Source organism: Bufo gargarizans, chromosome 1 (assembly GCF_014858855.1).
Source record: "Bufo gargarizans isolate SCDJY-AF-19 chromosome 1, ASM1485885v1, whole genome shotgun sequence".
Taxonomy (NCBI): domain Eukaryota; kingdom Metazoa; phylum Chordata; class Amphibia; order Anura; family Bufonidae; genus Bufo; species Bufo gargarizans.
This window is the reverse complement of record NC_058080.1, coordinates 745,844,031-745,916,119: the sequence shown is the minus strand read 5'-3', so window position 1 is coordinate 745,916,119 and position 72,089 is coordinate 745,844,031. Positions and strand designations below refer to the sequence as shown.

Here is a 72,089-nt window from a genome sequence, read left to right as displayed (position 1 = left end):
AGGGTGGGTAAAGTTATTAAAGCACAAGAATCCAAGGAAGGCAGCAGGCGCACGGCAATTACCCACTCCCGACTCGGGGAGGTAGTGACGATAAATACAATACAACTCTCCTAAGCGGCCCCGTTATTGGAATGAGTACACTTTCCGTTAACGAGGATCTATTGGAGAGCAAGTCTGGTGCCAGCAGCCAACTTGCTCCCGGCCTCCACAACGTTTACCCAGTGTGCCATCATGGTGAGGATTGTGTTGACCAGACTCTTGGCTACTGAGACTGGACTTGTAGGTGAGGGCCTGCTGCCGCTTTGTTGACTCTAGATAACTTCTAAGCGATCGCACATTTCCGTGACGATACATTTGGATGTCTGCCCTATAAACTTTGGAGCAATTTTTTAAGGACCTTCTGGTATAGCACCATTTTGCTTGTCCTCTCCACCAGAGGAATGAGAGATGAGAAGTTCTCGTTATAGCGGGGTTCGAGAAGGGTGAACGACCAGTAATCTGTGTTGTCTAAAATGCGTGTAACGTGTGGATCGTGGGAAAGGCAGCCTAACATGAAGTCAGCCATGTGTGCCAGAGTCCCAACAGGCAAGACTTCGCTGTCATCATCAGAAGGTGAAATGACCCTGTAAAAGATTGTAGGTGAGGGCCTGCAGGTGAGCTGACCCTGTAAAACATTATATGCGAGGGCCTGCAGTTGAGCTGATCCCTGTAAAACATTATATGCGAGGGCCTGTAGGTGAGCTGACCTTGTAAAAAATGATATTCAACCATATACACATAAAGGAGGGCCTCATTTACATTGTGGTACAATAGTTCAGGTAGTGGGACTTCTACACTCATAAAGCCTATGCACTAAGTGAAAGGGCTGCCAAAACTTACAAGGCACTCCAAAACACCCTTTGTTACACATAAAGGAGGGCATTATACACACCCTTGAAAAATTATGATTGTGGCCTGCTGGTGACCCTCAAAAACATTTGGAGCAAGGGCTTGCTGATCTGACCATCCAAAATATCAGGTGCGAGGGCCTGCTGCTGAGCTGACCCTCTAAAACATCAGGGTCGAGGGCCTGCTGGTAAGCTGAAGCTCTAAAACATTATATGTGAGTACCTGCTGGTGAGCTGACGATCTAAAACAAATATGTTGTATCGAGTAAATCAGCTGCGGGGTAAACCCATTGAACAGTTGGTGGTACCCCAGGCTTATCGCAAACTTGTGTTAGAGTTAGCCCACCAACATGTTCTCGGGGGTCATTTAGGAATGCAGAAAACACAGGACCGGATTCTACAACGGTTTTACTGGCCCAGTGTGTTTAGGGAGCTGGACGAATTCTGTAAGTCTTGCCTGACCTGCCAGGCAACTAGCCCCCAGCACCTTTTCTGTAGTCCCTTGGTGCCTCTCTCGATCATCGAGGTACCGTTTGAGCGTATCGCTATGGACCTCGTAGACCCGGTACCAAAGTCCACTAGAGGACACCAACACATCTTGGTTGTCCTAGACTACGCCACTCGGTACCCGGAGGCGATGCCACTGCGACATACATCGGCTAAACTAATAGCTAAGGAGCTAATGCAAATGTTCTCCCGAGTGGGGCTACCTAAAGAGGTTCTGACTAATCAGGGGACCCCTTTTATGTCCAAGGTGATGAGGGAACTCTGTAAGTTGCTGCATAGAAAACAACTACGGACGTCCGTTTACCATCCGCAAACAGACGGTCTGGTAGAAAGGTTTAACCAAACATTAAAAAATATGTTAAAAGTGTGGTGGCTAAAGATTGAAAGGACTGGGACCTTCTTCTGCCCTATCTCATGTTCGCAGTGCGGGAGATACCCCAGGCCTCTACTGGGTTCTAGCCCTTCGAACTTCTATATGGCAGACACCCTCACGGTCTCTTGAATGTTGCCTTAGGGAGCATATGGAGGCAGCTCTCAGCGAGCCAAAAGTCGGGTCTATAATCAGCAGGCTCGGGTCCGGATCTTTAACCCGAGTAATCGGGTTTTGATTCTGGTACCAACCGTGGACAGTAAGATCCTGGCTAGGTGGCAGGGGCCCTATGATGTATTGGAGAAAGTTGGAGATGTGAACTACAAGGTACACCAGCCAGGGTGGCGAAAGCCAGAACAGATCTACCATGTTAATTTACCTAAGCCGTGGAAGGATAAGGAGACCTCTACGGAAGTCAGCCCATGTCTGGGTTTTCTAGGGGAAGAAGTTCCGGCCCCTTTATCTGATGCAAGGCAAGCGGTTGCCACCGTAAAAGTTGCTGACAGCCTCTCCTCTAAACAGGCTCAGGAGACCAGGGAGTTCGTTAGTCGGAACACAGATGTGTTCTTGGACCTCCCTTGATGCACTTCCACAATCCAGCATGACATTGTGATGGAACCTCAGGCCAAAGTCCGGTTAAAACTATACCGGGTTCCACGGCTCGATGACAAGCTATCTCTTAGGAAGTGCAGTTAATGCTGCAACTAGATGTCGCTGAGGAGTCTAAAAGTGAGTTGGCCAGTCCTATAGTCTTATTACCCAAGCCAGACGGGACGTTACGTTTCTGTAATGATTTTCGTAAACTGAACAAGATTTCCCAATTCGATGCGTAACCCATGCCTCCGGTGGATGAGCTTATTGAAAGGTTAGGACAAGCCTGGTATTTTTCTGTTTTGGACCTCATGAAAGGGTACTGGCAGGTGCCCTTAACGGAGGCTGCCAAAGAGAAAACTGCCTTCATCACACCTGAAGGGCTGCATCAGTACAAGGTGCTACCCTTTGGTCTGCATGGTGCCCCCGCCTCTTTTCAACGGCTTATGGACATTGTGCTGCGTCCACATCGTCAGTACGCTTCAGCTTACCTGGACAATATTGTCATCCACAGTACCGACTGGGAAAGTCACCTACCCAAAGTGCAGGCTGTAGTGGACTCCCTTCGGAAGGCGGGACTAACCGCTAACCCAAAAAAATGTGCAATAGGGTTAGAGGAGACTAAATACCTGGGGTATGTCATTGGGCGCGGAGTCATCAAACCCCAAGTGAACAAAATAGAGGCAATAGGAAATTGGCCCCGACCTGTCACCACTAGGCAAATAAAGTCAATTCTGGGAATGGAGGGCTATTACATAAGGTCTGTCCCCCACTTTGCTACGGTGGCCGCGCCATTGACAGGGCTCTTAAAGGGACACAAGTCAGTGATAGTTTGCTGGGATGATCGGGCGGAAGAGGCTTTCTCCGCTTTGAATTCGGCCCTATGCGGGTGCCCGGTTTTGATGACACCAGACTTCAAAAGGGAGTTTATAGTACAGACTGATGGCTTCAAAGTAGGCCTCGGTGCTGTACTGTCTCAGGAAGTCAACGAGGAGGAGCATCCCATTGTCTTCCCCAGCCGTAAGCTCACCCCAGCCGAGACCCGGTATAGTATAGTGCAGAGAGAGTGCCTGGCTATCAAGTGGGCACTCGAGTCTCTCCGCTATTATTTGTTGGGGAGAACATTCCGTCTGGTGACTGACCACTCCCCTCTCAAGTGGATGAGCCAGGCCAAAGAGAGAAATGCCCAAGTCACCAGGTGATTCCTGTCCTTATATAACTTTAAGTTCTCCGTAGAACACAGGGCAGGCCGGTTGCAGGGAAACGTGGATGCCCTATCCCATACTGTATGGCATGTGTTCACACCATCAGGGTTGAAAAAAGGGGGGAGGTATGTAACAAGGTACAAGGAATCATCGTGGATGATAGGTACATGTCACCAAGGTTCCTGGCCTCGGTGAAGTTAGAGCCGTTTTTTATGTGTCAGCAGCAGTTGCTGTTTGACACCTTGGTACATTAGCATGGCTGTAATAGCTGATCCAGGACGACTCTTACTGGGAGTAGTCAAAGTGCTGGGTGGGTGACTACTCCCCACATGGCAGGCAGTGGAAGCTCAGGAGGTCTGTGTGCTGGGATCTGCAGCCTGTGCTGGGCTGGAGAGCGGATACCCGTGTGTCAGGGGAACAGGCCGTCTAAAGCCTGTATTTGAACTTTCTGAGGCAAAACTGCCACCAAGGTGACTTTTGTTATATTAACTTGCCATTGGGTGTGAGGTAACACCAACACTGCAAAAGTGACTTAGGTTTGAATTACGAACTTGTATTTTGCCTCTGTAATGCGCCCGCTTATCCTACCAGAGCGAATCCCCACAGAACTCAAAAGTGAAAACTCGTAAAAAAATCTCACCAGCGATGAAAAAATAGCCCTGAAAGAACTTATGAAAATTAGGTACAAATAAAGCCGCCTGATAAAGGTGGGAATGTGGAGATCACGGGGATATGGTAATGCCATTACTTAAGGATTGTAATACATACACTGAACAAAAATATAAATGCAACACTTTGCGTTTTGCTCCCATTTTGCATGAGCTGCACTCAAAGATCTGAAACATTTTCTACATACACAAAAGAACCATTACTCTCTAATATTGTTCACAAAACTGTCTAAAACTGTGTTAGTGAGCACTTCTCCTTTGCCGAGATAATCCGTCCCACCTCACAGGTGTGGCATATGAAGGTGCTGATTAGACAGCATGAATACTACACAGGTGTGCATTAGACTGCCCACTAAAAGGCCGCTCTGAAATGTGCCACCATTTGCCTCACGCAGTGCAACACATCTCCGTCGCATAAAGTTGATCAGGTTGTTGATTTTGGAATCTTGGTCCACTCCTCTGCAATAGCTGTGCGAAGTTGCAGAATATTGGCAGGAACTGGAAGACGCTGTCGTATACGCCAATCCAGAGTATCCCAAACATGCCCAATAGATGACATGTCCGGTGAGTATGCTGGCCATGCAAAGAACTCAGATGTTTTCAGCTTCCAGGAATTGTGTACAGATCCTTGCAATATGGGGCCGTGCATTATCATGCTGTACCATGAGGTGATGGTCGTGGATGAATGGCACAACAATGGGTGTCAGGATCTCGTCACAGTATCTCTGTCACCACCAGATCTTTGAGAAGTTCTGATAGACGTTCTTCAGTACCTCCTGCATGATCTTCTTTTGTTTTGCTTTTGTTTTTACATCTCTCCTCCCTCTCCCAGCTGTCTTCTATTAGCAGTGATTGGAAGACAGGGAGAGCTTCATGGCTTTAATAGGGGTCACCCTTTTGTTCCTTAGTTTCGGATCAAGCCAGTCAGATCCTTATTTGTAACTTCTTGTTTTCTGTTACACCATCCATGACAATCTCTGTGCATTCAAAATGCCATCAATAAAATGCACCTGTGTTCATTGTCTATAACATACGCCTGCCCGTACCATAACCCCACCGCCACCAGTGGACACTCGATCCACAACAATGATGTCAGCAAACCGCTCACCCACACAACGCCACACACGCTGTCTGCCATCTGCCCTGAACAGTGAAAACCGGGACTCATCCGTGAACAGAACGCCTCTCCAACGTGCTAGACGCCATCCAATGTGAGCATTTTCCCACTTAAAGGGGTTATCCCATCATAATGATCACTGTTAAATCTGTCAATGATTTGACAGTGATCATTTTTGTAAATATACTTTATTAACAAATCCCCACCGATTAGGATAAAATTCATACCCACTTACCTGATTGTTGTGACTCGGTCTCCCCTGGTTACGACCACTGCTCTTCTCCAAAAGCCGGAAGGTCGCGCTTGCCCAGAAGACGACTCCTTTTCTCCCGGCCGGTCCGCTCGCTGTTCTGAACGCGCACGCTGCCGCACATGCGCGACAGTGACTTCTTCCCAACCAGAATAGTACAGAGCTGCGAACGCGCACGCCGGCTCTGTAGGAATAAGTCACCATTGCGCATGCGCGGCGGCGTGCGCATTCAGTCCAGCGCGCGGCACGGCCGGGAGAAGACTTCAATCAAGATGAAGCCCGCCCCCAGACAGAATCCAGGAAGTGAACGCGCGGTGGCAGCAGGTAAGTATGAAAACGCTAAGTGGGATAACCCCTTTAAGTCGGTTACGACGACTAACTGCAGTCACATCCAGACCTTGATGAGGATGACGAGCATGCAGATAAGTTTCCCTGAGACGGCGTCTGACAGTTTGTGCAGAAATTCTTTGGTAATGCAAAATGATTGTTGCTGTAGGTGTCCGGGTGGCTGGTCTCAGATAATCATGGAGGTGAACATGCTGGATGTTGAGGTCCTGGGCTGATGTGGTTACACGTGGTCTGCGGTTGTGAGGCCGGTTGGATGTACTGCCAAATTCTCTGAAACGCCTTTGGAGACGGCTTATGGTAGAGAAATGAACATTCATTGCACGGGCAACAGCTCTGGTAGACATTCCTGCAGTCAGCATGCCAATTGCACGCTCCCTCAAACGTTGCAACATCTGGGGCATTGTGCTGTGTGACCAAACTGCACATTTCACAGTTTGCTTTTATTGTGGGCAGTCTAAGGCACACCTGTGCAATATTCATGTTGTCTAATTAGCACCTTGATATGCCATACCTGTGAGGTGGGATGGATTATCTCGGCTAAGGAGAAGTGCTCACTAACACAGATTTAAACAGATTTGTGAACAATATTTGAGAGTAATAAGTATTTTGTGTATGTAGGAAATGTTTCAAATCTTTGAGCTCAGCTCATGCAAAATGGGAGCAAAACCGAAAGTGTTGCGTTTATATTTTAGTTCAGTTTATATTGTCCTTGACCGTAGTTACAGCTCCACATGTCGACGCTGCCGTGCACTTTGGCAGACACGGACAGGCCCAAGGACTGGCACACCTTCTATTCTACATATGTGTGCAGGGCTGAGACTGCCTTTTTGGCAAAGGAATGACGGCTTGGGACTCTCCACCTCGGCTTGGCACAAGCCATCGGTTCTCTGAAAGGTGCAGAGTCCACCACTTGGAATGGGAGGGACTGCAGCACCAGCAATTTGGCCAGGAGCACATTCAGCTTCTGCGCCGTTAGATGAGTGCACGCATACTGTTGTCTCTTGGCAATCGCTTCGGTGATCGATTGCTGACAGAATGACTGACGAGGAGTATGAGGAGCATCAGGACCAGCAGATGTTGGGAAAGACAGACAGATCCCTTCGCTGAGGTGGTGAAGCCTTGACTGCATGAAATTGGGTGCAAGCCACTGGGTGATGCAGTGGTTTCTGCGGCAGGCAAAACCACCACATTGGAGCCACGGTTCGCGCAGTCCACTTTATGGTGACGCTGCATGTGTTGACGTAGGGCAGTGGTGCCAAAATTGGCACCCTGCCCACGCTTCACCTTCTGCCCACAAATTCGGCAAATGGCAATGTTCACCTCCTCTGGTGGCCTAACAAAAAATTGACACACAGTCGAGTATGGCATTTTCCCCCCAACACTCTGTACTGACTGCCTGCTACCGCTGCCTCTGTGAACTCCTGCACCGCTACTTCCCGGGCAGGTAGAAGCGGGCGGCCTACCACGGGCATGTTTGGCTACCAACCTGCCACTGCTGCTGACTCCTGGCCACACTACCACCTTCCTGGCTCAGCCTCTGCTTCACGCGCAAGCTGCCACCCTCTTCTACTGATGATGATGAAGCACCTTCTTCACCCAGCTCTCAAGTGCGATCGGCTTCATCATCATCCGCTACTGTCTGCACGTCACTGATGTCCCCCTCAATGGTTTCAGGGCCAGGAGCTTGACCTCTCACAACATCAACTCCCATGCGACTCTCATCATCACTTCTTATCCACCTACCAGAGGAAGCAACGGATCTCTCCTCCAGATCTTGGCTGGGCAGTAGCTGCTGACTGTCCTCGCTGCATAGTGGAGCTGAGCCCACAGCGTATAGTACTTCTCTGGCTGAGGGAACAGCAAAGGACATAGGCAAGTTGAGGACAGGTGAGGGCACAGGGCCTGCTCCCGGGCCATGCCAACTAAGCGTTGTGTCTGTAGAACCCACTGACTCTTGGCTGGGGGTATATGATGTCACTTGCGACGAAGTGGATGACCGAGTCAACCATTCAAGCACCGCTGGGTTGCTGGTCAAGACACGACCGCTAGATGAAACCGGGAGCTCAGGCCTTTTGCTGCGACTCCTGCTGCCACCACCCCTTCTTCTGCTGCCTGCGACAGAAATATTTTGGCCACTGCCCGTTGCCTTTGAAGGGCCTGTCACCTGTCTGACATACTGTATAATAAAATAATTAAATTAAAAGTAAAATAATCTGTAGTATAAAGTAACTGCACCCGAAACCTTTTTTTTTTTTTGTTGTGGCTCATGATTTTCTTCCTTTCTGTGTGCGGGAGGCTGTAAGAGGGAGAGGAAAGGGAGGGGAAGAGATGAAAAGATGCCACCAAAAAATTACAGTAGAAAATCGGTGGGAACCTCCTCACCGGGTGGAGGAAAAGGGAGCAGTACAGCAACTGGCCTAGAAAAATATCTTAAATCCCCTCCAAATCCAAAGAGTAGGAGTGCACTACGGGGGAATAAGGAGGCCCAGAAAGATGGAGGTGACCCATCCGTCTCAGACGAATGCCCCGGGGTTGAGAGTAGGATAGGGAATGGAGAAGGGATGGAGGAAAGAATAAATTCAGTTGATAAAAAACTGGGAGAAATTTTAGGGGCGGTACAACAGTCTAATCATAGTCTAGAGGATTTGACTATTAAGATCGCTTCTGCTCAGGCTGACCTCTCCCTGATCAAGGAAGAGATGAATAAGGTGAGGGAAAAGGTTAAGGAGCTGCAGATATCCTCAGGAGGAATGAGGAGAGATATTGAGGGGACAAAAAAAAGAGTAGAAGCTATAGAAGGTGAAAAGAAAATCCTGCTAGAGAGAGTTACCACAATGGAGGATAGATCCCGGAGATCAAATATGAGATTAGTGGGATTTCCAGAGGGAGTGGAAGGAGAAGATATAACGGGGTTTATCCAGCAGTGGCTGGAGGATAGCTTTGATAAAAGTACCCTGTCCAAATGGTTTTTAGTTGATAGAGCACATAGAATCCCGGGAAGACCACCATTAAAAGGGAGTCCTCCCAGGGCCATCTTAGTTAAAATCTTAAGTTCCAGAGACAGAGACGTTATAATGAGGGCAAAAAGGAAGATGCAGACAATAGAGTACAATGGTCGTAATATAGAAATATACCCAGATTACTCCAGAGCAACGCAGGAAAAGAGACGTGAATTTAGAGAAGTAAAGAGGAGGTTAGCAGCCGCTCAGTTACAATACTCCCTGATATATCCAACTAAGTTACGTGTAATATACCACGATCAAGTTAGTTTTTTTGGATCACCAAAGGAGGCCGCCGAATGGATGGACTCCAAGGGAATAGGATCATAAGATGGCCTGTGGAGTGGGTGAGGGGGGTGCGGGGGGGGGGGAGGGAAGGGGGCGTAGAGTAAGAGGTGGGGGAAATGTTCTATTTCGCCGACCAGCAGGGGGGGGAGGGAGGGGGTAGGGGAGGGGGGGAAGGAGGAGGGGCTCTGGGTGGGATGGTTGTCTTGATGGGATTACTAATGAAGATAAGAATGAAAACACAGGTGGAAGGCACACATGAGTAGGATTTTAACATGGAATGTACGAGGTCTGGGGGACAAGGTTAAGAGGGTTATGGTTTTTGATACAATTACTAGACACCTCCCAGCAATTGTGGGACTAACGGAGACACATAACACTAAGGATAAGACATACTTATTAATGCGGAAATGGGCCAAGTATCAGTATCATTCATGTTTCTCTACCTACTCATGTGGAGTTAGTGTATATATCCACCACAAAGAGGACTACCTCCCACTAGATCAGAAGATCGATGATAGGGGCAGATATGTTTTCCTTCACTGCCAGTGGAATGGGAGATTGTGTGTTCTAGCCTTTGTGTATATACCCCCACCATTTTCACTATGTGTTATTAATAGCTTAGTGGAGTTTGCAGAGTCGCGAGGTAAATGTCCCATACTGGTAATGGGAGACTTTAACTCCGTTATGAATAGCTTTCTAGATAGATACTCGGTGATACCAAATGATAAATATGGGACAAGTCAACCAACACTTCTTAAAAGAATATCACAAGAACTGCTGTTAATAGATGTATGGAGGTATCTGTATGATGACAAGCGAGCATACTCCTGGTTTGGTCATGGGAGCAAAATCATGTCAAGAATAGATATGGCATTAGCTAGCCCAGAACTGGTAGAGCAGATATCGAAAATGAGGTATGAGGTGAATAGTATTTCAGACCACTCCCCAATCTGCCTGACAGTTAAAACAACGGTTAAACCAAAGTGTAGAGTGTTCCGGCTAAATCCACACTGGCTAAACCTGATAAATAAAGACGAAAGTATTAGCACCGATATAGCGGAGTACTGGAAAATTAATCTTGGATCTGCACAAATAGGTTATGTATGGGACGCATTCAAAGCATATTTACGGGGCATCCTCGTTGGCAGAATTCAGGGTTTAAAAACTGAGTTCGCCAAAGAGGAGAGGGAGTTGGGCGAAAAAATAAAGAAACTAGAGGAGAAACTCCTGGTTAATAATTCCCTTGAGACGACGGCGGAGCTAGAAGAGGCTAAAATCTCTCTAAATAATTATCTGGAGAATAAGGCACAACAAAGAGTGTTTTTTGAGGGGGCCCGATATTTCAGGGAATCTGGGAAACCAGGTAGACTGCTTTCCACCATTGTACAGAATCAGAGGGGGGACGGCAGAATCAAGCGTGTTGAGAGGAGAGATGGGGTGATAACATCCAGCCCGGGAGAAATTGAGCAGGAATTTGTTAAATATTGCAGGGACCTCTACTCCTCGGAGGGAGTGGGGGATGGTGGAGACATAAAACTCTTTTTGGAGGGGGTCTCGCTCCCTACTCTCTCCGAGGAGGACAGGGAGTATTTGAATGGCCCAATAGAACTGGAGGAATTACGTGACACCCTGAAATCGATAAAGGGTAACTCTAGCCCTGGGCCGGATGGTTTCCCCTTCGAGATATATAGAAGATATGGGGAGGTTATCCTCCCAGGACTCCTGCGGGTCCTTAAGGAATCTATGGACAGGGGTGAACTCCCGGCCTCCCTGTCAGAGGCTGTAATAACCCTGATAGGGAAAAAGGGGAAAGACGAGAGTAAAGTGGACTCGTACCGCCCCATCTCTCTTCTCAACACGGACTTTAAAATATGCGCCAAATTGTTGGCAAACCGCCTAAAAAAAGTGATAGGTAAGATAGTACACCCAGATCAATCGGGGTTTATACCGAAACGTCAGGCTCAAATGAATATCCGTCGGGCCCTCCTTAATATCCAGATGAGTGGGGAGGGTGCCCACTCCCTCCTGTCACTGGACGCAGAAAAAGCGTTTGACAGGGTGGAGTGGGCATACCTCTGGAACATAATGCGTGAGCTAAATCTGGGGGACAAATTTATTGGTTGGGTGCAATTACTGTACCAACATCCGAAAGTAAAGATTAAAATCAACGGAGAGACATCTGAATCGATAATATTGCAAAGAGGAACTAGGTGCCCCCTCTCACCACTACTGTTTGCCATATTTGTCGAACCGTTAGCATGTAAGGTACGATCAGACGATAACATCAGGGGATTTGGGAGTAGGGGTGCCTCAGACAAAATGTGTTTATACGCGGATGATGTCTTGTTTTTCTTGAAAGGGGGGGCGACGACGGTTCCATACCTGATGCGAACTGTAAATCAATTTGGCCAAATCTCTGGCTTTAGGGTGAATTGGATGAAATCAGTGCTACTCCCAATAGGCTATGAAACCAGGAGAACGGATATTAATGTTAAAATATTGAAACCCACAGATGCATTGGAATACCTTGGAATAAAAATTAGTGCGAGGATCCAGGAATATATAGAATTGAATCTTGCCCCTCTGCTTAAAAGGGTTAAAAATAAAATAAGTATTTGGCAAAAAATACTGATAAGACAGGCAGATCGCATAGCCATTATTAAAATGATTTTGTTGCCGCAGGTCCTCTATGTTGTATCCTCATGCCCTGTCTGGATAGGTGACCACCTTTTTAACGTATTGGAGGGATTGATAAATGATCTTATATGGGGGAAAAAAAGGGTTAGGCTCAAACAAAAATATTTATGGCTCGATGAAGAAGATGGTGGTTTGTCCGTGCCCTGCTTTAGAGGCTACTATTACGCATCCCAGCTACAATGGTTAATGACAGAGGATGATAGATTACGTCAGTATCTAGTGGGTGAGTTTGTAGGTCTCCAATATAATATTTTTAGTGTCTTGGAAGCCGGGATATTAAAAATAAAGGGTAAGAAGTGCCCTATTAGTAATATGATGCACTTGATATGGGTGAATGTCAAAAAATTATTGGGGATAAATTACTCATTAAAGATTACCCCTCTATGGGGGAATATAAATTTAGGCGAGTTTCAGAAGTTAGATGATTATGTATTTTGGGAAAAAAATGGTATTAAGTTTATTTCACAGATTGAGATAAAAGGAAAGCTCAGGACATTAGAAGAATTAGGACTTAGTATAAAACTAGACACCCTCACAAGTTTTAGATATTTTCGGTTAAAACACGCATTTGACACCACTGAGAATAAACAGTATTTAACCACCAAACAATCAGAATTTGCAGAATTTTGTTGCCTCAATAAGGGGACCAAAATATCAATATCACAGATATATAAAAAAATTAAAAGGGGTTTAGGGGGAGTGATAAAGTTTAATAGCGAACAAAAATGGGCACTAGAAGTGGAACCTAACGCGCTAGATTGGAGATGCATCTATAAAAGTATAAAAAGAAGTACAGTATCGAGTAATTTTCGATTGATACAGTTCTTTATTGTCCATCGTACCTACATCACCCCATGGGTGCTGAGTAGGATGTATAAAACAAGGGATGCTAGATGCTGGAAGTGCAGGATGGATAACGCGGATTTCACCCACTTGATCTGGCACTGCCCCCTAATGCAGGATTACTGGACTCAGGTTTTTCGGGAGCTGACCAGATCAACTGGGTGTTCAGCTCCAATGGAGATCGCTATAGCGGTACTTGGATATATTAGGAAAATAGGTCTCGACACAGAAATAGAAATGAAATGGGCCAAAGGATTAATGCTGGCGCGGGTTGTAGTGGCTAGAGAGTGGGGGGCGGACACACCACCAAACATCGAAGCATGGAAGAACTTATGTGGGAGGGTACGTAGATACGAATATGCCGGTACCCACAAATAAATGGAGGAAGTGGAAGAAGGAAGGAAAGAGAGAGGGGAGAGAGGGGAGGAAAGGAAAGAGGAAGGAAGGAGGGGAGGGAGGAAAGAGAAAAAGAAAAGGAAAGAACCCTGATGTGAGATCACGAAATCAATCTCTTCTCTGCTATTTATTTATTTATTTATTTTATTTTATTTTCTCCCCTTTTCTCTCTATTTGCGGTACCCATCAAGACAACCATGGGGGGGGGAGGGGTTATATTGTTTTTTTCTTTTGTATATGACACGAGGAAAGAAACAGGATAGGGATATACTCCTGATGTCTAAGGATAAGTGAGCAACAAATGTACGTGTATATACAGGAATTATCTTTGTTTATGTCCTGTTGAATTATTGTTTATTGTCATGTCTTGTTTCTGAACTTTTTATATATGATGAAGGAAAAAAAATAAAATAAAAGTATTTAATAAAAAAAAAGAAAAGATGTCAAATCAAAAAAAAAAGTAACTGCACCGCAGAATGACAAATAATACGTACTACTATGAAGTCTTTCCTAGCACTGTCCCTAGCGCCTGCTGATGTCTCTCCCTGCACTAAGTACACTGGGAAATGCAGAATCCAAGATGGCTGAGGCTATTTATAGGGCTGTGACATCACAGGGCTGGCTGGCTGCATGCATGGCATTGTGGGTGATCCCTCGTTCCCAGAGTTCTTTGCTCCATGTCTTAACACATGCAGCAGCCATTTCAGGAAAAAATTTGATTTGTTGCTATTGTAAACAATGTGGTTTACTGTCTGGAGATGATTGGGTTACCTACAGTGTCTGACCTAATTATCTCCCAGTCATGGGGGAGACATTGTATGTCCTGTATGGGAGTCTTTATACACAATGTGGTTTTACTGTCTGAAGATGATTAGGTTACCTACAGTGTCTAACCTGATTATCTCCCAGGCAGAGGGGAGACATTGTGTGGGACTGCCCCGGATTGTGTGATTATTTCCATTGGTCTGTGTGTTTGTCACGCAGTTCTCCATCAGGTCCCCAGGGGAGGTCCCCTTCCATGGAGACTGGTATATAAGGCCAAGGGTGGCACCAATAAATGTTGTTCTTTATACCCTCAACTCACAGCCTCTTCTCGTGTTGTAGGAAACAGCTATATCACTACTAGCTCTTGTAAGAGCTGCACAGCTACTGGAAATCGCAACTCGGCTTGGAAGTCTCTGGAGCAGCTCTACAGCGCCACGCTGACCAGGGGAGAGGGAAGTCGCCAACGGTTAATACCGTTACAGTTACCACAAAGCGTGAGGAAATTCGGCTTTGGTGCAAATCAAACAATCACCATTGCTGAGCAGCAGATGTGAGATGCTTCTACAATGCAGCATGTTCAGCACAATCGGATACAAAGCATACAGTAACAGCTCAGCAGTCAGCGCTGCAGCATAACGCTAACTGTACGGTAAATGAGCCGCTCATAAGCCTGAGAAACCTAAAAGAAGTCGCCGTCTTTCTATTGAATGTAGTCAGAACTGCGTGAGGTTCTGCAGCAGCTGTAATATTAAGCACTACCCCCTCCCCCCTTCCCGAAGCAGCCTCTAGTAATCTACGTGATAATTTTTTTACTCTGTCCCTGATTAGGGCTGTCACGATCCTAAAATTATAATTTGATTTCATAAAAAAGTATTGCAATACTCGGTACCATGCGAAAAAAATAAAACACCACAAAAGCAGCGTGCATTCCCCATTTTATGGAAAGTACGGCCCATAATAGAACAGTTTGGGGGGACCCGGCTTTTACATGAGAGCCGTGGCCCTGCTCTAACAGCCCGGACCGGCGGGAGTGCCGATCCGGGCTGTTTAAGACTTTGCATGACGCGGGCAATGGCGCCTGCCACATGTAAAGTGCTGACAGAAGGAACAGACTCCCTCTGTCTCACATTGGCACCCCGCAAATGCGATTGTGGGGTGCCGATGTGTGTGAAGCCTACCTGGGGTCTGATGTAGGCCCAAGACCAGCCTTAAGTAATTTCCAGCAGGCTGCACCTCTCTGGCGCAGCCTGCTGGTCAATGTCAGAATAGCATTGGCATTAAAATGCACTAAAGGGATAACAACCCAGACTACATAAATATCACGTAAATTATCCCGTACGGTGAACGCCGTAAAAATTTTTTTTTTTTAAAAGACAGAATTGCTAATTTATTCTTAGTTGCCACAAAAAAACATTATAACAATTAATCAAAAAGCGCCACTTACTCCAAAACGATACCAATGATAAATACAAGTCGTCAAAAATCAAGCCCTCACACAACTCCATATAAAGAAAAATAAACCTTGGAAGTCTTCAGTAGCGTCCTGGCTGCCATGGTAACCGATCGGAGCCCCGCCATTTCACTGCTGGGGCTCCGATCGGAAGCTGCCACTGCCACCAATGAATATACTAAGGAGGAGGGGAGGGGGGGCTCCTGTGGCCATCAATAAATATGATTAACCCTTGAATACAAATGTAGGCTGCGGGTCTCTATGACAGAGCGCGGCGATCCCCGTCAGTTAACCCCTCAGGTTCCTGTGAGCGGCAGATCAGAACAGCGGGCATTAACCCTTCCGGATAAACAGATACTAAAGGAAAAATGTCCATTTCTATCAGTCCTCACTGACAAATGTAGTCGGGGCCATTTCTTCAGCTTTCATTTTTTTTTCTTTCTCATGTTTAAAATAAAAATGAAAACACTGAGCGGACAGACGGCGCCTTATGTTTTTCTGAAAAAAAGGTAATCAGATTTTTTTTGTCCGGTCCCTGCCGGTTAGGACCACCCTTGGATCAATAACGATGACCTCACATTGATCGCTCACGTGTCGCTGCAGCCAATCACTGCTCTCAGGCTTCAGAGCCGCAGCGCGGAGCGGAGGGCGGTACGAGGAGGCTTTCTTATTGATTTCTTAACTGCCTTTCCTGCCCTTCTGTATTTATTTTTTGAAGTTTTTGAGAAAACTTATTTAGGTAATCTTATAAAAACTAATGAAAAATCACCACAGGATTCTATATAAAATAAATGTCCTGTAGCCCAGACCAGGACCTGCCCAGTGTCTGCTGCACTGTGGAGCTGAAGGACCTGGGGTGACGTCACCGTCATGTGATCAGAGAAGGGGCGGGGCTAAACTGTATAGTCATTGATCACATGACAGTGACGTCACTCCAGGTCCTTCAGCTCTGGCAGTGCAGCAGATACTGGGCAGGTCCTGGTCGGTAGTCAGGGCTCTTGTTCTCTCTGGTATCAGCCATTCCTCCAGCCTGCAGGTAAGATGAGCTGTGAGGAGACAGTGTGGTGGAGAGCTCAGACATGTCACCTCTGGAGATTCTCCTCCATTACACACAAGGAATCCTTCTCCGCTCCTCAGCTTAGTATGATGGGGGAGGAGTAGTGGGGATAGTGGGGGTTGTCATCATTCGCTGGCCCCTGACTGTCCCTTGTTGAGGGGCCCCTGCCTCCAGGAGGAGAATGAATGGACCGGGGCCCGGCCTGAGCTCAGCTCTCTCCAGTCTCTTCTCTAGGAGTTCTGGACACAGCTGAGCACAGCCCAGAGGTGGGACCTGCATCTATCAGACATTTATCTCCTGTGGAGCCACCAGAAATCTCCATGTGGGGGCCCCTGTAATCCATGTGGTGGGGGCTCTGCGAAGCGGGGCCCCTCCAGGCTCAGGAAGTGCGGTTCTGGAGGTGACATCTGGTCTTGTCCCCTGGATGATTTCCTCTCCTCTTCTCATAAAGGCGCCTGCAGTACTAGAAGCCTCCAGCTCCTCCAGTTCTCTCCTCTTCTCCTGAACGACCACCAAGGATGGACAGGAAGGAGATCAGCAGAAGAATATTAGACCTCACCTTGGAGATCATCTCCCTGCTGAGCGGAGAGGTAAACTTTTCTAGATTTCTCTCCTCTTTATTGTATTCTGTAACAAGTCCGACATCGGGGAGGAGAATCCATCATAGGAAGTGATAGGAAGAGTCCAGGGTCCTGGAGAACGGCCTCCAGACCTTCCAAGTGATGGAGAACCTGAAGATCAGCCCCCAGTATGGTGAGTGTCATGTGACCAGTGACCAAAAGTCATGTTGTAGGAGCCATGAGAAGGTAAGTAGGCACGTTGTACCAGGAGGAGAGGGCCGGAGGAGAGCACATGGCCCCTGAAGGGTTTCTTTCCCAAGTGTCTCTCTCCATCCACAGGAGTACACAATAGTGAAGAAGACATCGGGGGACTGTGTGACTCCCATCATCCATCTCCAGGAGTCAGGAGGGCGGAGCAGGACCCCTCACCCCATCACGGAGCCTCCCCCTCACCCTCTGATACATGAGCAGAAGATCCTAGAACTCACCCACAAGATGATGGAGCTGCTGACTGGAGAGGTGACACTGCTGGGAATGCTGGGAAATTCTCCAGTAACAGCACTGGAGGGGTCTGGGTGATGACGGTGTCATTGTGTTGTCAGGTTCCTATAAGGTGTCAGGACGTCACTGTCTATTTCTCCATGGAGGAGTGGGAGTATATGGAAGGACAGAAGGATCTGTACAAGGAGGCCATGATGGAGGAGCACCAGCCTCTTATATCACAGGGTAAGAGCCGTCATGTGCAGTGTATACACGTGTGTGCAGTGACATGTAATGGAGGAGCACCAGCCTCTTATATCACAAGATAAGACCCGTCATGTGCAGTGTATACACGTGTGTGCAGTGACATGTAATGGAGAAGCACCAGCCTCTTATATCACAAGGTAAGAGCCATCATGTGCAGTGTATACACGTGTGTGTGCAGTGACATGTAATGGAGGAGCACCAGCCTCTTATATCACAAGGTAAGAGCCGTCATGTGCAGTGTATACACGTGTGTGCAGTGACATGTAATGGAGGAGCACCAGCCTCTTATATCACAAGGTAAGAGCCGTCATGTGCAGTGTATACACGTGTGTGCAGTGACATTTAATGGAGGAGCACCAGCCTCTTATATCACAAGGTAAGACCCGTCATGTGCAGTGTGTACACGTGTGTGCAGTAACATGTAATGGAGGAGCACCCGCCTCTTATATCACAAGGTAAGACCCGTCATGTGCAGTGTGTACACGTGTGTGCAGTGACATGTAATGGAGGACCACCAGCCTCTTATATTACAAGGTAAGAGCCGTCATGTGCAGTGTATACACGTGTGTGCAGTGACATGTAATGGAGGAGCACCAGCCTCTTATATCACAGGGTAAGAGCCGTCATGTGCAGTGTATACACGTGTGTGCAGTGACATGTAATGGAGGAGCACCAGCCTCTTATATCACAAGGTAAGAGCCGTCATGTGCAGTGTATACACGTGTGTGCAGTGACATGTAATGGAGGAACACCAGCCTCTTATATCACAGGGTAAGAGCCATCATGTGCAGTGTGTACACGTGTGTGCAGTGACATGTAATGGAGGAGCACCAGCCTCTTATATCACAGGGTAAGAGCCGTCATGTGCAGTGTATACACGTGTGTGCAGTGACATGTAATGGAGGAGCACCAGCCTCTTATATCACAAGGTAAGACCCGTCATGTGCAGTGACATGTAATGGAAGAGCACCAGCCTCTTATATCACAGGGTAAGACCCGTCATGTGCAGTGTATACATGTGTGTGCAGTGACATGTAATGGAGGAGCCCCAGCCTCTTATATCACAAGGTAAGAGCCGTCATGTGCAGTGTATACACGTGTGTGCAGTGACATGTAATGGAGGAGCCCCAGCCTCTTATATCACAAGGTAAGAGCCGTCATGTGCAGTGTGTACACGTGTGTGCAGTGACATGTAATGGAGATGGAGGAGTACCAGCCTCTTATATCACAAGGTAAGAGCTGTCATGTGCAGTGTGTGCGCAGTGACATGTAATGGAGGAGCTCCACAGTTTCTTCTCACATTACATTAGAGGCTCCGTGTTCTTTATATGTCAGTCCTTTTCATAGGTCTCCAGTCACATGATGGGAGCGTGTCCTTCTGGCCTCCATCAGGCCGGTATAGTAGACTACACTGCTCTATCAGAGGCGTCCTGTGAAATCCGTGTTCCGCAGCGTATACATTGTAGATCATACATGGAGCTTCTGGGCAATGTCCGCCCCTGTGTGACTGTATAGAGCCTGACGTCGGAGCTTCTGTCAGAGGAAGATATCAGGAAACCCTCCAGTGTTATTTCCTCCGATCACTAAACCTAGAAGTGAAGGAGCTGAGAGAAGAGTCTGATCTATAGACAGATCTACAGGAGGCCATGTGTTCAGTCACTGTGTGCTTGTGTCTCCACAGATGGATCCAGGAGGAGAGATCCACCAGAGAGATGTCCCCGTCCTCTGTATTCCCAGGACTGTCCAGAGGAGAAGGTCCCAGAGAACCCTCAGGTAGATGGAGCTGAGCCCTATACACATCTATATAGGGGGGTCCTTCAGTCATAGAGGGGTCATAGATTATGGGGGTCTCTTCTGTGGATCTGTTAGATTTCCCACCTGTCTGCTGTATTGTCCTGAATTGTTACAGGTGACAAATCAGGGGGAAGATGTGACTGATATTAAAGTGGAGGATGAAGAAGAGAGGATGATGGGCGACCCCCCGTGTAAGAGTGAGGTGGAGGAGGACATTCCAGGAGATGTCACCACAGGTATGGAATCATGAATGGGGAAAGTGACTTCAGAGTCTGTCCTTGGTGCCTTCAGGGCAGGAGGAGAATCTGATCACCGGCTGCTGCTCTAGGGTTAAGCATCATTTTGGGCTCGTCAGCAGATATTACAATAAATCCTGACATTTTGGGGATTTCCTTAAAATCAAGTAAATTAGTGAAGAAATCCCCCAATAATAACAGCGGAGAAGAAAGCTCCTCATCTTCTATATTTCATATATGAGGCTGGGGGCAAGAACTGAGGAGACATCTGACAACACACAAGGTCTCCTGACAACTCTGCACACAAGTCACAGGGGGACATGTTGTCTTCAGGATATTCCTATAGAACAACCTTAGGCCTCTTTCACACTACAGTATGTCCATTTCAGTGTTTTGCGGTCTGTTTTTCACGTATCCGTTGTTCCGTTTTTTTGCTTCTGTTGTGGTTCAGTTTCCGTTCCGTTGTTCCGTTCCGTTTTTCCGTATGGCATATACAGGATACAGTAATTACATTGAAAAAATTGGGCTGGGCATAACATTTTCAATAGATGGTTCCGCAAAAAACGGAACGGATACGGAAGACATACGGATGCATTTCCGTATGTGTTCCGTTTTTTTTGCGGACCCATTGACTTGAATGGAGCCACGGACCGTGATTTGCGGCCAAATATAGGACATGTTCTATCTTTCAACGGAACGTAAAAACGGAAATACGGAAACGGAATGCATACGGAACACATTCCGTTTTTTTTCGCGGAACCATTGAAATGAATGGTTCCGTATACGGACCGTATACGGAACGCAAAAAACGGACCGCAAAACGGAAAAAAAAAACGGTAGTGTGAAAGAGGCCTTAGGCTCCATTCACACATCCGCAATGTGTTTTGCGGAGACACGGATCCGCAAAACACGGAAAGCGGCAATGTGCGTTCCGCATTTTGCAGACCGCACATTGCCGACATAATAGAATATGCCTGTTCTTGTCCGCAATTGCGGACAAGAATAGGACATGTTCTATTTTTTGGCGGAAACGGAAGCACGGATGCGGAAGTGCGGATCCGCTAATGTGGATGCGGACAACACATTCCGTCCCCATAGAGAATGAATGGGTCAGCGACTCCGCACCCTTTCCGCAAAATTGCGGAAAGGATGCGGACCCATTTTGCGGACGTGTGAATGGAGCCTAAGGCTGTGATATCAGCAGTCAGATGTCTATAATCTAGTGCCCGCTATACAGCTCTCCGGGAACATGTCTTCTGGGGGTCTCCTATAAGGGTCTATGGAGGGAACCTTTCCCCCCTTATGCCCCCTCTCTGAGCGGTGACCGGCTGATGTCTATAATCTAGTGCCCACTATACAGCTCTCCGGGAACATGTCTTCTGGGGGTCTCCTATAAGGGTCTATGGAGGGAACCTTCCCCCCCCCCCTTATGCCCCCTCTCTGAGCGGTGACCGGCTGATGTCTATAATCTAGTGCCCACTATACAGCTCTCCGGGAACATGTCTTCTGGGGGTCTCCTATAAGGGTCTATGAGGGAACCTTTCCCCCCTTATGCCCCCTCTCTGAGCGGTGACCGGCTGATGTCTATAATCTAGTGCCCACTATACAGCTCTCCGGGAACATGTCTTCTGGGGGTCTCCTATAAGAGTCTATGGAGGGAACCTTTCCCCCTTATGCCCCCTCTCTGAGCGGTGACCGGCTGATGTCTATAATCTAGTGCCCACTATACAGCTCTCCGGGAACATGTCTTCTGGGGGTCTCCTATAAGGGTCTATGAGGGAACCTTTCCCCCCTTATGCCCCCTCTCTGAGCAGTGACCGGCTGATGTCTATAATCTAGTGCCCACTATACAGCTCTCCGGGGACATGTCTTCTGGGGGGTCTCCTATAAGGGTCTATGGAGGGAACCTTTCCCCCCTTATGCCCCCTCTCTGAGCAGTGACCGGCTGATGTCTATAATCTAGTGCCCACTATACAGCTCTCCGGGAACATGTCTTCTGGGGGTCTCCTATAAGGGTCTATGGAGGGAACCTTTCCCCCCTTATGCCCCCTCTCTGAGCGGTGACCGGCTGATGTCTATAATCTAGTGCCCACTATACAGCTCTCCGGGAACATGTCTTCTGGGGGTCTCCTATAAGGGTCTATGGAGGGAACCTTTCCCCCCTTATGCCCCCTCTCTGAGCGGTGACCGGCTGATGTCTATAATCTAGTGCCCGCTATACAGCTCTCCGGGAACATGTCTTCTGGGGGTCTCCTATAAGGGTCTATGGAGGGAACCTTTCCCCCCCTTACTTACTCTCACTGCACTGATAATCGCAGGTGCAGGACTATGGCAGAGCAAACACCATCACTCCAAAGTGGATTTACGGAGCAAGGATTGCCCTGACATACCCCTAAGTGGTAACAGCTCAACGCGTTTCCATGCATTGAGGATGCATTTCGTCAGGAGCTATGTGCACCAAACTTAGAATGGAGCCCAAAGCCTCAGTTATGTTTTATTGACCGAGGTAGTGGACGGACAGACAGCAATAGAAGTACCTGCCTAGCGCCGTATTCCTCTAGTGTGAGGTGCGGAGCTGTAAGAAACAAGTTAGTTACTATCCTGCCTGAGCTAGCAGCCTCTAGGTTGAGGTGCTGCGTGCTAGTATGCATGTGAATCGGCACTGTGATGGCCGCAAAGCGGCCCACAGAACGCCGAACTTTACAGGGTGAAACCCCGCCCTGCTAGACACGCCTCCGTCACACAGCCAATCCGGCCAGGAGGCACGGTACGAGGCGAACCAATGGCTGACAGAGGGAGGAACTCAGTGGGTCTCAGGGGAAGCGCCGCATTAATACAACAGGGAATTAACAAGGCGGCTTTAAATACAGTTACCGCAGCATGGACACCTTACTATAGGTATACAGTGGAGGAGGATCACCACAGAGAGATGTATGTGAACGAGCAGACGCATAGGCTCATATATACACAGGGACCCATATGAATCTATTTCTTACAATACATTGCACAATGTCACAAAAACCGGCCTTGTCATTATATAAAGGGGACAAATGAGATCGCATCATTGAGGCCTGATGGTTTAATGGTGTTCAGAGAAAAAATCCATCTCGCCTCTTTTTGTAGCAACATGCGATCACAGTCACCACCCCTAGATGATGGCTTCACAGAGTCGATCACTTGAAACTTGACCGATGATGTATCCCCTCTGTGATGGTCAAGAACATGGCGTGCAATTGGCGTATCTTTAAGATTCGTGATGTCCAGAATGTGCTCCCCAATCCGTCTTCTTAGCTCTCTGATGGTTTTGCCCACGTATTTGATGTTGCATACACATGTCATTAAGTACACAACACCAACTGACTTGCAATTATGGAAAGACTTAATGAAGTTTTGTCCGCAGTACTGTTGGTAAAGCTTTTGGATTTTTTAATGAACCCACAAAATTTGCAGGATCCACAAGGAAATGTGCCTGCAAGTGGGTTTCGTAGCCATGATTGCGGACGGGGCTAGTGTATAGGCTATGCGTCAACATATCACGTAAATTGTTGTTGCGCCGATATGTGACTGAGGGGTTGGCTGGAATCAAACGCCCAATGTCTGGATCAGATTTAAGTATGTCCCAGTGCTCAGCAAGAACATGACGCACCCTATCATGGGCACTGTCAAACGTCCCGATAATCCTCACGATGTTCTCACCAGTGTCTCTCTTTTTCGGAGACAACAACAGATCCCTGTTGGTGCTCATTGAGTGCTGATAAGCCTGTTTTAGACACTGCTGAGGATAACCACGACACCGAAACCTCTGCTGGAGATCTTTAGCAGCCACCCTAAAGTCACCAAGATGGGAACAGTTCCTCCTCACCCTCAAATATTGGCCCTTAGGAATTCCTCTCTTGAGGGCCAAAGGGTGCGCGCTCTCCCATTTCAAAAGATTATTCGTGGCTGTGGGCTTTCTAAAAACGTTGGTACTGATATGCCCATCAGCCGACAATGAAATGGACAGATCCAGGAAGGAAATACTGTTCATATCAATTTCTGAGGTGAAAAACAGTCCCAGAGTATTCTTATTGAGGACCGCAACGAATTCAAGGAACGGCTCACTGTCGCCCCCCCCCCCCACAGGATCAGCACATCATCGATGTATCTGATCCAGAGGGGGACCACATCCGTGAATCGCTCCATGTCCTCACAGAACACCACCTCTCTTTCCCACCAGCCCAGTAAAGGTTCGCAAAAGTCTGGCAGATCTGACATATCAATTCCTAGTTCCTCGCATTTTCTGCGGTCATGGGTGACAAAGAATTTGCGCCACTTGAGTTTGCGCGCAAATAGATTTAAGTCTTTAACCCACCCAAAGCAATCAAATCTGCGCATCGGGACAAACGAAAGGCCCTTTTGTAAAACTTGAGTCTCCATGGTGGTCAGAATGCGTGAAGACAGGTTAATAACTTGTAACTCGTCCCTCGCTGATCTAGATGAAAATTGGGATGCTGTTTGGGAAACGCGGGGGGATGTCAATGTTTGTTCCTCAGCAGGTATTGAGAGATCGGCGGGGTATCGTCTAAAAAACCCCCCCTACCGTATTGACCTCTACCCCCTCGTCCCCTTCTGCTGCCCTGACCTCTATTTCTACCACCATATGGTCTTCTTGCAGATTGGGGCCCTGTTCGCTTGCCACCAGTAGCCTCTGAGTCTGGTTCACCCTCTGAGGAAGAAACTTCAGTATCTAGCTCAAGGGCATCTGAGTGTTTAGTGCTATAGTCAAAGATTTTGCCCTCTTTGAAGTCTCTGATATCTCTATTGAAGAGGGAGTGCTTCTTTTCTTTTAGTTGGGCAGTATATTTTTCCACGGAGATTTGAAGGAGTGACTCTTTTTTATTGAAGTCGGTATGACTACTAAATTTTTTTGTTGCCTCAATCGCTTCCTTCAATTCACTTTCTAGAGATGTCACAACACTCTTTTCCTCCTCCAATAGAAGTTTCATCAGTCTCAAAGATGAATCTACGGATTCCTTCTCCCACTTTTTCAGGAAATCCGTAGATCTCAGTCGGACTGCTGGTGTAATGGGGTTCCTCAAACCACGTGGGACAATTTTATTCCCAATGTATGTTTCTAAGGACTGCACCTCCCACCAAGATCTAACAAAATTTTTATAGATCCTGGTGACTTGTTTGAAAGCAGATGAGATGGTAATAGTCTGGGAGGAAAAGGATATGTCTCGTTCAGAAAACACCTCACTAGGGTCTCCCATCCACTGAGCGGTGTCAATGCTGCTAGACAGAAAGCCTGCCATTCCCTGTATAGCAATTGGACTAAATAGAAAATAAACTGGAGTGGTATATTAAATATACGCCTATATATACAATCAAGCAAATAATGTGGGGATAGGCGCTAAAACAAAATAATAATGTCTTTATTAAATGTATGATTAAAAAAGAGGATATCACCCGTCAGTCTGGCAATCAACACTGACTATAACTAAGTGTGAATATAAATAATGATATCTGCCAAACAGCGCCACCATCTGGGATACCAGAACAGTCTCACAAACTAACCAACACGTAAGAGGGCTCAATACACCACAAGGTTTAAGGTGTGTAACCCAGGGTGAGGACTATATCTAGGGGATGTCTGGTATGGGGGATTCACCAAACACCACTCCAAACAGCGAGAGCCGGCGCGCAGACTCTCACTGCACTGATAATCGCAGGTGCAGGACTATGGCAGAGCAAACACCATCACTCCAAAGTGGATTTACGGAGCAAGGATTGCCCTGACATACCCCTAAGTGGTAACAGCTCAACGCGTTTCCATGCATCGAGGATGCATTTCGTCAGGAGCTATGTGCACCAAACTTAGAGCGGAGCCCAAAGCCTCAGTTATGTTTTATTGACCGAGGTAGTGGACGGACAGACAGCAATAGAAGTACCTGCCTAGCGCCGTATTCCTCTAGTGTGAGGTGCGGAGCTGTAACAAACAAGTTACTATCCTGCCTGAGCTAGCAGCCTCTAGGCTGAGGTGCTGCGTGCTAGTATGCATGTGAATCGGCACTGTGATGGCCGCAAAGCGGCCCACAGAACGCCGAACTTTACAGGGTGAAACCCCGCCCTGCTAGACACGCCTCCGTCACACAGCCAATCCGGCCAGGAGGCACGGTACGAGGCGAACCAATGGCTGACAGAGGGAGGAACTCAGTGGGTCTCAGGGGAAGCGCAAAAGCGCCGCATTAATACAACAGGGAATTAACAAGGCGGCTTTAAATACAGTTACCGCAGCATGGACACCTTACTATAGATATACAGTGGAGGAGGATCGCCACAGAGAGATGTATGTGAACGAGCAGACGCATAAGCTCATATATACACAGGGACCCATATGAATCTATTTCTTACAATACATTGCACAATGTCACAAAAACCGGCCTTGTCATTATATAAAGGGGACAAATGAGATCGCATCATTGAGGCCGGATGGTTTAATGGTGTTCAGAGAAAAAATCCATCTCGCCTCTTTTTGTAGCAACATGCGATCACAGTCACCACCCCTAGGTGATAACTTCACAGAGTCGATCACTTGAAACTTGACCGATGATGTATCCCCTCTGTGATGGTCAAGAACATGGCGTGCAATTGGCGTATCTTTAAGATTCGTGATGTCCAGAATGTGCTCCCCAATCCGTCTTCTTAGCTCTCTGATGGTTTGCCCACGTATTTGATGTTGCATACACATGTCATTAAGTACACAACACCAACCGACTTGCAATTATGGAAAGACTTAATGAAGTTTTGTCCGCAGTACTGTTGGTAAAGCTTTTGGATTTTTTAATGAACCCACAAAATTTGCAGGATCCACAAGGAAATGTGCCTGCAAGTGGGTTTCGTAGGCATGATTGCGGACGGGGGCTAGTGTATAGGCTATGCGTCAACATATCACGTAAATTGTTGCTGCGCCGATATGTGACTGAGGGGTTGGCTGGAATCAAACACCCAATATCTGGATCAGATTTGAGTATGTCCCAGTGCTCAGCAAGAACATGACGCACCCTATCATGGGCACTGTCAAACGTCCCGATAATCCTCGCGATGTTCTCACCAGTGTCTCTCTTTTTCGGAGACAACAACAGCTCAATTCCTCATGGATTGGGCTGTGGAGCGATCCTAACGTTCCTTCAGCAGAGGGGTGAACAATACAGGGACCACAATGCCTTTGTCATGGAATTGTTGAGTTTCATACTCACACATAACGTATTTTTGTTTGATGGCTGTATTTTCCACCAGCTCAGGGGGGTCGCAATGGGTAGTCCCTGTGCCCCGACTTTTGCGAACCTTTACCTGGGCTGGTGGGAAAGAGAGGTGGTGTTCTGTGAGGACATGGAGCGATTGACGGATGTGGTCCCCCTCTGGATCAGATACATCGATGATGTGCTGATCCTGTGGGGGGGGGGGGGGAGGGCGACAGTGAGCTGTTCCTTGAATTCGTTGCGGTCCTCAATAAGAATACTCTGGGACTGTTTTTCACCTCAGAAATTGATATGAACAGTATTTCCTTCCTGGATCTGTCCATTTCATTGTCGGCTGATGGGCATATCAGTACCAACGTTTTTAGAAAGCCCACAGCCACGAATAATCTTTTGAAATGGGAGAGCGCGCACCCTTTGGCCCTCAAGAGAGGAATTCCTAAGGGCCAATATTTGAGGGTGAGGAGGAACTGTTCCCATCTTGGTGACTTTAGGGTGGCTGCTAAAGATCTCCAGCAGAGGTTTCGGTGTCGTGGTTATCCTCAGCAGTGTCTAAAACAGGCTTATCAGCACTCAATGAGCACCAACAGGGATCTGTTGTTGTCTCCGAAAAAGAGAGACACTGGTGAGAACATCGTGAGGATTATCGGGACGTTTGACAGTGCCCATGATAGGGTGCGTCATGTTCTTGCTGAGCACTGGGACATACTTAAATCTGATCCAGACATTGGGTGTTTGATTCCAGCCAACCCCTCAGTCACATATCGGCGCAACAACAATTTACGTGGTATGTTGACGCATAGCCTATACTACGAAACCCAGTTGCAGGCACATTTCCTTGTGGATCCTGCAAATTTTGTGGGTTCATTAAAAAATCCAAAAGCTTTACCAACAGTACTGCGGACAAAACTTCATTAAGTCTTTCCATAATTGCAAGTCAGTTGGTGTTGTGTACTTAATGACGTGTATGCAACATCAAATACGTGGGCAAACCATCAGAGAGCTAAGAAGACGGATTGGGGAGCACATTCTGGACATCACGAATCTTAAAGATACGCCAATTGCACGCCATGTTCTTGACCATCACAGAGGGGATACATCATCGGTCAAGTTTCAAGTGATCGACTCTGTGATGTTATCATCTAGGGGTGGTGACTGTGATTGCATGTTGCTACAAAAAGAGGCGAGATGGATTTTTTCTCTGAGCACCATTAAACCATCCGGCCTCAATGATGCGATCTCATTTGTCCCCTTTATATAATGACAAGGCCGGTTTTTGTGACATTGTGCAATGTATTGTAAGAAATAGATTCATATGGGTCCCTGTGTATATATGAGCCTATGCGTCTGCTCGTTCACATACATCTCTCTGTGGTGATCCTCCTCCACTGTATACCTATAGTAAGGTGTCCATGCTGCGGTAACTGTATTTAAAGCCGCCTTGTTAATTCCCTGTTGTATTAATGCGGCGCTTTTGCGCTTCCCCTGAGACCCACTGAGTTCCTCCCTCTGTCAGCCATTGGTTCGCCTCGTACCGTGCCTCCTGGCCGGATTGGCTGTGTGACGGAGGCGTGTCTAGCAGGGCGGGGTTTCACCCTGTAAAGTTCGGCGTTCTGTGGGCCGCTTTGCGGCCATCACAGTGCCGATTCACATGCATACTAGCACGCAGCACCTCAACCTAGAGGCTGCTAGCTCAGGCAGGATAGTAACTAACTTGTTTGTTACAGCTCCGCACCTCACACTAGAGGAATACGGCGCTAGGCAGGTACTTCTATTGCTGTCTGTCCGTCCACTACCTCGGTCAATAAAACATAACTGAGGCTTTGGGCTCCGCTCTAAGTTTGGTGCACATAGCTCCTGACGAAATGCATCCTCAATGCATGGAAACGCGTTGAGCTGTTACCACTTAGGGGTATGTCAGGGCAATCCTTGCTCCGTAAATCCACTTTGGAGTGATGGTGTTTGCTCTGCCATAGTCCTGCACCTGCGATTATCAGTGCAGTGAGAGTCTGCGCGCCGGCTCTCGCTGTTTGGAGTGGTGTTTGGTGTATTCCCCATACCAGACATCCCCTAGATATAGTCTTCACCCTGGGTCACACATCTTGTACCCTGTGGTGTATTGAGCCCTTCATGTGTTAGTGAGTTTGTGAGACTGTTCTGGTATCCCAGATGGTGGCGCTGTTTGGCAGATATCATTATTTTCTCACACACTTAGTTATAGTCAGTGTTGATTGCCACACTGACGGGTGATATCCTCTTTTTTAATCATACATTTAATAAAGACATTATTATTTCGTTTTAGCGCCTATCCCCACATTATTTGCTTCTCCTTTGTTTGCTGATCTTCTGCTGAAGATCGGGCAGTGGGAGGATCCAGGACGGGGCATTTATTGTAAAACATGATTTTCCTAGTAGAATCCCATAGTCCTGTTTAAAGTTTAAGCTAACAATCTGAGTTTACACGTTTTTATAGCCTTAACTCAATGACAGCAGTTTTTCAAATGGTTTACAGCTTCAGTCTTGAGCTATTGACCATCCATTCCCGTCACTTATACAAGTGTCTCTAGTCCTGCAAAAAACATATTTACTTAATCAGTTATCAATGAGAGGCTCGGTTAACCATGGGCGTTGCGTTCCCTGTAACTGCAGAACACAACACAATGGAAAGTATAAGTATTGCCGCTCCTTAACTGTGCGTTGCGTGCCATATAGTGAAGCATGTGAAAAGCATGCTTCTTCATGGTCACTTAACGTGTTCGTTTTGCGGTAACGTGACGCACTGCATGCACGGGCCTTTATTCTTACAGTAGAGAAGTAATTCATTATAACTTTTTGTGAATTGGGACATTTAAACTTTCTTTATTTTTTTTATTCCAATCTAAATTTAGTAGGAGTCGGAGTTGGTTCATTTTTGCCGACTCCGACTCCTCGACTCTGTTTTGTAGTGTGCATGACTTTTGGATCACATTTTATTTAATTTTTTTGGGTAAGAAGCAATGAAAAAATTGTAAATCGGCCATTTTGACCCTTTTTTCCGTTACGCCATTTGCCGTTTTGGATTTTTTTTAGATTTTATAATTTGGGCATTTTCGGTCCCGTTGATACCCAGGATGTTTATATTTATTCTTATTTTTTTTTATTATACGGAAAGGAGGGTGATTTAAACGTTTATTTTTTTTTTTCATAATTTTAAGGCTCATAAATGACCTTTTATAAATTATGTTTTAAAATTTTTCATTTTGACCTATAAGGGATTTAAAAAATAACAATTTCTTAGCATTTTGCTCATTTCTTATGTTGGCCTGCCATCTGGTGGGCAAAATAAGAATTGCAGCATTAATGCTCTGAATTTTTTCATAGAGACTCGGCGCATTAATCGCATGTACTGAAGTCCCGATTGGCCGCACGGGCTCTTCACGCTTCCGGGTTTTTGCACATTCAGGTGCCGTGATCTCATTTGATCACGGCATCTAAAGCATTTAATTACCGCTATCGGCATTATTGCCGGTTGTGGTAATTAGCCGCAGCTCTCTGCTGTTTGAAAAAGCAGAGACTTGTCGGCCACGACGCCCGCTGCGTACGCTGACTATGGACGGCACTCTTAGCGTAAGGCCACTGTTACAGCATCGCACACCCCACCGCTGATCAACTTTGGACGGTTGATCAGCGATTTATAATTGTTTTTAAAAAAAAATTTAAAATTTTTTGCCCTTTTTTTTTTAGTTAGTTTATTTATTTTTTGTCTGTTAGGTTTGGGTAAGTTAGCGAACATCTGCGCCCCCACACACACTCACATCAAATAAAGTTTATCACGCACACACACACACTCCCCTATGGCCCGCCGGATGTTCTCGGGTGAGGAGACATACGCCCAGCTTGCCTCCGAGTCCGAGAGCCCCAGTGAGGACGAGGATGACCCCACTTTCCTTTTGTCACCCGCATCAGGCGGAGCAAGGGGACCGCCATGCTAGGGACCCTGTGGGCCACACTAGTACGAGCAGCTCTGGGTCTCCTACTAGTTTTCCGGCCCACCAGTTAAATCCACCGGAGCCCCCTACCGGTGAACTTGTCTGGTATACCCCAGAGTGTTTTGAGCCCGTGATTCCTGATTTTGTGGGCCAACCAGGAATCCAGATTTCCACAATGGGCTTCACTGAATACGACTACTTTAGTCTTTTTTTCAGTGACCACTTTGTAAATCTAATGGTGGCGCAGACGAACCTGTACGTCCAACAGTTCGTTGCTCAACACCCGGGCTCCTTTTTGGCTAGGCCCGGTGGCTGGACTCCGGTCAGTGCAGCTGAGATGAGGATGTTTTGGGTCCTCTTGCTGCACATGGGCCTAGTCAAGAAACCTAGTGTCAGGCATTACTGGAGTGGGGACGTCCTCTACCAGACCCCACTTTACAGTACGGCCATGACGTGGTTCCGGTTTGAGGCCATCCGGAAATGCCTGTATTATGCAGATAATGCAGCATGTCCCCCCCCCCCAAGGTGATTTGTGCAGGCCTATGTACCTGGAAGGGAGGTCGCGGTTGATGAGTCTCTCATTGCGTTCAAGGGGAGACTAATTTTCCGCCAGTATGTTCCCTCTAAGCGGGGGAGGTATGGCGTTAAGCTGTACAAACTTTGTGAGAGGACTTCAGGGTACACTTACAAGTTTCGTGTGTACGAGGGGTGAGATTCCCGTATTCAACCCCCAGAATGTCCCCCCACTCTGGGTGTTAGCAGGAAACTTGTGTGGGACCTTATGCACCCATTGCTAGATAAGGATTACCACCTGTACATGGATAACTTTTTTACTAGTATCCCCTTGTTCCAGTGCCTTGCCACCAGATCCACGTCCGGTTGTGGGACCGTGCGAAAAAATCAACGCGGCCTCCCTACCCACCCCCTCCAGGTACCTATCCCCAGGGGTGAGACCCATGCCCTTACCAGTGTAAATCTGTTGCTGGTCAGATATAAGGACAAGAGGGATGTCCTTGTACTGTCCACAATTCATGGTAACGGCATCACCCCTGTCCCTGTGCGAGGTACTGCAGCAACGGTCCTCAAGCCTGATTGTATCATGGACTACAATCGGTGTATGGGAGGAATTGATCTCTCTGATCAAGTCCTCAAGCCATATAATGCCATGCGCAAAACCCGAGCATGGTACAAAAAAGTTGCGGTCTACTTGGTACAGGTTGCCTTGTACAACTCCTTTGTGCTGTCCCGGAGCACTGGCAACACAGGGACATTCCTTCAGTTCTATGAGGCAGTCCTCAAGGACCTGATCTTTTCTGACCGGGAAAGAGCAGGCCGGAATACCTCGGGAACTGGAGGCGCCCGGATCGTCCTGGCCAACACTTTCCAGGTGTGGTCCCCCATACTGGAAAGAAGAGACGGACCCAAAAAAGGTTCAGAGTGTGTCACAGGAGGGGGATATGGAAGGACACCACTACTCATTGTGACACGTGCCCCGATCATCCAGACCTCTGCATTATTGGTTGCTTCAGGGAGTACCACACTTCCATAGAGTACTAAATTTATATCCCAATTTAGCCACTGACAATCGGATAAAAAAACAATGGTTCTCAGACTTGAGACACTAAAACTAAAAGATTTTTTTTCAAAAATATTATTTAGTAAAACTAAAATATATAAAAAAATTGACATATTAGGTATCGCCGCATCCGTAAAAATCTGCTCTATAAAAACACCACCAACACCACCCCCCCAAAGTTTTTTTTGTCACCTTACATCACAAAAATTGTAATACCAAGCGATCAAAAAGTTTTATATGCCCCCCAAATAGTGCCAATAAAACCGTCCTCTCATCCCGCGAAAAATGAGCCCCTACCTAAGATAATTGGCTAAAAACTAAAAAAAATATGACTCTTAGACTATGAAGTTACTAAAATGTTTGTTTTTGTTTATAAAAAGATAATATAGTGTAAAACATAAATAAATAAAAATTTGAAATATTAGGTATCGCCTCGTCCGTAAGAATCTGCTCTATAAAAATACCCCATGACCTCAGATGAACACAGTCAAAAAAATTCAATAAAAACTGCCAAAAAAGCAATTTTTTTTTTGCTAATTTTCCATTTTAATCCGTTTTTTTTCCAGTAACAAAGCAAGGGTTAACAGCCAAACAAAATGTAATATTTATTACCCTGATTCTGCAGTTTACAGAAACACCCCATATGTGGTCGTAAACTGTTGTATGACGAAACGGCAGGGCGCAGAAGGAAAGGAACGCCGTATGGTTTCTGAAAGGCAGATTTTGATGGCCTTTTTTTTTTTATTTTTTTTTTGGCACCATGTCCCATTTGAAGCCCCTTGATGCACCCCTAGAGTAGAAACTCCATAAAAGCGACCCCATCTAAGAAACTACACACCTCCTCAAGGTATTCAAAACTGATTTTACAAACTTTATTAACCCTTTGGGTGTTCCTCAACAGTTTATGGCAAATGGAGATGAAATTTCAGAATTTTTATTTTTGGTAACCTTGCCTCACAAAAATGTAATATAGAGCAACCAAAAATCATATGTACCTTAAAAATAGTCCCAACAAAACTGCCACATTATCCTGTAGTTTCCAAAATGGGGTCACTTTTATGGAGTTTCTGAAAGGGCCCCTGGTTTGTCTGTGTGTGAATCACCGGCCGGACAACCACTGAAGACCAATACACGTTGATAGGTTTAAAATGGCTGCCCCTTTATTTTGACATCGTAGAAAATTTATAGCTACAAACCACAAAATTACCATACCCCTCCCCTAAGTTTCATCCAATCAGGTAACGAATTTATCAATTTCATCTTTATACAGCCAAAGTAAAAAAAGTCATGATAATTTCCTAGAAACAAGGTACATATGTGACGCATTATAATTCTTAGAATTTAGATATCTAACCACCATGTTTGTCAACCTTCGCTTTGTTCAAATATTTCGCGGAATCATCTTTGTTTATTTTGTACCAACATTTATCTGATAAAACGTCCTTCCCTTATCTAAATCAAAGGTGAACGTCAATATACAAGATGCTTGTGGGAATGGGGATGATCCTACTAGTCCGGCTTTTTCTATATGAATTCTAAGTAGTAAAGGAGGTGATTTACATTTGGGTACTGGAGTATCTCTAGGAATGCTGGGGGATGGCGGGACCCTCCGGCATTAAATAATGGTTAAAATCTTTAATTAAACCATAGTACCGGGTCGGGTGTGGGTGGGGACCCGGGGCCCGGGATATCGGGCGGCCCGGCGACTGGGTGTGCCCTAGGACGCGTCTCTCTCTGTCAGACATGTGGCTCGACTGCAGGCAGTGATATGACATACGCTATATGGGTACCAAGAGGTGTTCTCTCAGCGGGACAGAGCCGGTTTTTGGGTAGTGTTCATGTTTACATTTTCCCTAAACACCGGTGATCACCGAGTGATACTCGAGTTGTGTCCCTTTATATATGAGACACTAAGGTGGATACATGTGAGGTACGGTTAAGTCGGGCATTAAACTCTTAATTTAACTATATGGGGACGAGGCAGTAAAATATGTAAGAGGTTCTTTTTTCATTGCGATAGAAGACTGCTGGACCCCCCATACTTGTTTTATGGAATGCTTGCAATCAAAGATTGCAGTAGGCCCGCTACGTACGGTTAATGTGAGCTCGTATGAATGGTTACATGGTTGTCAATCCTGTCAATTTTCCTACCCATGTTCGGGGGAGAGTGCGCGGGGTGCGCGCTCGCTCCCCGGTGGCCGCCCGGGCTGCGGGCCCCGGACTTTTTCCCCTGTATAGACAGCAATATGCCAAGAGGGATGCTTTATGTGTTTGCTTTGCCTTATTAGGCTGTGGATGGCGGACGTATCCCGCTTTTCCCCCAGCAAGTGAGATCTCCATTTGTATTCTTGCTGTTTCTATAAGCTTGGATACTTGTATGAAATTATTTTTGATGATGTTGTAGATCACAAATGTACGGACTGAAGGATTTTATAATATTATAATTGTAATATGGATATGATTTTTTGTATTATAAATTAATAAAATATGGAAAAAAAAAATAAATATACAAGATGCTTATATATATATATAACCCGTATTGCATAAATGTAAAATATATGTCTAATGCACATGTTAGATATATGTGTAAAAGGTATATATGCATATATATGTTTCTGCAGCTATGATGTCATGCATTTGGCAATTCTCTCTTCAGGTACCTTCATCATAAATGTGGCATTCTTTTGCAAAGCATGCATATCTCTTTCTAGCCATGCGGTTTTGAGCTTCAGACAGCCACTTCCTGCTAGCTTGTGTTACTAGACTTGGTGTTATAAGAGTATAAAATGTTTACTTTAAAGAAGAACTCTGTATACATTAATACAAACATATAAGGCTGAATTAATACATGTATATGAACGTGTGTGGATACAGACATAATTTCCTTACAATCCCCTCTTTGATCATATGGAATTCCCATTCCATATGATCACTCCTTATACCACACACCATTTCTCGGTATCTTTCTCAGAGCACTTCTCTTTTTAAGGGTGACATATTCACCTGAATCTTCTGGTGGTTTCTTGAGCCGGCTGGCGTGTATCCACTGTGGACTCTGGTCAGTAAGGACAGCCGTTCGAGCAACTCTCAGAACCTCAAATGGACCTTGGTATATTGGACCAGTCTTGTGGCGGGCAGCCAGTTGTTTCACCAGAACTTTGTCTCCGGGCAAGAATGGATGAGTTGGGTCTGTGGAGAGAGGAGGAAAGGTGACAGCAACCTTATCATAATTTTCTGAGAGTATACCTACCAAATGTTTCACATACTGCTCCTGCAAGGCAAAAATGTTACTGTCAATATCTGGTTCCTCACGGGTATTAGGGGGTCTACCGAATAACACTTCATAAGGTGACAACCCTGTCTGTTTGTTTGGTGTCGTTCTTATTTGGTAGAGAATGGCGGGTAGAAATTTCAGCCAATCTTTCAATGTTCCTGAAGTAGCCTTTTTTAACCTATCCTTAATGGTTCGGTTCATTCTTTCCACGACTCCTGCGCTTTGTGGGTGATAGGCTATATTGAGCTTCCACTGGAAACCCAGAATCTTCGTCAGTTCTTGTATTAGTTTGGACTGGAAAGCAGGTCCCTGATCTGAATGAATTACCCGAGGGAGTCCATACAGTGAAATCCATTGATTTATCAATGCCCTAGCTGTCACACCAGCTGTTTCTCCTGAAGTAGGTATGGCTACACACCATCCGGAGAACCTGCAGACTATCACAAGGAGATATCTTATATTCCCGGGTTGTTTTGGCATGTGTGTGTAATCCATCTGCAAATCTTGCAGAGGGCCTGTAGGGGGTGGTAGATTCCCATGTCTTCCGTGTGCTTTTCCTTGAACATTGTTCTGTGCACAAGTCATGCATGAGTCGACCAGATCGTCTATCAATCTTTGCAATTGGTGTGTACAGAACAGTGACTTGTAATGTTCTGATATGTATTGTTTTCCCAAATGTCCAGGACCATGAAGATAGGATATTAGGAGCGGTGCTGATGCAGTAGGAACCCCCAATATCCGATCTTTTGTCCACATACCTGTACCTGTCATCTGCAGTCCCTGAGATTTCCAGTACTTGATGTCCTCACTGGTAGACTGCTTCTGAAGTTGATATACTACGGACACCCAGTTTTCACTTTCAAAATCTGTCATGAATAATAACTTGCTTTCCCTTCTCGTGTCTCTCTTGGCTGCCATTTTTGCTGCTCTGTCTGCTAGGTTGTTTCCCATAGCTTGATAATCTCCTTTTGTAGAATGTCCTTTCACTTTTATCACACTTATAGCTTCTGGCAACTGAATTGCATGTAGCAAGTGATCTATGTATTTCTGATTCGCTACCTTCTTCCCGTCTGCTGAGATATATCCCCTATTTTTCCATATTAATGCATAATCATGCACTGTTCCAAATGCATAGCTACTGTCAGTATAAATATTCACTTTGTGTCCTGCGAATATTTCACAGGCTCTTGTGAGCGCTACCAGCTCAGCTTGTTGTGCCGAAGTTGTGACAATTGGCTCAGCTTCTATCACTTGATTTGGGAGCATGACTACTGCGTAACCTGTTTGGTACGTCCTATCATCTGGTCTTGTGCATGATCCATCCACAAAAACATCTATACTGTCAGTCTGTGGTGTGTCCTTTAAATCTTTCCTAGGTGTTGTGCATGACAAGATCATTTCATCACATCTGTGTTCAGGTATTGGGTCTACTTGTTCGTCAGAACCTTCACGCTTAAGTCTCAAAAGTGTATGCAAAAATCTTATCACTGGTGAGGTGTCTGGACATGTCTTTATCACCAGGTTTGCTGTACTGAGTAATATGGTCTCATATCCGGACAGTCTCTGAGCTGTCATGTGTTGTGTGGTCATGTTTTGAAGGAGAGACAAGACTGTATGAGTGGTGAAAAGTTCCATTACATTTCCATGGACTATCTTAGTAGCATCCTTTACTGACATAGCCGCGGCTGCTAATGCTTGGAGACAGTGAGGCATTCCAAGAACTACAGGAGGTAATTTTCTCGATAGGTATGAAACTGGCCTGTTTCTTCCCCCATGTGTCTGTGTCAAAACTGCTGCATAGGTTTCTCCTGATACTACACAGTATAATTGGAATGGCTTTTCATAATCTGCCAGGGCCAAGGCTGGGGCTTGGGTCAGGGACCGAATCAATCTCTCAAAGGCTTCTACTCTGTCCTCTGTCCACTCCACTACCTTTGGTGCTTCTGTGAGTGTAGTTTTTCTTAGGATTGAATCCCAATGGGAGCAATCAGGAATCCACTGCCTACAATACACTATTGACCCTAGAAAGGACAGCATTGTAGCTTTGTCCCTTGGCCTGCTTAGGGAGGTCACTGCCTTGACTCTAGCGGGTGAGATCTTTCTCTCTCCTGCCTCTATTATGCACCCCAGATACTCTACCTGGGTACTTGCATATTGGATTTTCTTCTTCGAGGCCAGGTGTCCTTTACTTGCCAAGTGGTCTAATAAACTCCGTGAATCTATTTCGCAGGCTTCTAACTCCGAATTGGAGAGTAAAAGGTCGTCTGTGTACTGTATTAAGGTGGATCCCCTCTTTGGTTCCCAATCTTCCAATGTAGCCTTTAATACAATAGAAAAGGCTGCTGGACTATCCCCAAAACCTTGTGGGAGACGGGTCCATGTCACCTGACCATCATCAGCCCACTGAAAAGCAAAAAGACTTTGTGCATCCCAAGCCACTGGTATGGAAAAGAACGCATTACTGAGGTCAACTACTGTGTAGTATTTGGATCCCGCAGGAATGGCCCCAAACACAGCTGCAAGATCTGCCACTAAGGGGGGAAGTGGGATAATTGCCTTGTTTACCTTCCTCAGATCCTGTACCAGCCTCCATGTGCCATTAGCCTTTTTTACAGGATTTATCGGGGTATTCCAGGGACTGACAATTTTCCTGAGAATTCCCATCTGCAAGTATTTCTCAATTTGTGGCCTTTATACCCTCTAACTTTTCCTCACTCAATGGGTATTGTTTCTGGAAGGTTGGCATAACCCCCTCCTTCAAACAGGGCCGGTAGGGCTCACAGTTAATTGTTCCTACTGAGTCTTTACATTTTGCCCAAATTGGATGATTTTCCAGGGACATTGGTATGCTTAAAAAGAACCCATTCATGTCACGTCTCTTTGGGTTTGTCAGGTCACATTTCATTGAGGTTGCTGTCAGTCTTCCCTTTTTGTCAAAGACTAATGAAATCTGTAATGCTGCCATTAGATCCCTTCCTAATAGGCAAACGGGGCATTCTAGTAGGACTGCGAAGGACATGTGCGTCACTAGTTCCCCCGTAAGAGTACAAACCGGGAGCGGTGCTGTCACCTTATGTATCACTGTCGTCCCATTTATACCCATAGAACTTCCTTCGGTGCATTTATCATTAATGAAGTCTATTTTGTTTACACTTGAAGTCGTTGCTCCGGTGTCAAGCAATAAATTAACTTTAATACCATCAATTTTCAGTATTACTTGTGGTAAAACTTGCCAATCAGTTGGAACAAAATGCATAATGAAGGACGGGACTCGTTCTGGGCATCCCTAATAGTGATTGTTCCCCCGTGGGGACGGGTATTCATGCTCAGACCACCTCTGTATTGATTTGGGAGCCAGAGTCTGGGTCTATGGCTGATAGTATTATCTGAATATCCTCCATGGTTAAATGGCTCCCTGCGGTATACTTCTGCAGAAACATAGCTGCTGCTCTAGGGTCCTTTTTTGGATTGGGACACATGTCCTTCAGTTCTTTCATTAATCCTAAAGGAAGAGGGATATGGACTTCAGTGTCACCTACAGTGATCATGGGAAGCCGTAGTTGTGTGCCTTTCTTATCCCCTTCCTCAGGTGTTAGAGCGAGTTTGGAAAATTTGTCTGTCAGGGGTTGCATCACTCCAGGTACTCTAGGGGTGGAGGTTGCCAGGGGCCTTCCATGTTCTAAACTGTCTGCCTCTATCTGTGTTTCAGTTCTCCTACCGTATTATTCCTGAGCTCTGGTTTCCCAGTCCTTCTTCACCCTCCTGTACTCCTGTCTTAGTTTTTCTATCTCGGTCAGCAGCTGGTCTTTTTTGTTAGTCACAGCTCTGGTTTTCCCACACTCTCCTCCCAAAATGTCCTTCAATTCATCCATCTTTTCCTCACTAGGAAGGTCAGTATCATCTGGGTTCTCGCGATTATACGCGACGGGAAGGACACCCTGAAGGGGAAGTTGTTTAATGTAGACTATGTCTATCTTTAGTTTATCCCTCAGTTGGGTCAACTCCTGTACATAAATGTTCATACTTTTTCTATATTCATTTCTCCTTTCCTGAGCCTCTTTGACTTGTGGACTCACATCTTTTTGTTCCCTAAGTGCTGCTGCCACTATAACTGCAGTACTCAAAAGGGAATCTCTATCCCCCAAATCCGGGTACAGTCCGGTTCTCTTTTGGTTCTCACCAGAAAATAATAATAATTCTGGTGCGGTTGCTTGTTTTGGACAGGGGACCTTATCATAAGGGTCTTGTAGCATGTCCTCCGTAGAGACAGCTGGGAGTGTTGCCTTTTCTGGTTCTAATACCGTCATGTCATATGCCGGTGGTTTTTCTGGTAAGGAGGGCAGAATTTCTGGCCATGGAACTTCTTCCCTTTTACTCATTGTCCCCCTATCCTTTTTTAAGTATATGTGATGGGTTGGTGGAAATCTCTTTCTATACTCTTTTAATGCTTTCTCCCATTTCTTAAAACATGTTTTCATATAATTTTCATCCCAGGCACCGGTTGGATAGTTATATTTCGGGTGAAGCCCCACCATTTTTTTAACCTCCTCCCAGTCCCCTTCATTGCGAGGACCTACGTCGCTGATCTGCGTAATACACAGTTGCTGACTGCGGTCACAGATATTTACCTAAAATGGATCAGTTACACTAATCCCACAGGTGCCTGATACAAACTGTAACGGTGTGGGTCTGGTCTCTGGCTCACCATCCAGATCCTTTCCCACGCCGTTACACATAATGTTTAATGCAATTGACAATAAACTCTATATATATATATTTGAGCAGCAAACAGTGAGGTGGAAATAGCAGCGTAGAAATAGCAGCAATTGAATAGCAGGAAGTAATTGTGTTAGTACTGTTATCAATTAAGCCAGCACAATCAGATTTTCCACCAGTACAATATTCTTATAACACGTGTAAAATATCTAATATGGGCAACACCATTTATGGATTTAATACACTGCAGTAATCAATGTCACCTTCCAAGTTTTAACTGTACAGTTATGTTCTATAAACAATTCACTCCACAGACAATCCTAGTGAGTTAGAAACCAACATCTGCATTGAGATGTATGTGTTTCCCTCACTGTTTCCTTTTTTTTTTTTCCTTTGTATCATATGTATTCCTTTACATATATTCCTGGTACATTGTTTCCTTGTTTCACATAAATCCAGAGTTATCCTTTAACTCATTCACATATATCCAGAGTTATCCTGTAACTCAATAAACCGTCAAATGAGACTAATTCCCACTTGAAAAATCCCTGCCAACGTCCGAAGAGACTAGTTCTACATTCGGAAAATTCCCTGCCATCAATATGATGTATGTTCCTGGAACAACATCCCCTGCCAACCACTGTGCCTATAGGAGACGCCGCTCCTATCAGGATACGCAGAACACTGAGTGCTGCCTCGTGTCTGTCCCACAGTCATATGAACACTAAACTAACCTGCCATCAACTAACCTGCCATCCAGTATACATCAGATATCCACCGTATCCAGGAGAGAAACATTCCAACCAACATAAATAGTGGCAGAAATTATTACTCACCTGGATAGTCAGTGAACCATCCTCTGCTACCAATTGAAAGGGCCCCTGGTTTGTCTGTGTGTGAATCACCGGCCGGACAACCACTGAAGACCAATACACGTTGATAGGTTTAAAATGGCTGCCCCTTTATTTTGACATCGTAGAAAATTTATAGCTACAAACCACAAAATTACCATACCCCTCCCCTAAGTTTCATCCAATCAGGTAACGAATTTATCAATTTCATCTTTATACAGCCAAAGTAAAAAAAGTCATGATAATTTCCTAGAAACAAGGTACATACCGTATTTTTCGCCCTATAAGACGCACCGGCCCATAAGACGCACCTAGGTTTTTAAGGAGGAAAAAATAAAATAAAAAAATTTGAACCAAAAGGTGTGCCTAATGGTGTTATGTGGGATCTGGGGATGGCACTGTTATGGGGGGGTCGGTGGATGGCATTGTTATGGGGGTCTGTGGATGGCACGGTTATGGGGATCTGTGGATGGCACTGTTATGGGGGGGTCCGTGGATGGCACGGTTATGGGGATCTGTGGATGGCACGGTTATGGGGATCTGTGGATGGCACGGTTATGGGGATCTGTGGATGGCACGGTTATGGGGATCTGTGGATGGCACGGTTATGGGGATCTGTGGATGGTACGGTTATGGGGATCTGTGGATGGCACGGTTATGGGGATCTGTGGATGGCACGGTTATGGGGATCTGTGGATGGCACGGTTATGGGGATCTGTGGATGGCACGGTTATGGGGATCTGTGGATGGCACGGTTATGGGGATCTGTGGATGGCACGGTTATGGGGATCTGTGGATGGCACGGTTATGGGGATCTGTGGATGGCACGGTTATGGGGATCTGTGGATGGCACGGTTATGGGGATCTGTGGATGGCACGGTTATGGGGATCTGTGGATGGCACGGTTATGGGGATCTGTGGATGGCACGGTTATGGGGGGCACTGTGGATGGCACTGTTATTGGGGACTGTGGATGGCACTGTTATTGGGGACTGTGGATGGCACTGTTATTGGGGACTGTGGATGGCACTGTTATGGGGGATCTGTTGATGACACATAAATAGCATTTTACGCTATGTGTCCACAGACCCCCATAACAGTGCCATCCATAGAATGACCCCCAATAGGGATGAGGGGCTGGCATCCAGCTCTGTAATTACAGCGGGCCCGGTGCAGTCACTGTATTCTGCTACACCGGGCCCGCTCACTGTAGGAATCCTAACTGCAGGCAATGCTAACAGTCTTTTATGCAGCCTGTACTTACTATACTAACTTTCCGGCAGCCAGCAGGCAGGAGGCTGAACTGGTGGGCGGGCGCTTACAACGTAACTCACTATGTCACGCGCCGGCTCTCCCTTCTTCATTCATAAAGTGGGCGGAGCCGGCGCGTGACATAGTGAGTTACGTTGTAAGCGCCCGCCCACCAGTTCAGCCTCCTGCCTGCTGGCTGCCGGAAAGTTAGTATCGTAAGTACAGGCTGCATAAAAGACTGTTAGCATTGCCTGCAGTTAGGATTCCTACAGTGAGCGGGCCCGGTGTAGCAGAATACAGTGACTGCACCGGGCCCGCTGTAGTTACAGACCTGGATGCCGGCCCCTCCTCCCTCATCCATGCCCACTAATACACCCGCCACCGCGCTGCGCAGCATGCGGTCGGCGGTATACAAAGTCAAGTATTCGCCACATAAGACGCACTGCCTTTCCCCCCACAATTTTTTGGGGGAAAAAGTGCGTCTTATAGGGCGAAAAATACGGTATGTGACGCATTATAATTCTTAGAATTTAGATATCTAACCACCATGTTTGTCAACCTTCGCTTTGTTCAAATATTTCGCGGAATCATCTTTGTTTATTTTGTACCAACATTTATCTGATAAAACGTCCTTCCCTTATCTAAATCAAAGGTGAACGTCAATATACAAGATGCTTATATATATATATATAACCCGTATTGCATAAATGTAAAATATATGTCTAATGCACATGTTAGATATATGTGTAAAAGGTATATATGCATATATATGTTTCTGCAGCTATGATGTCATGCATTTGGCAATTCTCTCTTCAGGTACCTTCATCATAAATGTGGCATTCTTTTGCAAAGCATGCATATCTCTTTCTAGCCATGCGGTTTTGAGCTTCAGACAGCCACTTCCTGCTAGCTTGTGTTACTAGACTTGGTGTTATAAGAGTATAAAATATTTACTTTAAAGAAGAACTCTGTATACATTAATACAAACATATAAGGCTGAATTAATACATGTATATGAACGTGTGTGGATACAGACATTAATTTCCTTACAGTTTCTACTCTAGGGGGGCTTCAAATGGGACATGGTGTAAACAAAATAGTCCAGCAAAATCTGCCTTCTAAAAACCACACGGCGCACCTTTCCCTCTACGCCCTACCGTGTGCCCTTACAGTAGTTTACGGCCACATATGGGGTGTTTCTGCAAACTACAGAATCGGGGCAATAAATATAGCATTTTGTTTGGCTGTTAACCCTTGCTTTGTTACTAGAAAAAATTTATTAAAATGGAATATTTGCCCCCAAAAAAACGAAATTCTGAAATGTTATATCCATTTGCCATTAACTCTTGTGGAACACCTAAAGGGTTAACGACGTTTGTAAATTCAGTTTTGAATACATTGAAGGGTGGAGTTTCTAGAATGGGGTCATTTGGGTGGTTTCTATTATGTAAGCCTCACAAAGTGACTTCAGACCTGAACTGGTCCCTAAAAATTTGTTTTTTGAAAATTTCTGAAAAATTTCAAGATTTGCTTCTAAACTTCTAAGCCCTGTAACGTCCCCAAAAACTAAAGTGTCATTCCCAAAGTGTTCTAAACATGAAGTAGACATATGGGGAATGTAAAGTAATAACAATTTTTGGAGGTATTACTATGTATTATAGAAGTAGAGATTTTGAAACTTGGCATTTGCAAATTTTTCCAAAAGTTTGGTAAATTTGGTATTTTTTTATAAATAAAAATGATTTTTTTTTTACTTCATTTTACCAGTGTCATGAAGTTCAATATGTGATGAAAAAACTATCTCAGAATGGCCTGGATAAGTCAAAGTGTTTTAAAGTTATCGCCACATAAATTGACACTGGTCAGATTTGCAAAAAATGGCCTGGTCCTTAAGGAGTTAAGGCAATATCAATTCAGTCCTATGTAAGTTTTTGGTGCTGATTTTTATTTTATTTACTCATATCCAGGAGAATGGCTTATGCTTTTCCTTCCTAATGAATCCACTTCCAGCCTAATAGGAATGTTATGTTTATCTAGTTTGGAGGGAAAAAATGCAATTTCTTATTTTTATCTTAACAGAAAATCCCAGCAAGAATTCTGAGGAAACATTTTTATCACTAAAGGATGAAGATATCCTGCAGCGGTCTTCAAGAGAAAACATCATTACCCTTAATGTACATCCAGGACTTTACAATATAGATATATCCAATAATCCTCCTAATCTTGAGGGACATTCTCCTGACCAATCACAGATTGTTACCACAAGTACAAGTCAGAAAGGGGGTGAAAGGTTTCACTTTGGTATAGAGTCCACAAAAAACGCAGGTCTTTTTACATACAGAGGGATTCACACATTAGAGAAGCCACATTCATGTTCAGAATGTGGGAAATGTTTTAAATATAAATCACATCTTGTTATACATGAAAGATGTCACACAGGAGAGATGCCATATTCATGTTCAGAATGTGAGAAATATTTTACATATAAATCAAAGCTTGTTACACATTTAAGAAGTCACACAGGAGAGAAGCCATATTCATGTTCAGAATGTGGGAAATGTTTTGCACAAAAATCATATCTTCTTACACATGAGAGATGTCACACAGGAGTGAAACCATGTTCATGTTCAGAATGTGGGAAATGTTTTACAGACAAATCAAATCTTGTTAAACATCAGAGAAGTCACACAGGAGTGAAACCATATTCATGTTCAGAATGTGGGAAATGTTTTACAGACAAATCAACTCTTGTTAAACATCAGAGAAGTCACACAGGAGTGAAACCATATTCATGTTCAGAATGTGGGAAATGTTTTGCAAAAAAGTCACAACTTTCTACACATAAGATAAATCACACAGGAGAGAAACCATATTCATGTTCAGAATGTAGGAAATGTTTTACACAAAAATCACATCTTCTTAGACATGAGAGATGTCACACAGGAAAGAAGCCACATTCATGTTCAGAATGTGGGAAATATTTTACAGAAAAATCATCACTCTTTAGACATTTAAGAAGTCACACAGGAGAGAAACCATATTCATGTTCAGAATGTGGGAAATGTTTTACACAAAAATCACATCTTCTTAGACATGAGAGATGTCACACAGGAAAGAAGCCATATTCATGTTCAGAATGTGGGAAATATTTTACACAAAAATCATCGCTCTTTAGACATTTAAGAAGTCACACAGGAGAGAAACCATATTCATGTTCAGAATGTGGGAAATGTTTTACATGGAAATCATATCTTGTTAACCATAAGAGAATTCACACAGGAGAGAAGCCATATTCATGTTCAGAATGTGGGAAATGTTTTACATGGAAATCAGATCTTGTTACACATAAGAGAAATCACAGGGAGAAACCATATACATGTTTAGAATGTGGGAAATATTTCACACAGAAATCACAGCTTGTTACACATTCAAGAAGTCACACAGGAGAGAAGGTATATTCATGTTCAGAATGTGGGAATTGTTTTACACAAAAATCAGATCTTGTTAGACATGAAAGATGCCACACAGGGGAGAAACCATATTCATGTTCAGAATGTGGGAAATGTTTTACACAAAAATCAGGTCTTGTTAAACATGAGAGATGCCACACAGGGGAGAAACCATATTCATGTTCAGAATGTGGGAAATGTTTTACCCAAAAATCACATCTTCTTACACATAACAGATGTCACACTGGAAAGTAGACATATTCATGTTCAGAATGTGGGAAATATTTTACACACAAATAACAGCTTGTAACACATTTAACCGCCTCCGGACTGCCTAACGCAGATCTGCGGTCCGGAGGCGGCAGCTGCAGGCAGACTGACGCATATACGCGTCATCACGCGAGATGACGTGCTTAGCCGGCCCGCGCATGCGCAATGCGGGCCGGCATTTCTTCAAGGGGGGTCGCGTCATCAGCTTGCCAGCCAATGATCGTGGCTGGCAAGCTGATGATTTTTTAAAAATCCAATCAAAGGCCAGATAACAGATCATATTAGTAAATATGATCTGTTATATGGCTGCCCTGCTCCTCTGCTGGTCCTTTTGGTCGGTTGGATCCAGCAGAGGAGCAGGCTTCACAGTGAGTACACCAAACACTACACTATAGCCCCTGATCACCCCCCTGAACCCCAATTAACCCTTTGATAACCCCTTTGATTGCCCTTGTCAATCACTAGTGAAAGGAAAAAAGTGATCAGTGTAAACTGTCACTTTTTTTTTCACTGGTATTGACCGTTAGGTTTTAGGATAGTTTAGGCCCCTTGGTTAGGTAATTTAGGGATCAGTTAGCACCCAGCCCACCGCACCGCAGTCCCTTTATTTGCTGATTAGCGTATCGCTAATCAGCATTTGTACTTTTATAGTATCTGTAAGTGATCAAAACTGATCACAGTCAGATCTATAATAGTATTAGTGTCACTTTAGTTCGCCCTCCACCCAAAACGCAGTGTTTGCCCGATCAGGCCTGATCGGTCACCCACACGTGCGTTCGCCCACACCCGCCCCACCGCAGTGACAAAAAAATATATATTTTTTGATCACTGCACATTCACTTTACACGCGCTGCGGCGATAAAAAAATCTGTTTTGATATTTTTTATCAACCGCAGCGGCCTCCGGTACTCCGCTAGCCATCCCTTTTTTTCTTGGGTAGTCTCAGGGAATACCCCTAAATTTAGTTGCCCAAATGTCTAACGGGGTATTCTTCTGAAGAGGCCTACAGGCTTCTGACCCAGTCGGATGAGGAATGGGAACCCTCATCTGACGAATCTAGCGGGTCAGAATATGAACCTGTAGAAAGCAGTGGCACTCTGACCCAAAGTTCGGACGAGGAGGTTGAGGTCCCTGATAGCACCAGGCGTACCCGGCCCCGTGTCGCTAGACCACAGGTTGCGCAGGATCCGCTTCAAGGGCAGCAGAGTGGGGCTGGCGCTGTCGGATTACGTGGTGAGGCATACACCAGCAGCGCAGCCCTCCCTGGACCTAGTACCAGCACTGCCGTACAACCTGGTGAAGTGGCGAGCACCAGAAGGACAGTTGAAGCTGGTACGGTGGCACGTGCATTAGTTACCCCGTTGCAGCCACCGCAAAGACGGGCCCGTAGACCCCCTAGAATCCCTGAGGTGCTGGCAAACCCTGATTGGCAGTCCCCAACTTCAGCCGCACCTGTAGTTCCCCCTTTCACCGCCCAGTCTGGAGTTCGGGTTGAGACAGCTCAGATCGGTTCGGCCCTGGGATTTTTTGAGCTGTTCTTGACTGCGGAGCTCTTAGACATAGTCGTGGCCGAAACAAACCGGTATGCCACACAATTTATAACCGCCAACCCGGGAAGCTATTATGCCCAGCCTTTCCGGTGGAAACCAGTCCAAGTTTCCGAAATTAAAATTTTTCTGGGCCTTCTCCTCAACATGGGTCTAACTAAAAAGCATGAATTGCGGTCATATTGGTCCACGAACCCAATTGATCACATGCCCATGTTCTCTGCTGCTATGTCCAGGGCACATTTTGAGGCCATCCTGCACTTTAGCGACAACACCACCTCCCGTCCCAGAGGCCACCCAGCTTTTGACCAGCTCCACAAAATTCGGCCCCTCATAGACCATTTCAACCAGAAATTTGTATACCCCAGAGCAAAACATCTGCGTAGACGAGTCCCTAATACATTTTACCGGGCGCCTTGGCTTCAAACAATACATCCCAAGCAAGCGCGCCCGGTATGGGGTCAAATTGTATAAGCTCTGTGAAAGGGCCACAGGCTATACCCACAAATTTTGTGTCTATGAGGGAAAAGATCAGACCCTGGAGCCGGTCGGTTGCCCTGACTACCTGGGGAGCAGTGGGAAGACAGTCTGGGACTTGGTGTCACCCTTATTCGGCAAGGGGTACCATCTTTATGTGGACAATTTCTACACAAGTGTGGCCCTCTTCAGGCATTTGTTTCTAGAACAGATTGGCTGCTGTGGCACCGCGCGAACTAGTCGCGCGGGCTTCCCCCAACGGCTCGTTACCACCCGTCTTGCAAGAGGGGAGAGGGCTGCCTTGTGTAACGAAGAACTGCTCGCGGTGAAATGGAGAGACAAGCGTGACATTTACATGCTCTCCTCTATTCACGCAGACACGACAATACAAATTGAGTGAGCAACCCGTGTCATTGAAAAGCCCCTCTCAGTCCACGACTATAACCTTCACATGGGAGGGGTGGACTTCAATGACCAGATGTTGTCTCCGTATTTAGTTTCCCGCTGGTATTAGAAGGTGTCTGTATATTTGATTCAATTGGCTCTGTATAATAGTTTTGTTCTCTACAGTCAGGCTGGGAGAACACGATCCTTCCTCAAATTTCAGGAAGAGATCATCGAGAACCTCCTGTACCCAGGAGGTTCCGTGGCCCCATCCACCAGTGTAGTTAGCCGTCTACACGAGCGACATTTCCCCAATGTCGTTGCCGGTACCTCAACCCAACCGTCACCCCGAGAAAGATGTTGTCTGTAGTAGGAGTGGAATAAGGCGTGACGCTATTTCTGTCCTGACCACCCTGCCCTATGCTTAGGGGAGTGTTTCCGGAAGTACCACACACAGGTACACCTAGCATAAGGATCACATCTCACCAGGACAGGCACACGGGGCTATTAGGGCCCATTCACATAGAGCTGCTGCAAACGTCTCCTTTCACCTGGGACAAAGTGCATAACGCACTTCGCCACATCTTTGGACGATTTGCGCTTTGCACATTGTCCTATGGGGAAGGAGAGGTTTGTTCTATAAAGGTAAAAAAAAGAAAAATCACCAGTAAGCAAAAAGGTTAATGTTCAGTTCAAAAAGTTAACGTTTATATGTTCTGTTCCAAAGTTAATAAAATTATTGCGTGGCGGCCTGTTTTTTGTTTTTTTTTACCTTCCAGGTGGACTAACCGATCGACTAGCTGCAGCACTGATGTGCATTCTGACAGAAGCATTGCTGCTGTCAGATTACACACAAGTCGGTGTATGCGGCGCTGCAAGACAAGATTTCTCCTTTGCAGTAAAAGATACGTTTGCCGAGGCATATGAGCTGAGGAGGAGGCGGTGTTCCTATGCTTTGGCAAACACTTTGTATATAAAAAATAACTAAAAAATCCCGGCAATGATTTATTCATCCACATCGATTGATGTGAATGGAGAAATCTGGTTTGCCAGGGCATGCAAGCTAAGTGGGTATGGATGTTGGGCGGAGCTCCTATGTCCTGGCAGACGCCTTTCCCCTCCTTTTTTTTTTTTGGGCAGAGATTTTTTCATCCACATTGATCGATGCGAATGAAGAAATCTGTGCCGTTCATCTGTGCCCAGAGGCTGAACGAAAAAAAAAAAATCTCATTACCTGTATGCTCAATATAAGGAGAATAGCAGAAACTCCTAATGCTGGCCATACATGTAATGATTGCGGAGACCCTCAAATGCCAGGGCAGTACAAACACCCCACAACTGACCCCATTTTGGAAAGAAGACACCCCAAGGTATTCGCTGAGGGTCATATTGAGTCCATGAAAGATTGAAATTTTTGTCCCAAGTTATCGGAAAGTGAGACTTTGTGAGAAAAAAAATATCAATTTCCGCTAACTTATGCAAAAAAAAATAATTTCGATGAACTCGCCAGGCCCCTCATTAAATACCTTGGGGTGTCTTCTTTCCAAAGTGGGGTCACATGTGGGGTATTTATACTGCCCTGGCTTTTTAGGGACCCTAAAGCGTGAGAAGAAGTCTGGGATCCAAATGTCTAAAAATGCCCTCCTAAAAGGAATTTGGGCACCTTTGCGCATCTAGGCTGCAAAAAAGTGTCACACATGTGGTATCGCCGTACTCAGAAGAAGCTGGGGAATGTGTTTTGGGGTGTCATTTTACATATGCCCATGCTGGGTGAGATAAATATCTTGGTCAAATGCCAACTTTGTATAAAAAAAATTGGAAAAGTTGTCTTTTGCCAAGATATTTCTTTTTTATTTTTTGTCACAAGTTAGCGGAAAATGATGATTTTTTTTTTTTCCTTACAAAGTCTCATATTCCACTAACTTGTGACAAAAAATATAAAATTCTAGGAACTCGACATGCCCCTCACGGAATACCTTGGGGTGTCTTCTTTCCAAAATGGGGTCACTTGTGGGGTAGTTATACTGCCCTGGCATTTTAGGGGCCCATATGTGTGAGAAGTAGTTTGCAATCAAAATGTGTAAAAAATGGCCTGTGAAATCCGAAAGGTGCTCTTTGGAATGTGTGCCCCTTTGCCCACCTTGGCTGCAAAAAAGTGTCACACATGTGGTATCGCCGTACTCAGGAGAAGTTGGGGAATGTGTTTTGGGGTATCATTTTACATATACCCATGCTGGGTGAGATAAATATCTTGGTCAAATGCCAACTTTGTATAAAAAATGGGATAAGTAGTCTTTTGCCAAGATATTTCTCTCACCCAGCATGGGTATATGTAAAATGACACCCCAAAACTCATTCCCCAACTTCTCCTGAGTACGGTGATACCAGATGTGTGACACTTTTTTGCAGCCTAGGTGGGCAAAGGGACCCACATTCCAAAGTGCACCTTTCGGATTTCCCCGGGCATTTTTTACAGATTTTGATTGCAAACTACTTCTCACGCATATGGGCCCCTAAAATGCCAACGCAGTATAACTACCCGACAAGTGACCCCATTTTGGAAAGAAGACACCCCAAGGAATTTTGTGATGGGCATAGTGAGTTCATGGAAGTTTTTATTTTTTGTCACAAGTTAGTGGAATATGAGACTTTGTAAGAAAAGAAAAAATCTAAAAAAATCATCATTTTCCGCTAACTTGTGACAAAAAATAAAAAGTTCTATGAACTCACTATGCCCATCAGCGAATACCTTAGGGTGTCTACTTTCCGAAATGGTGTCATTTGTGGGGGGTTTCTACTGTCTGGGCATTGTAGAACCTCAGGAAACATGACAGGTGCTCAGGAAGTCAGAGCTGCTTCAAAAAGCGGAAATTCACATTTTTGTACCATAGTTTGTAAACGCTATAACTTTTACCCAAACCATTTTTTTTATGCCCAAACATTTTTTTTTATCAAAGACATGTAGAACAATAAATTTAGCGAAAAATTTATATATAGATGTCGTTTTTTTTTGCAAACTTTAACTGCTGCAAGTGAAAAATGTCGTCATTTTTTTGCAAAAAATCTTTAAATTTCGATTAATAACAAAAAAAGTAAAAATGTCAGCAGCAATGAAATACCACCAAATGAAAGCTCTATTAGTGAGAAGAAAAGGAGGTAAAATTCATTTGGGTGGTAAGTTGCATGACCAAGCAATAAACGGTGAAAGTAGTGTAGTGCAGAAGTGTAAAAAGTGGCCTGGTCATTAAGGGGGTTTCAGCTAGGGGGGTTGAAGTGGTTAAGAAGTCACACAGGAGAGAAGGCATATTCATGTTCAGAAAGTGGGAAATCTTTTAAAGATAAATCTTGTTACACATGAGAAAATTCACATAGGAGAGATACCATATTTATGTTCTGAATGTGGGAAATCTTTTACCCAAAAATCTAATCTTTTCGCACATGAAAGAATTCACACAGGAGAGAAACATTTTCACATAATTTAACATATTAGGTTATTAGTGGACCTTAAAAAGCCAATAAGAAGATTAATTTTTTTGTGGTATTATCCTATATTGTTTGTTTGGTGCAAATAAATAAGGAAACTTTTTGAAGACAAGGACACAGTTTTTTTTTCTAATCTTCTTGACAATTGGGAGTCCAGCAGGCCGGGATTCGACACTGCAGGCACCGCCAACGAATGGTCCTTTTGAGAAATCTCAGTGAGTAGTGCTGTCTTATTCTCTTATATTTTATTTTTTATCTGGCTTGTTTGGTGCAAATAAATAAGGAAACTTTTTGAAGACAAGGAGTGCCGCAGTTTTTCTAATCTTATTATTATCCTCGATTTCCCTAATGACCTAATATTTCTCTGAGGTCAACTGACCGGTATCCATGCAAGAAAAGTATTGTAGATCTAACCCCTTAAGGACTCTTGTAGTACATGTACGTCACAGCTGGACATCACTTAAGGACCAATGACATACACGTACGGCATGCTGATCGGGCAGTTGCAGGAGCTGCGCCCGCCCGATCAGCGGCACGGACCCAGCAGTCACTGACAGCCGGGTCACTGCTGCATTGGCAGGTGACAGCGGCATGTGCGGTATACTGCCGGGTGTGGTGTGTCCACTGGGTCCCCGCGCTGCTGTGACGGGGACCCGATGGCAGGCAAGGCGATGCCTTCCGTGACAGCCTATGAGATCCAGCCCCCTGGAACCCACAGGCAGGAAGCTGTAAGTTGAAGCCCCAGTGTGGGACAAAAATAAAAAGTAAAAAAGCTGTGTTTTTCTTAATAAAAAAATAAAGTTTCAATTAAAAAAAAAAAGCCCCTTTCCCAAAATAAAACGCATGAAATTGAAAGACAGACATATTTGGTATCGCTGCGTCCGTAACAACCGGCTCTATAAAAACATCACATGACCTAACCTCTCAGGTGAACACAGTCAAAGAAATTAAATAAAAACTGTGCTAATCCCGCAAAAATTATACCCTACCTAAGACAATTGCCCGAAAAATAAAAAAAACTATGGCTTTTTTATGTTTTAAAAATGCTTTTATTGTGTAAAACCTAAATAAATAAATGTATACATATTAGATATTGCCGTGTCCGTAACAACCTGCTGTAGAAAAATATTACATGAACTAAGCCCTCAGGTGGACACCGTAAATAAAAATAAAAACTGTGTTGACTCCCCCAAAAAATTTTAAACTCATTTTATTGAAGTGTAACAAGGCAAGGCATCAATACAGATACAATCGTAAAAGATTGTCAATGCACAGTACATGAAAGACCTCAGTAACAAGGACATTCCACAGTCGGTGATAAGTATATATTTGTGTATGTGAGCACCATTAGTCATCTTATGCAGTACGAATACAATAAAACAGATAAATGCTACAAAGGCGTGTGTTAGCTGTCTTTTGTACTACAGGGTGAAGTTATCAGGTATTGTGGGACAGTTAGATAGGGTCAATGCCGATTTACACCAAAGGCCCCATACTTTCAGAAATTTTTGAGGACATTTTCTATGTATAAACATTTCATTCTCTAAAGGTATCACTTGATTTACTAACTTTTTCCAAAGCCCTATTGTAGGCAGGTCATCCGCCTTCCATTTAAGAGCTATAACCTTCCGAGCTAGGAACAGGGTTTCCCCCAAGAATATTTTATTATAATGTGTCCAACCGCCTTCATCCAATATACCCAATAAACACACTTTGGGGCACAATGGTATGGGTCCTAGGCCCATGGCTGAAAGTACAGCAATCACTGCCTGCCAAAATGATCTGATACAGCTACATTCCAACATCATAAGCCAAAAATCGGCATTCGCGGCAGGCATGCTCAACCTGTGGCCCTCCAGCTGTTGTAAAACTACAACTCCCACAATGCCCTGCTGTAGGCTGATAGCTGTAGGCTGTTCGGGCATGCTTGGCGTTGAAGTTTTGCAACAGCTGGAGGGCCGCAGGTTGAGCATGCCTGATCTAAGGCATCTGAAGTGAGACAACCTGCTCATCTTATGCAGCCTGGTGGGAGTTAAATAACTCCTGTGCAATATGAATAGTTGTATAAGCCTGTTGTTTATAGAGGGTGAGACTTTTATAGTGGCCTCTAGTGCCTCTGACCAGTCTTCTGCAGTAAGATGAGGGATGTCCCCCCTCCATCTAGTTTCAGCCATCAGTGATTGTGATGACATATGATTCCCCCAAAGGTTTGTGTTAAAGGGGTTCTGCACTTTTATTTAACTGATGATCTATCCTCTGGATAGATCATCAGCTTCTGATCGGCGGGGGTCCGACACCCGGGACCCCCGCCGATCAGCTGTTTGAGAAGGCAGCGGCGCTCCAGCAGCGCCGCGGCCTTCTCACTGTTTACCGCCGGGCCGCCCGCCCACTGACGTCACGACTTGTATTAACTAGAGTGGGCGCGGCTAAGCTCCATTCAAGTGAACAGAGCTTAGCCGCGCCCACTCTAGTTGATACAAGTCGTGACGTCAGTGGGCGGGCGGCCCGGCGGTAAATAGGGAGAAGGCAGCGGCGCTGCTGGAGCGCCGCTGCCTTCTCAAACAGCTGATCGGCGGGGGTCCCGGGTGTCGGACCCCCGCCGATCAGAAGCTGATGATCTATCCAGAGGATAGATCATCAGTTAAATGAAGGTGCAGAACCCCTTTAGGTGCAGAGATTATTTCTTTCGGTCCTTGTGACTTTATAATTCCTATTAAAGGGTATGAGGATATAGCTCTTTCATTGCTCTTGAATTGTTCCCTGAGGGCATGTCTAATTTGTAAATATCTAAAAAATTGAGAACATATCAAGCCAGATTGTTCCTGGAGTTGAGAAATGGAATGGAGAACCCCATAATGATAAATATCTCGTAGTATACAGTCGTGGCCAAAAGTTTAGAAAATTACATAAATATTGGAAATTGGAAAAGTTGCTGCTTAAGTTTTTAAAATAGCAATTTGCATATACTCCAGAATGTTATGAAGAGTGATCAGATGAATTGCATAAAGCACAAATTGTAAATAGAAGCAGCACTATACGGTCCTTTGTCGATGTGTAAAAGGATGCAGCAGCCTCACCATTGGCCCTTGATCCAACAGGCCATAAGATACATGTAGAAAAGAAATGGCACCGGCAGCATCTCACATCTTCCAAACTTTTATTGCGACCCCCAGACAAGTAAAAACAGCAACGTTTCGGCTGAATCACAGCCTTTGTCAAGCCTAATGACATCACATTGTTACATACATATATACCCCACATATAAGAGCACACCCCCTCTAGCTGCCAATAGCATTCATTGTCCATCTCATCAACCAATCACTATTAAACACGTGTCTATTAAACAGATATTACCCTACACCTGGTTCCAGACATAGTGTAGCGCACGTGGATCGCATCATAGCGCACAGCGATCCCGGTCATATCGGCGTCGGCCAAATGTGGTGCGCAGCCGCATGTAGTTGCGTTCATCTGATAGGATGCGTCACAGCGTACCCATGGTAACCGGCGGCGCTCCTTCCTGCAGCCAATCGGCTGTCTCAGAAGTCCTGTGACGTATATAGCGTATGCCGTATCAGCGGACGTCATCAGAATGCACCCTCGTACATCCGATGCGTCCATCACGTGAACACTCACGTGTAGCGTCACTATAGCGCAACAACATCGGTGCCATGGTAACGGGAAACGCAACCATCCAGATGGGTACAGCATACTTAAATCCAAATGTCTAAGTGGTCATATAAGAACCTGTCATAATCCATGAGTCAAATAGTCATGTGTATGGCATAATCATATTGACTGTAGCGCGTCAATCAAGGTCTGGGATCAGATGCCAGGAAATCAAAATCATATAACAACACATGTATCATAGAATATAATTACAGAAGTATAGACAACATACAAAAATGTAAATAGCACCGAGGTTTACTTAAAGGTAACTCATTACCCTAAAGAATAAGGCGTGGAAAGCGGGACGGATTTACATATAATTAAAAACACAATGTCTCCATACCTAGAAGATATAACTAGCCACACATCTCAGTCAATGGAAGTGACATTAAATTCTATATTAAGGCCATATGGCTGAAGAGACCTGAGCGTGTGGATCCACTTAAGTTCCTTCCTCCTCAGGATCTTCTTTCTGTCTCCCCCCCCCCCCCCCCCCCCGTCTTAAATATCCTACACTGTCAATGGCACGAAACCGTAACTGGTTTATGGAATGATTATGTTCAATGAAATGTTTAGGCACTGGTTTGTCTAATGCTTCTTTCCTTATTGTACTTTTGTGCTTATTGATTCTCTCATTGTGGTCTCCCCCACGTAGATCAAACTGCAGGGACACTGTATCATGTATACCACATCAGTGGATCTACATGTATAGTGGCCTTTCATTTTAAACCACTTACCACTGTAGGGATGTGCAAAACCATCACCTCTCATGATGCCACCGCAGTTGCAGCATGAGAGGCAAGGGAAATTGCCATTCCTCAGAGGTGCCAATCGTGTCTGTCTCTCAGTGTCCTTGCCCCCTATATCTGATTTTACGATTTTATCTTGCAAATTTGGGCTTCTCTTATAGGCCATCATTGGGGGGGCAGAAAATTCAATAACACTGGGTAATCCCTTGTGCAAAATTTGCCAGTCTTGTCTCAGGATGGCAGCAATATTGCCACTATCGCCCCCATAGATTGACACAAAGGGAATACGCTCAATGTCTTGATTCTGGAACTTCCTTATAAAGGTGGAGCTACGTTCAATGGTCACAATTTTGTGTCTAGTGCGTTTAATAAATTTTTTGGGATAGCCTCTATCCCTAAATTTACAACACATTTCATCAACCCTATGTTCAAATTGGGTATCATCAGATACAATGCGTCGCACTCTAAGCAGTTGACTCCATGGTAGGGAGTTCACCATGCTGGAAGGATGGCTACTATCATACATCAATAAGGTATTTTTGTCCGTGGATTTTTGAAACAAATCAGTAGTAATAATTCCCTCCCGCACAAGAATTCGGACGTCCAGGAATTGAAGCTCACTGACAGAATGTGTCACCGTGAACTGCAAGTCCCGGACCCCAGAATTCAAGTGCGAATGGAACTCGTCAAGTTCCAATACCGTACCTGTCCAAATTAAGAAAATGTCGTCGATGTAGCGCCACCAGCACAGAACTCTCTCAAAATAGTTGGAGCGATACACTAGCCGATCCTCGAACTCTGCCATAAAGATGTTTGCGTAGGTTGGGGCCACATTGGACCCCATTGCCACACCACGCTTTTGTTGGTAGAAGGTGTCCCTGAAGAGGAAGTAATTCAGAGGGGGTGTGCTCTTATATGTGGGGTATATATGTATGTAACGATGTGATGTCATTAGGCTTGACAAAGGCTGTGATTCAGCCGAAACGTTGCTGTTTTTACTTGTCTGGGGGTCGCAATAAAAGTTTGGAAGATGTGAGATGCTGCCGGTGCCATTTCTTTTCTACATGTATCTTATGGCCTGTTGGATCAAGGGCCAATGGTGAGGCTGCTGCATCCTTTTACACATCGACAAAGGACCGTATAGTGCTGCTTCTATTTACAATTTGTGCTTTTTGGATTCGAGGAGCGTGCACAAGGGAACCAAACACAGTGGTGTTTCTCATCATGGAGGGTCTCCCAGGTTCGGGTAAGACAACTGACACCCCGAACAGACAAGTATATGTATATACCGATGAAGACATACAGCGACTCATCAATGTTGATGGAAGTGACGTGGCCTTTTTAAGCTCCCCATCTGTTGATATTTTAAAACGGAAGGTCGAACAAGACCTGAAAAGACTGAATACTGTTGAATTGCACTTAGTCACTTTAAGAGAGTATTATAAACATCAGAGGATACCCAGGGGGTTAAGGTCGAATTTACGTCCAAACCTTTTTCCAAATAATGCTGATTTCTGCAAAACATTTGAAGCAATTAACAACAAATATTCATTTGAATTAATGCTATTAAATATAGACTTTTTGCAAAAAGAGGTCGATAACCTCAAGAAAACATCAACTGAGTTGGATGGTCAGATCCAAGCCCTTATGGGTATCGAGGAGTATGCAACATACAAAGAAAAAATCTCACAACACATATTACGGCATAAAATGGAAGTGAAACGCATCAAAAGAGACAAATGGCACAGAGATTTGGACGATTACCAGTCTGGAAAAATCTACAATTGGCAGTCGTCCCAGCCATTAAAGATCAACAGACGGAGAAGGGGTAAACGCTTTGACCAAGGTAAATTTGGCTTCACCACAGGCGAATCCGACTCAACGGATGAGTCGGCTACATCTAAATTTTTTAGGCCAATCATTCACAGTTTGAACATAGTCCTGTTCAGGGGAATCTATAGTAGAATGAGGTTGTATTACAAACAAGTCACAGAATTACCACCATTCTAAAATATAACCTTTAATTGTTTTTAAATAAAAGTCAATACACCCTTATCTATTCAAAAATCAAATGAATACAAAAAAAGAATAAAAAAATTAGGTCTAATGGTAGAACCCTTCTGAGGCTAATGGGGAAGGGATAGAGTAGGTTTGTTGGGCCTATAGGGAAGGATGTCCCTGACTCTGGCCCTGATGTAGAAATTCCTACCTATATACGGAATGGCCGCCCTGATAAGGGCGATCCCGTCTCTCGTGCCTCCTAGTGACCCTGAAGAACCCTAGCGGGGGAGGATAAACAGGGATTGATGACCCTGCTTGGAGACCTATACTAAAGTACACAAAATAATAAATAGAACAACAGAAGTACCCAAAAATAAGTGACAGTGAATATCCAAGAGAAAAAGTAGTAGATATATAGAGTAATAGAGATGTTCAATACTGTCCCTACGAGTTACGCCTGGTTGTTGTCAGGCTCATCAGGGGACAAAATTGATCATGGAATACCCAACACCAAAGTACTTAAGGTAATATTATATACAAGTAGGTTAATTTGTTTTTGATTTTTTATTTTAGGCTTTTTTTGAGCGATTTTAGATTCTAGATAAAATCATAGAAGCCACTGGCTCTGATGAACATGATTACACCTGTCAGTAAAATAACTGATTATTTAATCCAAGGGATTCCTATCCAGCCGGTAGTGGATCAGGAGATGAGGGTCCAGTGGATGAAATACAATGACCCCTATGTCTAAAAAGGTGGCTGAGTCGCGGTACAACAATTTATATATACACATGTATGATCCGCATGAGGAGATCCGCATAGAAGACTAAGAGTCGGTTTATAATATAATATAAGGACACCACAGAGGGCTGTGTCTATGGGGTCTGGAAGATGATATCATAGAAATAAACCATAGCATAGACATAGATAATGTTCAGCAAATTCCCCAGAAAATACCTATATAAATAATACGGCACAGAATGGCAATATAGCAAAATAAATAACAGGCAGATAATGCTGTTAAGGTGGGTGGTACTTGCGTTCCCTAGGAAAGAGTTAGGGGGCCATAGGTTGAATCCATAGGTTGGGAGGCCAAAGTCTGATGAGGCGTCGAGGTGGCGCTAGGATGGTGGTATTCGCCAGATGAAGTAGCGAGAAGATGCTAGCGTAGTCACCTATTTAAGGAGTACTTCCGGGTATCGGAAGGGTCGGACGCCCACGTGATCTATGTGACGTGGGGCGTCCTACGTCAGACGCCACCACGTGACCAGGGGAATGACGCGGCCGCACATGTGATCTAGTGAAGTCACAGTGCCGGTCACGTGACTGGGCGGATCTAAAGGGCCGGGGTATAGTAGCTAGATGGCGTGTGAGAACCACTGCCATCAGTTATTCTGAGTGCCGGTCAGGTGACTTGGCTCGGTGATGGGGAGGGGTAGATAAGGAGCAGGGGAAGGGGAACAATGAAAAAATGGTTAGGATAACCTAGGGAAGAAATGGTTAATCCCAGGATAATACCATGGAGGGCTAGAGATATGAATTACAATGTGTAAATGTATAAAGAGTTTAGGATATATCGAATACAGGTGCATGTATCCATAAATCAATAGGTTCATCATTGATAGGTAGCCAAGGAATAGTTGACAAAGGGTGACCAACTGTTATATAAATAAGGATCAAGTATGGAGGGGTTAGTCTCCCAGTCAACATATGTTGTACTAGATAAAGGATAAATTGATCCTATCAGATAAAGAAGGCCTCAAATGAAGCACGCATAATCTATATTTTCATTTAGTCCAGATGGTGCGACAGTATTTAATCTGAAGATCCATCTGGATTCTTTCTGTTTTAATAATTTATCTAAGTCCCCACCTCGCTTAGGACATTTTTAAGACCTAAATCATGAAGAAATGGATACTTTTGGTGGACCCTGCATGATCTCATCCACACGTGTCTTGATATCGGTTTATCCCGTTTGTTACGAATATCCCCGATGTGTTCAAGGATACGCTTTTTAAACATTCTTTTTGTTTTGCCTATATATTTGAGTCCACAGTCACATTGGGCCATGTAAACAATTCCAGAGGTATTGCAATTTGCAAAGCTACGGGAGTAGAAAGTCTGATCCGCCAGGCTGTTCATGAATGTTTTACCTGGGGCTATATATGTGCATGCTTTGCATTTACCGCACTTAAATGTACCCACCTGTCTATTAGACAACCATGTGTTCTTTTCTGGGGACTCAAAGTGACTGTGGACCAATGTATCGCCTATATTGCGTCCACGTTTATAGGTGATTGCCGGATTTTCAGGCAGAACCTGCGTTAGGTCAGGGTCTGTCTTTAGAAGGGACCAGTATCGATTTAAGATGTCTCGGACTTGTCTAGATTCTGAGTCAAAGGTACCAATAATTCTGATTTGATCTTGAGAGTTTTTTTTTTTGGGGTGTGGTTGAAGAAGGGTAGTACGGTCCTTTGAATTGGCCCAATCCCATGCTTCAAAAAGGCAAGGATCTGGGTAGCCCCTCTGCTTAAACCGATCAAAAAGTTTAAATGCTTCATGCGTGAAGCTTTGACTATCAGAGCAGTTCCTCCGAACTCTTAAAAACTGGCCTTTAGGGATGCCCCTCTTAAGGGGGGTGGGGTGAAAACTGTCCCAACGTAAAAGACTATTGGTGGAAGTCTTCTTCCTAAAGAGGGTCGTTTTAATGTAGTTGTGTTGATCTCTTGCTAGACAGACATCCAAAAAATTGATGGTGTTAGGATGTATTTCAGAAGTAAAAAACAGTCCAATATGGTTAGAGTTGAGGGTATCCATAAATTGTTGGAATTGACTAGCTGTACCTGACCAAAGTAATAAAATATCATCTATGTATCTGGACCATAATGTAATGAGTCTGGTCCAGGATAACATGGATTCAGAGAAAACGACCGTATCTTCCCACCAGCCCAGGAGCAGATTGGCGTACGTTGGTGCACATGGGCTACCCATCGCAGTGCCCCTAAGCTGGTGGTAGAAACGGTCCTCAAAAATGAAATAGTTGTGTGTCAGCACAAAATTAAGGAGTTGGAGGGTGAATTGATTATGTCGGTACAGATCCGTTGATCTGGAGTCCAGGTAGTATTTCACTGCTGCTAGGCCTTGTTATGTGGAATAGAAGTATATAGCGCTTCTACATCTATTGATGCGAACCAGCTGTCAGGTTCTATGATAACCCCTTCAACTCTTTGCAGTAGATCTGTCGTGTCTCGTAGGTATGAGAGGAGTGTCGACACAAATGGGCGTAAGACTTTGTCTATGTAGATACCGGAATGGTGCGTCAAGCTCTCAATTCCCGATACTATGGGACGTCCTTTAAGGGGACATGTCCCCTTGTGTATTTTAGGGAAGCCCATAGAACGTTGCTATTTTGGTGTAGCGTTTAATAAGTATTCGTATTCTTTCCGGTCTATACATCTATTTTCTAGGCCCTCTTTTAGAATCTGAGAAAGTTCAGCCTGAAAAATCTCAGTCGGATCCCCCCTTAGGACTACGTAACTATTTTTATCAGAAGCTAGAGAGAGACACATATCTCTATATTGCTGTACCGAGAGGACAACGATATTCCCCCCCTTGTCAGAGGGCTTAATTACAATGTCCCTATTTGTATTGAGGTTACGCAATGCCGTTATTTCTGCCCGGGTGTAGTTTTTATCAGGGGTAGTGTATCCTATTTTTTCCAGGTCTCGTGTGACCTGACTTTAAGAAGATGTCTATATTGGCATCATTCAAAGTTTTTGGTGGCATTTTTATGCTTTTGTTTCTCAAGGTGGTAAAGGGACCCTGCCCCCTTGGTCGCTCGTTTTCTTCTAGAAGGTGTATGAGATTGTCAATGCCCTCTAAATCCCCCATTTCTACACCTAGTTCCTGGCATCTCTTCTGGTCAGATGTTACAAAGATCTTGTGCCAACGTAGTTTCCTGGTGAATAATTGTATGTCCTTGATCCAATCAAAACAGTCGAATCTAGTTGTTGGTACATACGTAAGTCCTTTTCTTAATATGGATGTCTCATCTTCAGAAAGAGTTTTCCCTGATAAATTAATAATTAAGGTGTTTTCTGTAGTAGATTTTTCTATTTTTTGTTGATGTGAGGTTGTGGACGATCCCTCAATGAATACGTGTTTGGTGGTGGTTGGCCTAAAAAAAAAAACGTGGTTGTGGCCATAGGTAGAGAAGTCGGGGTTGGAATAGCAAAGGAGGACGAGGATCCCGATGTATGACCATCCTGTTCTGGTTGTTCCTGTTTGGTCCTTGCTCCATTTGTCGATCCTCCCCTGTTTTGTTGGCCCCATGGTCTGGGTGGGTAGCCACTAGTATATTGGTCGTTACGCCAATTGGATCTAGGGGCCGAGTATCTATTCCGTCCCCTGTAATGTCCTCTCCCCCTCCAATTAGATCTTTGAGTGGGGTATTGTGGACAATAGGTGGACGATTCGGGGTCAGAACTCTCTATTTCGGAGGCTGATGTGTCAGTAATAGAGCCCCTTTTGTCCCCCCCTGTGATAGTGTATGCCGTATTGTTCCTAAATTCAGCTAGGTCCTTGGTGAATTGTCTATGTTTCCTTTCGACAAGAGTAGACCTATATTTTTCTATATTGTTTTGCAATTCAAGTTCTTTTTTAGAGAAGTCAGTGTGGTCCTTGAATTTTAGTGCTGTCTCTGTTAACGTAACTTTTTTCTTTTCTAACTGTTCAATATTAATCTTTTCCTGTTCTAGCAGTAGTCGCATGAACCTGATGGAGCTTGTTGTGGCTTCAGTTTCCCATTTTACCAATAGGTCAGGGGTACTGATCCGTGGCGCAGGGCGTATGTATATTCTGAGTTTTTTATATAATTGTCCAGAGATTGAATCTCCCACCACGCTTTAATATAGTCCTTATGGATGTCGTACAGGTCCTTGAAGATGGTTTTGAGTGAGGGAGTAGTTATGTTAGATAGAGTTAATTCTTTGTCTGAGAAAATCTCACTGGCTTCTGTTAGCCATCTGTCTTCATTAGTCTGCGTGCTTAAGAAGCCAGCCATCACATAGATACTGTGATAGTTGTTTAATTAGTATAATTTTAAATTCAAAACGAAAGAAGAATCATTCACAGTTTGAACATAGTCCTGTTCAGGGGAATCTATAGTAGAATGAGGTTGTATATCAACAAGTCACAGAATTACCACCATTCTAAAATATAACCTTTAATGTTTTATAATAAAAGTCAATACACCCTTATAATATCAAAAATCAAATGAATACAAAAAAAGAATCAAAAAATTAGGTCTAATGGTAGAACCCTTCTGAGGCTAATGGGGAAGGGATAGAGTAGGTTTGTTGGGCCTATAGGGAAGGATGTCCCTGACTCTGGCCCTGATGTAGAAATTCCTACCTATATACGGAATGGCCGCCCTGATAAGGGCGATCCCGTCTCTCGTACATCTAAATTTTTTAGGCCAAAGCAGAAGAAGAGGAGAAGGGGATATCGAAGGGGCGCTAGGAAACATCACCGATCCAGTAAAAACTCTCCCCCCGACATCAACAGAGATACCGCCCTACAATCAAGGGAGAACCATGAGACGCGGTCAGCGGAAACAATAAACCTCGTGGTGAATATCTCATCCTCACAGCTAAATGATGTGCAGATTAAGGTACTTAGTCGGGGCCTAACTTTTTGCCCAACAACAACAACACGGGACTGGTTTGAACTGGAGTTAGATCTCCAGAGATTCTTTAGACCAGGGGTGCACAACCTTTTCTGGTTGGGGGCCACATTGTCAGCCTGAACCAATTCTAAGGGCCGAAATTAAAACTTAAAAGGGGTATTACCAACTGAAATACTGTATTTTTGGCATATTGAACATACAGTATATACTATAAATGTCTAGTTACCGTCTAGGACTCCCATCTAATAGGAGAATACATGAAAGATACATGTAAAAAGCCATAAGACCTACCCTACATGTCTTTTTTACCATATGTTTGGGGGCCGCACAGAATGGTATCGAGGGCCGCATGTGGCCCCGGGGCCGCAGGTTGTGCACTCCTGCTTTAGACGGTTAAGACTCAAGGCTTTTTTCTCCAATAGAGATAATGTTGTATCTACTGTACAAACTGATGTATCCACTAACACATTAACGTGTAAACAGTTTAAATTGAGGAACAAAAGTCATTTTGTTCCACCGCAGAATAATCATGTTGTTGAGACGTATATAGAATTTGTCAGGAAGCGGGTTGAACAACTGAGGGTTAAAGAGGTACAGATGCATAGACATAATCTACCTGAAGCAGAAAGACGGGCCATTTATGAGCTGGAACATAATACCAAACTGACGGTTAAACCAGCGGACAAGGGGGGTGCCATGGTTGTAATGGATACCTGCAAGTATCTTGATGAGATCTCCAGACAGGTAGGAGACCCTGAGGTATATGAGATACTATCTAAGGATCCCAAATGGGACATTGCGGATGCCATAGGGGTGATATTGGATGCAGCCCTGAGCCAAGGGATCATTGATGATGACCTTAACAGTTATCTACGTGTGGGCCATCCTATCACCCCTGTGATATACGCATTACTGAAGATCCACAAAAGTTTAGTGGATCCCCCTGGCCGACCGATAGTGTCGGGCAGGGGTTCTATTTTTAACACGATCTCTATCTTTCTGGACAAAATATTGCAGATCCATGCAACCACGGCCCCCTCCTACATCAGTGACACTGGTCATTTCTTGACCAAGTTACGGTCCCTCAATATGCCTGATGATTTCATACTTGTGAGCTTTGATGTTGTATCATTGTATACTTCTATTGACCATTCATATGGCCTTAATGTCGTCGATGTGGCCCTTGCCAGCACGGATCTCTCTCCCGGGGCCCGCCGGCTGATCCTCGCCCTCCTGGAGGTGGTCCTGAGGAGGAATTACTTCCTCTTCAGGGACACCTTTTACCAACAAAAGCGTGGTGTGGTAATGGGGTCCAATGTGGCCCCAACCTACGCAAACATCTTTATGGCGGAGGTCGAGGATCGGCTAGTGTATCGCTCCAACTATTTTGAGAGAGTTCTGTGCTGGTGGCGCTACATCGACGACATTTTCTTAATTTGGACAGGTACGGTATTGGAACTTGACGAGTTCCATTCGCACTTGAATTCTGGGGTCCGGGACTTGCAGTTCACGGTGACACATTCTGTCAGTGAGCTTCAATTCCTGGACGTCCCAATTCTTGTGCGGGAGGGAATTATTACTACTGATTTGATTCAAAAATCCACGGACAAAAATACCTTATTGATGTATGATAGTAGCCATCCTTCCAGCATGGTGAACTCCCTACCATGGAGTCAACTGCTTAGAGTACGACGCATTGTTTCTGATGATACCCAATTTGAACATAGGGTTGATGAAATGTGTTGTAAATTTAGGGATAGAGGCTATCCCCAAAAATTTATCAAACGCACTAGACACAAAATTGTGACCACTGAACGTAGCTCCACCTTTATAAGGAAGTCCCAGAATCAAGACATTGAGCGTATTCCCTTTGTGTCAATCTATGGGGGCGATAGTGGCAATATTGCTGCCATCCTGAGACAAGACTGGCAAATTTTGCACAAGGGATTACCCAGTGTTATTGAATTTTCTGCCCCCCCCCCCCCAATGATGGCCTATAAGAGAAGCCCAAATTTGCGAGATAAAATCGTAAAAGCAGATATAGGGGGCAAGGACACTGAGAGACAGACACAATTGGCACCTCTGAGGAATGGCAATTTCCCTTGCCTCTCATGCTGCAACTGCGGTGGCATCATGAGAGGTGATGGTTTTGCACATCCCTACAGTGGTAAGCGGTTTAAAATTAAAGGCCACTATACATGTAGATCCACTGATGTGGTATACATGATACAGTGTCCCTGCAGTTTGATCTACGTGGGGGAGACCACGATGGAATTAATAGAGAGAATCAATAAGCACAAAAGTACAATAAGGAAAGAAGCATTAGACAAACCAGTGGCTAAACATTTCATTGAACATAATCATTCCATAAACCAGTTTCGGTTTCGTGCCATTGACAGTGTAGGATATTTAAGACGGGGGGGGGGGGGGGAGACAGGAAGAAGATCCTGAGGAGGAAGGAACTTAAGTGGATCCACACGCTCAGGTCTCTTCAGCCATATGGCCTTAATATAGAATTTAATGTCACTTCCATTGACTGAGATGTGTGGCTAGTTATATCTTCTAGGTATGGAGACATTGTGTTTTTAATTATATGTAAATCCGTCCCGCTTTCCACGCCTTATTCTTTAGGGTAATGAGTTACCTTTAAGTAAACCTCGGTGCTATTTACATTTTTGTATGTTGTCTATACTTCTGTAATTATATTCTATGATACATGTGTTGTTATATGATTTTGATTTCCTGGCATCTGATCCCAGACCTTGATTGACGCGCTACAGTCAATATGATTATGCCATACACATGACTATTTGACTCATGGATTATGACAGGTTCTTATATGACCACTTAGACATTTGGATTTAAGTATGCTGTACCCATCTGGATGGTTGCGTTTCCCGTTACCATGGCACCGATGTTGTTGCACTATAGTGACGCTACACGTGAGTGTTCACGTGATGGACGCATCGGATGTACGAGGGTGCATTCTGATGACGTCCGCTGATACGGCATACGCTATATACGTCACAGGACTTCTGAGACAGCCGATTGGCTGCAGGAAGGAGCGCCGCCGGTTACCATGTGTACGCTGTGACGCATCCTATCAGATGAACGCAACTACATGCGGCTGCGCACCACATTCGGGCCGACGCCGATATGACCGGGATCGCCATGATGTTGATGCGATCCACGTGCGCTACACTATGTCTGGAACCAGGTGTAGGGTAATATCTGTTTAATAGACACGTGTTTAATAGTGATTGGTTGATGAGATGGACAATGAATGTTATTGGCAGCTAGAGGGGGTGTGCTCTTATATGTGGGGTATATATGTATGTAACGATGTGATGTCATTAGGCTTGACAAAGGCTGTGATTTAGCCGAAACGTTGCTGTTTTTACTTGTCTGGGGGTCGCAATAAAAGTTTGGAAGATGTGAGATGCTGCCGATGCCATTTCTTTTCTACAGATGAATTGCATAGTCCGTCTTTGCCATGAAAATGTACTTAATCCCCAAAAAACCTTTCCACTGCATTTCATTGCTGTCATTAAAGGACCTGCTGAGATCATTTCAGTAATCGTCTTGTTAACTCAGGTGAGAATGTTGACGAGCACAAGGCTGGAGATCATTATGTCAGGCTGATTGGGTTAAAATGGCAGACTTGACCTGTTAAAAGGAGGGTGATGCTTGAAATCATTGTTCTTCCATTGTTAACCATGGTGACCTGCAAAGAAACGCGTGCAGCCATCATTGCGTTGCATAAAAATGGCTTCACAGGAAAGGATATTGTGGCTACTAAGATTGCACCTCAATCAACAATTTATAGGATCATCAAGAACTTCAAGGAAAGAGGTTCAATTCTTGTTAAGAAGGCTTCAGGGCGTCCAAGAAAGTCCAGCAAGCGCCAGGATCGTCTCCTAAAGAGGATTCAGCTGCGGGATCGGAGTGCCACCAGTGCAGAGCTTGCTCAGGAATGGCAGCAGGCAGGTGTGAGCACATTTGCGCGAACAGTGAGGCGAAGACTTTTGGAAGATGGCCTGGTGTCAAGAAGGGCAGCAAAGAAGCCACTTCTCTCCAAAAAAAACATCAGGGACAGATTGATCTTCTGCAGAAAATATGGTGAATGGACTGCTGAGGACTGGGGCAAAGTCATATTCTCCGATGAAGCCTCTTTCCGATTGTTTGGGGCATCAGGAAAAAGGCTTGTCCGGAGAAGAAAAGGTGTGAGCGCTACCATCAGTCCTGTGTCATGCCACCAGTAAAGCATCCTGAGACTATTCATGTGTGGGGTTGCTTCTCATCCAAGGGAGTGGGCTCACTCACAATTTTTCCCCAAAACACAGCCATGAATAAAGAATGGCACCAAAACACCCTCCAACAGCAACTTCTTCCAACAATCCAACAACAGTTTGGTGAAGAACAATGCATTTTCCAGCACGATGGAGCACCGTGCCATATGGCAAAAGTGATAACTAAGTGGCTCGGGACCAAAACGTTGACATTTTGGGTCCATGGCCTGGAAACTCCCCAGATCTTAATCCCATTGAGAACTTGTGGTCAATCATCAAGAGGCGAGTGGACAAACAAAAACCCACTAATTCTGACAAACTCCAAGAAGTGGTTATGAAAGAATGGGTTGCTATCAGTCAGGAATTGGCCCAGAAGTTGATTGAGAGCATGCCCAGTCGAATTGCAGAAGTCCTGAAAAAGGACCACTGTGTGGCATCTCCCCTTCTTCTTACAACACTCAACAGACGTCTGGGGACAGAGGAGACCAGTTTCTCAGGTTTAGAAATAGGAATGCTCTCCCATCCTTGTGTAATACAGGCCTCTAACTGTTCAATCGTCTTGGGCCTTCTTTGTTGCACCTTCCTCTTTATGATGCGCCAAATGTTCTCTATAGGTGAAAGATCTGGACTGCAGACTGGCCATTTCAGTACCCGGATCCTTCTCCTACGCAGCCATGATGTTGTGATTGATGCAGAATGTGGTCTGGCATTATCTTGTTGAAAAATGCAGGGTCTTCCCTGAAAGAGATGACGTCTGGATGGGAGCATATGTTGTTCTAGAACCTGAATATATTTTTCTGCATTGATGGTGCCTTTCCAGACATGCAAGCTTCCCATGCCACACGCACTCATGCAACCCCATACCATCAGAGATGCAGACTTCTGAACTGAGCGTTGATAACAACTTGGGTTGTCCTTGTCCTCTTTGGTCCGGATGACATGGCGTCCCAGATTTCCAAAAAGAACTTCGAATCGTGACTCGTCTGACCACAGAACAGTCTTCCATTTTGCCACACTCCATTTTAAATGATTCCTGGCCCAGTGAAAACGCCTGAGCTTGTGGATCTTGCTTAGAAATGGCTTCTTCTTTGCACTGTAGAGTTTCAGCTGGCAACGGTGGATGGCACGGTGGATTGTGTTCACTGACAATGGTTTCTGGAAGTATTCCTGAGCCCATTCTGGGATTCCCTTTACAGTAGCATTCCTGTTTGTGGTGCAGTGTCGTTTAAGGGCCCGGAGATCACGGGTATCCAGTATGGTTTTACGGCCTTGACCCTTACACACAGAGATTGTTCCAGATTCTCTGAATCTTCGGATGATGTTATGCACAGTTGATGATGATAGATGCAAAGTCTTTGCAATTTTTTGCTAGGTAACACCTTTCTGATATTGCTCCACTATCTTTCTGCGCAACATTGTGGGAATTGGTGATCCTCTACCCATCTTGGCTTCTGAGAGACACTGCCACTCTGAGAAGCTCTTTTTATACCCAATCATGTTGCCAATTGACCTAATTAGTGTTAATTGGTCTTCCAGCTCTTCGTTATGCTCAAATTTACTTTTTCCAGCCTCTTATTGCTACTTGTCCCAACTTTTTTGGGATTTGTTGACACCGTGAAAATTTGAATCAACGTATTTTTCCTTTAAAATGATACATTTGCTCGGATTAAACGTTTGATCTGTCATCTACGTTCTATTACAAATAAAATATTGACATTTGCCATCTCCACATCATTGCATTCAGTTTTTATTCACAATTTGTTTAGTGTCCCAACTTTTTTGGAATCCGGTTTGTATATATAAAAAAGAATCAATATTAGTATTTTATACAGCTACTGTTCTTTGAAAAAAATATATCTATGAAAACAATGTATATATATGCATATACTGTATCTAAAAATAATATTTGGTACTGACAGATATCAAAATTATATTGAGTTGTTAAAAAGAAAATACATAAATATATATATTCTTTCCTATATAAGATATATCATATTAAAATGTAAAATTACCAAATACTGAAAATGTATAAATGCTCAAATGGGTAGGTGTGTAAAAAAATATATATATATACAGTGTATATATATATATATATATATATATATATATATATAAAAATAAAAAATAAAATATATATAAAAAAATTAAAATAAAATATATATATATATATATATATATATTAGATTTTAATACTAAGACATAAATTTGTTCATCAGTAGTTGGTATACTCCAGAGTTTCATTCAAGCCAAAAGGGGACAACATATTTAACCGATAAATCCAGTACATTTCTTTGCGTGATAAATGTTGATAAGACCCATTCCAAAGGGGTAACTGTTTTTTTATTTTATTTTTATTTAACATCTTTATTGGTATGCAAAACAAATACACAAAGTAAGTTCAAACTTAATATAATTAATACCGTTTAATGGTGATTTGCTTTCTTATTTTCCATGAGGTTGGGGCAAGACGGGGCCAGAATATTCTTAAGAGTGGGGACCCTTCTAAATGTTAGTGTTGGAACAGTAGATAAGATGTCTTTCAAGATAGGATCTTTTTGGAGGATATTCCAGTGTTTCTTTAAGATTTTTCTGATCTGTACATGTTTGCTATTATATTGGGTGATGAGATTGAACTGTGGTTCCTTAGTTGGATTTGATTTTGTTTTTTTGGGCAATAGAGCTTCAGTTTGATTCAATTCTAAAGATCTTGTCATAGAATTCTTAAATAAAGATCTTGGATATCCTTTTTCTTTGAAACGGGTCTGGAGGATAGAAAGTTGCTCTTGTAGAGTATGGTTATCGGAGCAATTTCTTCTGATACATTTCATTTGGCTAAATGGTATGGGTTTTTTCCATTTAACATGATGGCAACTCTTAAAGTCCAAATAGCTATTTGCATCCACCCTTTTGAAGTGAGTTTTTGTTGTCATGGTATTGGATTCAGATTCTAGGTGGATGTCCAAGAACATGGCTTTGTTGGAATGTTATTCCATACTAAAGATAATAAACCCCATTCATTGCTATTCAGCTCATTGTAAAAACGTGTAAGATCTTCCACATCTCCTTCCCAAATAAATAACATATCATCTATGTATTGTTTATAGAATCTAATTTTGGGATGAGAAAGGAGGCCAAATTGTTTCTCGAACAGACCCATAAACAAATTTGCATATGATGGGGCAAATTTAGTCCCCATCGCGGTACCTTTTGTTTGTATATAGAATTGATAATTGAATTTAAAATAGTTATGTTGCAAAATGAATTCTATGGATTTCAATAGAAAATTAATGGGATCTTGGCTGAGATGGTATTTAACAGCAGCTATCCCTAATTCGTGTTTAATGTTGCTATACAAGGAGGCAACATCTAAGGTCACCCAAAAATAGTCATTTTGCCACTGAAAGTCCTTTAAAAGTGTGATGAGGTGAGAGGTATC

The 72,089-nt window shown here is 44.5% G+C and overlaps 1 protein-coding gene across 1 annotated transcript; it reads left to right on the top strand.

Moving 5' to 3' along the window:
- The first annotated feature begins 19,714 nt into the window (after positions 1-19,714).
- LOC122925021 (gastrula zinc finger protein XlCGF26.1-like) lies at positions 19,715-46,508 on the top strand. The gene is made up of 2 exons (XM_044276554.1): positions 19,715-19,775; positions 44,729-46,508. The coding sequence occupies exons 1-2, from the start codon at positions 19,715-19,717 to the stop codon at positions 46,351-46,353; spliced, it is 1,686 nt and encodes a 561-aa protein (XP_044132489.1). The 3' UTR covers positions 46,354-46,508.
- The last annotated feature ends 25,581 nt before the right edge of the window (positions 46,509-72,089 follow it).

What these genes read in the sequence shown, in the direction of transcription:
- LOC122925021 (XM_044276554.1), top strand. Translation starts at nt 19,715, where the DNA reads ATGGGCGACCCCCCGTGTAAGAGTGAGGTGGAGGAGGACATTCCAGGA. An exon ending in TCCAGGAGATGTCACCACAG is followed by an intron (nt 19,776 to 44,728) that starts GTATGGAATCAT and finishes TTATCTTAACAG; the next exon opens with AAAATCCCAGCAAGAATTCT.